This window comes from Saccostrea echinata, unplaced genomic scaffold (genome assembly GCF_033153115.1).
Source record: "Saccostrea echinata isolate AGI-Se365-2 ecotype Australia unplaced genomic scaffold, CSIRO_AGI_Sech_v1 ptg000047l, whole genome shotgun sequence".
In the NCBI taxonomy this organism is placed as follows: domain Eukaryota; kingdom Metazoa; phylum Mollusca; class Bivalvia; order Ostreida; family Ostreidae; genus Saccostrea; species Saccostrea echinata.
Genome location: NW_026889796.1, coordinates 11,219,254 through 11,291,342, shown reverse-complemented (window position 1 = coordinate 11,291,342; position 72,089 = coordinate 11,219,254). Strand labels below are relative to the sequence as shown.

The window sequence follows — 72,089 nt, the reverse complement described above, 5'->3', positions numbered from 1 at the left end:
AATCCGTTAAATGGATTTTTCCTTATTAATCTAGAGCTGAATGTTAAATATATCAATAAATGTTGAGGTAGTTAATATAAGTTAACTTGTAATAAATTACGCATTTAAAGATCTACATTTACACAATACTGTTAAAACTAGTTCACAAATTGATTTAGCTGAAGATTAAGAAATGGTTTAGCTGAAGATTGAGAAATGGTATTTACGTTTTCTTATCAGCATCAAGGTCCGCTATAAATGCAAAATGATGGTCTATTTGATATTACTGATATAAAAACAAGACTTTCGAAGAAGTTTGAAAAAAAAAACACATTTAAAATGTTGGATTTTGCTGGATATTTGATGGATAAGTTCTTCTTAATTATGTTTCTCTTCAAACATCCTTGTCAGTTTAATTTTTTCCCCTGGGTTTAACAGCCGAAATTCCAATTTAAATGATTAAAAAGGACGAGATTAATTGAAAAACAACAGAGTGCTTGCATGTGTATCATTATATTTTAACTTCATTGCGCGTTTCGTTCCGTTTCGCTAAATACTAACATCCACACGGATATTGGTATTTAGCAGAACGGAACGGAACTAGAGAATGCTATGCTAGCAAAGTGCGACAACTCTCTTTTCTTGACTTGAACGATACTCTTTTTTTATAATTAGCTCTTGACGGTAAATTATGATAGGAATACATTTTACATCGATATAATAAATGTATATGAATCATTCAATACAGTTTACATAGTGCATGTAGCTACAGATGATACAGCAGATGAAAAACCACACGACACAGTTATTTATTAAAAAGAACTTAAAGGCGTTTTATTTTACGACCCTCTGATGTTAAGTTCCCTTATAACTGAAAATAAAGTAGCTTTTTATATTCATATTAATGCCCCCCTTAGGGTACCAGACAACCGGTTCCATTCCGTTTCCTCCTGCAAAGTACCAATAGCCTAAAATATGAAAGCCCTGGTGCTAGCCATTCAAAAATTATGACCAAGGCTATAGTTTTTCAAAAGTAGGTCAAACTCACAGGTCAAGGTCAAATTTTTGATACCATACAGAGGGTCAAAATTATTGGAACCCAAAGAAAGGTCTTGTCACAAGAAATACATATGTGAAATATGAAAGCCTTAGCACTAACCATTCAAAAGTTATGGCCAAAGTTAAAGTTTGGTAAAATTTTGCAAAAGTTGGTAAAACTCCAAGATCAAGAGGCCAAATATGTTGATACCCAAACAAATATTTTGTCATCAGGGATACACATGTGAAATATGAAATTAATAGCTTCAACCAATCAAAAGTTCTGGGCAAAGTTAAAGTTTTTGTGGACTAGGAGACAGCTAGACAAACAAATGGACAAAACAAAAACTATATGACCCGAATGTTCAATTTCGGGGTCATAAAAATTATTCTGGCTGTATCTTTTTCACCTGAAGAGACAAGACTTTCATACTTTTTGGCATTAATTTTGCATTACCTTCTTCAAAACTCTTCTGAATGTACTTACTATGATTTTTTAGTCTTACTTTCTAAAGTTAACCTGCCCGTAACCTTTGCAGAAAATACTCCTTCAAAAACTATAAAACTTTAATGCATGAGGAGCAGACAGGACAGTTACAATATGCCATAGATCACTGTACTCCAAGAAGTAAGACCCTGAACATTTCAAACATTCATATATATTTACAAATACGCTGTAATGAGGAATTTACTTTAACCAAGTGCAAATTTTTTGCATAAATTAATATAAATACAATTGTTTTGAAGGTGTACATCAATTAATGCAAACACAAGTGGATTTCACATAATCAGTGGTACTGCAATGATCTTAAGCAATCACATCTCTATTGACAGACCTTTTTAATCATTTTAAATGGCATAATGATTTTTTATCTTTTATACAGTATTATTTTTTAAAAGACATTGTACATTTACAATTACTCAACAAGTCCGAGTTATTCAAACTCAAATAAGCCAGTAAACAAGCATTTTGAGAGTATTACATCATATAAATACTGCACGTAGTTGAGTGTAACATTGAAAATTTTCACCCCAAGAAAACCATTGTCAATCGCCTCATACTAGAGGTCAAGGTCACAAGTGACCTTAAAAAAAGTCTGGAAAGCTAATTGGGACAGGCAGACAGACAGACAGACAAAACATGTTGTTAATTCTGGTTTTATCAGCAGAGGACTAACAGTAGTATAAGTAAGCTAGTGTTCTTCTTTTTAAAATCTCAATACATTATCAATACATGAAAATTTATTTAGCACATACATTCCTTAAAAATGCAAAGTCACAATGTCAAATACATCTGAGATCAAAATACGACATGTAACAACAGGAACAAAACCGTGTTAAATATTCCAGTATAATAGCACTCACAATGCTCATTTTGAAAGTCAGACTAATATGTCCTGCAGTAGATTATACAACCTGTTTCAATAGTTTTCTAATTCAGTCAAACAATACGACTCACAGGAATAAATGATCCTTGATTCAAAGCATAATTCGCTAGCTTTTCCTGACAAAAAATGAGTGGTTTATCATCTGCAGATTTTTAATACCTGATTTTAATAATCTGATATCTTAATTAAGAGAAAACATAAAGTACAAATGTAAGTGGGATTGGAGACTTAGCATGCAGTTATACAATATCAATTAGGACAAATATTCTCTGAATATGTACATGTATTGTAGCTTTTAAGCTACCACAGACAGGCTGAATCAAGCGGCCCTGAAATCTGAATTGTACACACACTAATCAAGGTACAGTGTCACTGTATAGGAATGTATGTAATAAAGCTATCTAGCACAACCATTCCTTTTATAAAGCAAGATTAAAACATTATTACCTATAGCAAAAAAAAATTATGGTCATGTTTGAATAAAAACACACCAAAAAGCAATGGCAAATCATAGCGAACACCAAATAATTTATGCAAGTATCTTACCATGAAATATTTTCATATTGTTTGTTCAACTTATCAGAAGTTAAAATGTACAAGAACTAAAGTAATATCAAAATTGTAAAAATTTACAATAATCATTCATTAAAAAATATTAATTTCTTTGATCAAAGATAGGTTTTGTGGTAAATATGTTTGGCTTTAAGACAATTACGGAACTTTGCAAACAGAGCTCACAAAACATATACAAACTAAAAAAAAAAAATTATCACACAACAAATTATTACAAAATATTTGCTTTTTAAATTAAATAATTAATTTAATTAATGATAAATCGTTAATTTACTTAATAAATTCAATAAAATCATTCTAAACCAATCCAATTTGGCAAGAAGTGTTCTCTGGTACTTCCATGAAATTGTGCCATGAAGTCTGTGCCATCTCGGTAAGTGTTTTTATAGTACACGGTGGTGCCGTTTGTTAGCCACCCTATCCACCACCCAAAGGTCCCCACCGTCATTATGGTGTGGTGGGTCCTAGTAAGCAGGGCCATGTCTTGTGAAGGAGAATTGCCCTCCACAAAGTGCACCCTCTCATAACTCTTCATAACCTCTCGAGCCCACACAATGTCATTTCCACAAACTACAAAGAGTACATCTGGATATCTTACTTGGTAAAACTTTATGGCATTATGTATGTAGACTTCAGGGGCTACATTGTAACCGAATTCTACAAAATGTTTGTTTTTAACATAATCTCCTCTTCGTATGTGAATTCCCACAAGAACAGTCTTGTCAGTCACTCCCTTATCCTTGAATGATTCAACAATAGAGTGAAGCTGATCTTTGGCTTTGTTTCGTATATGCGGCTGAAATGTAAACATTCTGCGAATTCCCTCCTCATGGCCTTTTAAATATTTCCAAGACTGAAAATATCCATAGACTTGAACAGGAAGCTGAAGATTTTTAAAAACATCATCAAAAGCACAGTCCCACTTATCCTCAAACTTAGAGTAACAAGAACAAGAATACGAACTATCATATCTCCAGTTAAGTCCCTCCAGGGTAAATATATCGACAAGAGGATTCTCGCTATTGAAAATGACTTCTGATTTGTCTCTCTCTTCTGCAAATGAGTACACAAAGGCTTCCTGAAACATGGCATTGGCCAGTCGTCCTTGGATGTTAATGCAGACAGCATTGTCCTGTCTGAAGATCATGCAATGCACTTCCCAGTAAAAGAGATAAATGAGTAACACTACTGCTAACACTTTAAGTAAAGTTTTACCTGAAAATGACAAAAAATAAAAGTTACCAATAATTGAAAAGTAATAACGAGAATGGTAGATGGTAGATACAATCATAAAATTGAGAACACCTAGACTAAATTTGATCCACAGATCTACTTCTGGTAATAAAATCTGTTTGGAAGATGTGTGGAGGTTCTTCGTCAGATCAAATTCAATTCTAATGAGAAAACTCAAATTTTTCCTGGGTCCTGTACAGTACTTACAAATCTGAAAAACCTTGACCTTTGATTAAGCAATTTCAAAATCTATAGATGTCTCTTTTTTAATACAAATCTTTTGACAATAACAAAAAATCAATTGGACATACAATAATTTTTGTACCATATGAAAGTATATAATATATATGGGAAATCAAACATCTATAACTTTACTGCTACATACACATGTATAAATACATATATAAACATTTATAATTACATGGAAAGAATGAAGTCTGTGTCTTAATTTCTTCAATAATTTTAATATATAATTGTTTAATGGTATCATTCAATATTGCTGACCCTTTGCCTTGACTTCTGACAAGTGATAAAAATTCTAAAATACTATGCGTGCCTTTTCCTTACAATCCTTCAACTATTAAGTAAAATAGTAAATATACATGTATCATACATGTATGTATTATGTCTGTAGCTGAAAAATACTCACACTTATAATTGCATTACATTTTTATAATATGTTTATATCCAAGATCTTGCCAGACCATATCAATCAACAGCAAATCTAATAGCATTAGCAAATGAAGTCTATGTCTTATCCCCCCCCCCCCCCTCCCCATAAAAGTAATGATGGATCAAGATAAATTTGTGTGAAGTGCTATACAGGCATACATCTTATACATATTCTTTACTTATGGGCTCCTTTTATTTAAGGGGGTGGGGGAGGGGGCTTAATTATAATGGAAAACACAAATTTTACAAAACTTTGGCAAAGAAAGGTAACTCTTTATACTGTTTACAATTGCTTTGGTTTGAAATTTTATCTGATTTCCACATCATGGCATGGTCAGCATACATACATGTATATTGTTGCAAGAACAATTCGTCATTATTTGAAAATGAAATCTCAAACATAATCATCCATTTGCACCAATCTGACTAAACATGCTTAAACTGAAAGTGTTCATCTACAAAATAATTAACATTCATGGATCAAAGTAAGCAAAACTATCATCATTTTCGTTCGAGTCACTGATCACAAAATTAAATATAATTATATATTTGAATTCGGAGGGAGGAAAGAGGTCGGAGTTCAACATAATTCAACAGCCATATGTTATCTCATGGACCTATTTCTTTTTTATTTGTATGTATAATTTGTCTACAGGTGTGCAACTCAGGAGGGGTCCATATGTTTTTGATAAGGGTACCAAGTTTCTTATTAGTTACTTTACAACACTAAAATCCCAGAGAAGAGAAACATGAGACTGAAAATATGCATTTTTTGTCCTTATTTCTTGTCCTTAGCTCTTCATTGTACTTGAATATAAAGTTCATTTTAATAAGTATAAACTTACAACATGTTGATAATTAACTAAGATTATAGTCAGCAAATCTCACTAAACTTACCTCTACGATGAAGAAATTGTAAAATGGAATTTTTGAGATTTAAAGTCTTCATGATGCAGCCACCTGTAATGGACAAAAAGAGGTAAAAATCTTGCAGTAGCCATCAATTACATGAAACATCAATATTGTTGAGAGAGAGTCTGACATTAAAACAATAGAATGCGGCCTTAGAATGCCAATGGCCCCAAATATAGGCAATTGAGGGCCAAGCTACTTTATCTGGATAATTAATTCCTGACTAATCTAGAAGTTTACAGGCTTGTCAGATTGAGTTGACTTCACTGAGATATCATAAAAAGTATCAAATAAACCCAACAACTGAATTGTTATGACATTTCTTAGTTACTTTTTTTTTAAGGTATAAGCACTGAAGTTTGAAATTTTATCAATCAGATGAAAAATAAATGAAAAATAAGCTATCCTCTACCAGTGGAAGAGTCCGAGGACCTTCGAATTACACTTGCCACAGGCACTGTCAATTCACATGCACGTACGAAGTTATTTTCCAAGTCATCTCGTGCTTATCTTCGTAATTTATGACAATCTTTACATTTATGTATGTTAATTGTTTGTTGTATTCATGACTATAAGCCAATGTTTGATGGTGTTGTCAATAGATAAATAAAAAAATACTTGTAAGAAACAGAACTGACATAAAGAATAATATAAATTCAGTCAGACATATAAATAACATCGATATTTAGACAAGAGACTGATCTAGACTCTCACATTGAAAAGGAATTTCGCAACTTTAATCTTTCAATATTTACTTCAGCAGTCTAGCAAACTCATGCTTGAATATTATTACATCACTACTTGAAACTTTCACCTCGATCAAAGTTTGTCAAAGTAAAATACATAAGTGGCTAGCATTTGCTCTAACAGAGAGGCAACTTCAGGTTTTGTCAGTTAGACCCTGTCAGTTTGTGTCATGTGTGAACCAGAAATTCACGCAATTTGAGAATGTCGAACCCGTTATTTTGTTATGCTCGAACCCGATGCATTAGATGGTCAAGTTTTCACTATAACGTGCGTTCTCATGAATATACTGGAAAACAAGACGGGAGTTTAGAAGATGTTATTATCTTAAATTTTATTTATTTATTTTTTCATTTTCTTTAAACAAAAAAAATGTGCCTGATATATATACACATGTATAAATATTTTAAAATAGGCCTACCTGCACACAACATGCATCCGGTCTCTTTGATCATAAGAACCCTCTTTTTCCTAGACTGGTTATGAAAGAGTCTGCATATTGCGCATATCAGACAGGCAAGACCAATCTATCTTTATTCTGCCTCTAAACGGTAAAAATCTTGAAATATCATTGGTCGAGAAGAATATTGTGTAAAGCCATATCATGTTGCTTACTGAAATGATATCCTCTCCACTTGACCTACTGACCAGATATCAATCCATGTCCCATTCCAAGTGACCTACTGCCAAATATCAAATACCATTTACTTGGGATCAAGGAGGAAAAAAATATTAATATAGGACAAAATCTTTCAAAATCATTCTCTCAAAAATAACAGGACCATGTTCAATATTATGTTAATATCGACGCATCCTCAGGTTACATGTATATACTACTGTAGGTTGGTTCACAGGGAAGGGGGGGGGGAGGGGTACACTATGTAAAGGATACCTACCCAGTTCAGACGTAGAGGCGTTGTTAATGCTTTTCTTATTCAAAACTAATATAGTTTTACAGATTTTAAGGTGTATAGTTTAACCTATAAAGTTTCTGCAGGATTGTTGCATCAATGCGTTAGCAGACTGTTTTACTTTTGAATTATTAACATTAAATATTCCCCCATTTCAGAATAATTCTGCAAGAGTAGTTGATAGAGGTCTATTTTTAGGTCTTTCCACCTTTCTGTGGAAAGACCTATTGAAATTGTTCTGTTTATTATTATTAGGTCTTTCCACCTTTCTGTGGAAAGACCTCTTGAAATGCTTATGTTTATTATTATTATTATTATTTTTCTTCCCGGACTTTTGAAACCGCAAGACTTATCGAAAAACTTTATAGTTCATGATACTGGATATTAAAAGTTATTCCGAAAAACGACCCCCCATGTTTGAACTTTGACCTCTTACGAAGTTATTGCCCCTTTCGCAAGAATAGCTTGTTATCGCTACTCCTTCGAAACCGTAAACCGTAGAGGTACATGTACGAAACCTTCACCAATGTCTTCGACTCATTGAGGGGACTCCTCAATCTATTCATTGCGAAAGAATTCGTTGACCACTTCAATGAGTGATTGCCCCTGAAAGTTTTTGATGTTCACGAAAAATTAAAAATTTTCAAAACTATAAGTCGTGGAGACATGAAACCAACTGCATTGAATTCTTTGACCTTTGACCTTGAAATTTATGTCAAAGTCAAAGGTCAAGGTCATTCAAACTATGAGATATTTATAACTCTCTTGTCTTTCAACATATACTATATGTCTTTGCATCTTTAATATGTCCTTCTAAAACTATTTCAAACATTTCATTCTTGTCCCCTAAGCTTAACCCCTTTGAAAGTTATTGCCCCTTGTGCGAAAAACCTTGTTATCGCTACTCCTCTAAAACCGTAGACCGTAGAGACATCAAACCTTCACTAATTTCTTTAGAGTCTTTAGACACAACTTCAATCTATTCAGTGCGAAAGGATCTGATGACCCCTTATATGAGTTATCGCCCTTTAATGTCTTTGCGCTTAATAGTAAGACCTTATAACTTTAAAAGTATAAGTCCTAGAAGCATGAAACCAATTGCAATGTGACCCTTGACCTTTGACCTTTAATGTGTGGTAAAGGTCAAAGGTCAAGGTCATTTCAAAATTTTAAAATTTTTCATTTTTTCTATTTTTCAAGCCATTTCTGGATTCTTTTTGTATAAAAATTAACTTTAAAGAGTAAAATATAAAAATTAAAGAAATCTAAAGAAGGTGGAAAGACCTCTAATTGTTCGAGAACAATTAGTCTACTAGTTTTTATTATTTTTCCGCCGGACACTTTTTTGTTTCAAGATCTTTCGAAAAGATTTATAGTCCATTAGAATGTACTCCATAAAAGATTTTTGCATTTGACCCTGCGTAAATGAACTTTGACCCCTCAAAGAGTTATTACCCCTTTCGCAATAAAAGCTTGTTATCGCTACTTCTTCGAAACCTTAAACTGTAGAGATCCGAAACCTTCACTAATGTCTTCGACTAATTGAGTAGACTCTTCAATCTTTTCATTGCGAAAGTATTCGTCAACTCCTTTTATGAGTTATTGCCCCTGAAAGTTTTTGATGTTTACGAATAATTAAAAATTTTCAAAACGATAAGTCGTAGAGACATGGGACCAACTGCATAAGATTCAATGGCCTTTGACCTTAAAATATGTGCAAAGGTCAAAGGTCAAGGTCATTCAAAATATGAGAAATTAAGCTCTTTTTATAGCTCTTTTGTCTTTCAACATGTACTAAATATCTTTGCATCATTAATATGTCCTCTTAAAACTATTTCAAAGATTTCATACTTGTCCCCAAAGATTTACCCCTTTAAAAGTTATTGCCCCTTTTACTGAAAACCTTGTTATCGCTACTCCTCAGAAACCGTAAATGGTAGAGACACAAAACCTTCACTAATGTCTTCAGGGTCTTTAGACACAACTTCAATCTATTCAGTGCGAAAGTGTCCGATGACCCCTTATATGAGTTATCGCCCTTTAACGTCTTTGCTCTTGCTATTAAACCTTATAACTTAAAAACTAAAAGTCGTAGAAGCATGGGGTTAAGTGCAATGTGACCATTGTCCTTTGACCTTCAATATGTGGTAAAGGTCAAAGGTCAAGGTCATTTCAAAATTTTGAAAATTTTCATTTTTTTCTATCTTTCAAGCCATTTGTGGATTCTTTTTGTATAAAAATTAACTTTAGAGAGTAAAATATGAAAAATATATGAAATTTAAAGAAGGTGGAAAGACCTCTAATTGTTCGAGAACAATTAGTCTACTAGTTTTTTTTTTTTTTTTTTTTTTTGAAATCATTTTTTTTTATTTTTTGAAATCGAGATTTTGTGCACAGCTGAGGTAAGAATTTCGAGATATAAATCCAGAATCGAGCGCAACTTCGTGCGCAATAAATATACACAGTTTTTTTTTTTTTTTTTTTTTTTTTTTTTTTTTTTTTTTTTTTTTTTCAGTGGGGGCACTGTAGCTCTCCGGTCTGTTAATTTTATTTTTCGAAGAGCTACAGTTCTGCAAATATACAGTGATCAACTTGAAATGGTTTGAACGAAGTTAAATCTGCACTACCTGGTATGGTTGTATTTTAATGGCTAATCATATCCCTGTTATACTTGACAAGAAGACTTTAAATGTTTTTCTATCCTAATACTAGTACATACATGAACATTCCCAGGTTTGAGCAAGTTTAATTACTCACTGTGTATTTATTATACTATGGGTTTTAAAAATATTACAGAAACAAGTGTCTGAGTAAAATCCTAAAGCAATATTGAAATTAGGGATGTCAAAATATTTATTTTCCTTAGTCGATCATTCGATTGCATTATTCGAACGACAGTCGAGTATTCGGAACATTTTCTAAAATAAAATTTTATTTCAAACTTCATTGGTACATACTCAAAAACCTTTTTACTTAAATCTATTTAAAAAGTAACATCAAAATTAATGCAACGTAACGCGTGGATAGCATGATTCTATGAAATAGATTTAGAAACCTAATTCTCCAAAATTTATTATTTACCCGTCAATAGAATTCATAAATCGGCCTGTACATGCAGTCATTTTTTTTTATTTAGTAAGCATTAAAAAATTGCCAGCCGATATTTTTTAAAGCTTATTATGAAATAAAGTGGAGGGGGGCTATCAAAATGTCCTCAAACAGTTTAAAATATAAGCTCATTGTTTTCATAATTATCGAAGTATCAAAACAGGTTTATTCCTTGTATTTGAGCAATCTTAAAATAACAAAAGGTAATTGGTACATGGTATAAGATCAAGTCCAATTAATAATTTTACAAACAAAGCCCATTATATTGGTTGGTAATTTATTACAAAAACAACACAGACAGTTACTGACAATTAATTCTCGCAGTAGTGAAGCACTTATAATTGCTGTACTTTCTATACTACATGGAAAGTCTACCGTTTTTTTGTTGAGGAAAATTATCGATTGTCTATGAGGAAAGACTGTTTCTCAATTTTTTGATGAGAATTCCATCTTGTTATCACTCATTTATTGCATTTTTTTAGTTTAAATAATATTCGAATGTCGTTTCATTATTCGATCGTCGGTCCATTCGACTGATAGTCGAATAGTCGACTATTCTTTGACATCCCTAATTGAAATTTAGTCGAAAAAGAAAAAAATAACTATCACACTTCATAATTTAAAACTTCCATAACAGTACTAAGTATTTCTTACTATCAGTGGCGTAGCTACTACATATGTAGCGGTATGCTTGTATGCCTAAGCATCGATTATGTTTTTTTTACCCCCCCCTCCCCCAAATCGTTGAAGGATCGACTAGAATTCTGTTGAAATTAAATAAATATTGTAAGACTGTAAACATATAGTATGAATCGGATTATTAGATTATTAGGAACTTCAAGTTTTACATTTCTGCATCACAGGAAAGAGAGCCGAAAGAAACAAACCCACTGTCAGGCCATAGCCATTCGTAATTATATATTCTACCTCCAAAAACCAACTGTGACACTATGTGACGAGGCAAAACAGACCCTTTAAGATTATGAAGTTGAGTGGTCAGTTATAATGTTTCCAAAAAGGTTTGCTATTTTTTTTCCTTCCTGTATTCTAAAATATTACAGAAAATCATATATATAGTTTGAAAAAAAGCTAATTGATAGGATCTGTGCATGTGTTTCAATCATAGGCACCTCATCTAATATTTGCAAATGATGAAATGATAAGCCTATATACAGACCTATCCCTCCATATGACCCCATTACTTAGTTAAACACTTAAAACGTCTTACATCTCGATTTATTTTACATTCATCTAGAGAAAACTGCATTAACACCAAGACAGAAACAAAAAAAGTTTGCAACCATTATATCAAAGAAAGTTAAATTTCGTTTGAACATTTGTTTTGGAAAGAACGTATCTTAATACATTTGTTTCATTACTCTCAGATTATTTGTTAATGCATTAAATTTGTTTAATTCATTACTCAAAGATCATTTTAAAATACTCCTAAATCATCAATTTCTGCGGAGCTCCTTCCCCCCCCCATTTTCCCCACCTGAGTCCTGCCCTGGCCTCACTGCATGGCTCTGAATGCGGCTCCACCAACACCCATCCACTCCAACCCCCTTAGATAGAAAAGCATCCACATTATTTTCCCTCTAGCTACGCCACTGGCTAACCAGATTATTTATAATTAATTAAACGCATGCATTATATATGTCATTTGTCATCAACAGAAATGTATTATATGAGATAATATATACACATACAAGAGACAAGCTCAGTAAAAAACCTTTATTTACTCTCGATCATATCCTTTTACAATGACATTTCAAAGCTGTATGTACTGATTGATGGAATTATTCAGTAATATACGTATATATAGAAAATTAATATTACATGTATTCCAACACACTCTCATCCATTTTTAGCACCCATTAAACATCCGGAATGTAGAATTTTCCTTGCCTAAAGTGACAAACATTGTTGCATTACAGAATTTCTATGCTCAAATATGTGCATGATTGATGTCAGTGAAAATGAAAAGAAAAATCATTTCATTAAAGTCTCATGTTTACATTTTTTTAAACCTGACACTGTGAACAGTAAGCTTTTTTCCCAACTCGATCAAATACATGTAAATGTTTCCTTCAGATTGATTCATGTTCATTTGTACAGTATATTATGCCGATGTTATTATTTAGGCCTGTCCTTGCCAGAGTCACAGTTTAAGCGAACGTTTACACGAGGATTTTATGAAGATTTTTCATCTGAATCTAAATGTTCAATCGACCCAATCCATGTCCCGTGATTTGTGAAAATCAAAATCTAAGCTATGCAAGACCTAGAATGCCTTAAAACTAATTTCACGATTTTTACCCTTGTAGCACTTAAAAAAGAGAGTTTAAAACATTTTCCAAAAAATGCAGACTTAGATTTGGACTTTTTTGTTACCCCATCACATTCCAGAGGGATATGATTTGTGTTCATAGGAATCTACACAAATTGTTTGCAGATTTTCTTAATATATAAATATTTGAAACCCTACCAGATCTATGGGAGGAGTGGGTTTAAAAAAAAATTATTATCATATTGAAATCACGGTTTTTGGTGATTTTTCTAACTAACGACGGCTTTAGAAAAGACGATTTTCACAATAACTTTTAATCTATGCATGTCTTTTGGAGAATGCATTTTTTTCTGTGAACAATCTTGAATCCCATTAATCCAAGGACGCTTGGAGATAAGTTTGATTATTTAAGCTGGATAATAGAATAGAACTGTTCAAATGTGCACAAAAGACACACGACAATTAAAAGGGTACAAGTAGATTCCCAAAAAGTAAATGCATTCTACTCAGTTGACGAAGGCATTGAAAAGAGAAGTTACTTTAACATTTTGGATTTCAAAACAAGTCTTTGCACTAGAACATTTACGATGAAATTGACCGCCTGCACTGGTCTGATCAAGACAAACTTGTCACAGATTACCATTAGGGAAAATGAGCAGGTACATTTTTAAAAGTGAAAAAAAATCTTAATTAGAAGCTAAACCCAGAACTACATGAAAAATACATATACATCTATTGATTCAAAAAGAACTCAAGCTTAAGTAAATACTATTACTGCAGAACACAGAAAACCACAAAATCAGAAAAAATGTCTACAGCTTCATGGGGAAAAAACATGGAAGTTATTATGGTTATGGAATAAAATTATCAATCTAAAGCAATCCAATTTGGTATAAAGTGATCTTCGGTACCACCATGAAATTCCTGACTGAAGTGTGTGCCTTCTTGATAAGCGTGTTTATAATACACGGTGGTGCCGTTAGTTAGCCACCCTATCCACCACCCAAAGGTTCCCACCGTCATTATAGTGTGGTGGGTTCTGGTGAGCAGGGCCATGTCTCGTGGTGGAGAATTGTCGTCCACAAAATGGACTCTTTCATACTTCTGCATAACCTCTCGAGCCCACGCGACGCCATTACCACACACAATAAACATGACATCTTGATATTTTTCTTGGTAAAAATTTATGGCATTATGTATGTAAGCCTCAGTGGCCACGTTGTAACCATATTCTATAAAGAAATATTCTTTTTTATTTAAGTAGTCTCCTCTTCGTACATGGACCCCAACAAGAACAGTCTTCTCAGTCACTCCCTTGTCTGCAAAGGTATCAACAATAGAATTCAACTGGTCCTTGGCTGCTTTTTGTAGACGGGGTTTGAAGGTAAACATTCTGCGAATTTCCTCTTCATAACCCTTGAAATATTTCCAGGATTGAAAAAATCCCCAGACTTGCAGAGGAAGTTCGAGATTTTCCAAAGTCTCATCATATGCGCAGTTCCATTTGTCCTGGTACAGAGAATAACACGAGCAAGAATAAGTATTATCATACCTCCAGTTCAATCCTTCTAAGGTAAATATATCATCAAGAGGATTTTCACTGCTAAAAACAACTTCCGATTTATGTCTCTTTTTTGAAAATGAATAAAGAAAAGCTTCCTGGAACATTGCGTTGGCCATGCGTCCTGTGATTGAAATACAGACAGCATTTTCTAGTCTGAAGACCATGCAATGTAATTTCCGGGAGGTGAAATAGACGAATAGCACCACTGCTAAGACTTTTAATAATGTTGTACCTGAAATTAGGAAAAATAAAATTAAAAACATTAGCCGAATGGTATTAAAAATACGAAGTTAGGAACCAGAGGTCTTTCATTCTGTCCGCCACAGACTAATTACTAAATCATCTCAGGAAGTCAAACGAATTCATTGGTCTTACTCAGTCTCAATGAAAATAAAATAAAAAGATATTTTAGATTTAATAATGATTACGAAATTGAAGGATTTAAAGAAAAAAGAAAGAAATTAAATAATTATGAGACAAGTATTAGAAAAATTAAAAGGTACAATGACACAGACAAAGGCAGAGTGGAAAAAAATATCATAGCAAAGAAGAATATCTTAGCTAACTAGCTGAAATATTTAGCAATTAGAGGGTACCTAAGAATTTCTAGGACTACTGTTCTAGGACTACTGTTTATTTTTCTTGAGAATAAAAAAAATATATAGAGGTGTCGGCTAAAAGTAAAATTGCACCATAAATATAATACATGTACTAACTCTTGCATACACTTAACAGTACCAAATGAAAAATTACTACTTGTCTGACACAAGTACACGCTTATAAAAGTACATGTAAAACCAGTAAAGTACGTATTAAGAACCCTTTATACACCAGTGCAAAATGTTTTTTGGACATTGAGAAAATTATATTGAATAAAGATGTAAATATTGAGCTTAACTATATAATTTTCAATAAATTGTACATGGCATTTACCCCCAGGAAAAATGTTCAAACACTACCAAGTATCAGTAAACAGAATTCACTTTTATTTACTTCCGTATATCGGCCTTTTAAACTGTTAAGAATACCTGAATTGATTACAAATTGAGTAATATACCGTAAATTTCAATTTATTGGAATTTACATCTAAGGGCAGATCACTCTAACTGCAGAAAAATGCCGTGGAATCAGAACTCCTTGGTGTGCAGTGTAGAGAGGATTCTTAAATACTCAGTAGCGGTTGTTATTAGAGAAAAACATGATGCTGAGCTTTAATTTTAAAAGTGGGTGGAGAGAAAGAAACGAAGCTCTCATCCCCAACACTGTCAAAAACTCTCTGTGGCAGTCTGTCACTTTAAGAAATATTAATATTTGTTAAAATGATTAAGTTGTTGTGTATATATTTCAAGTCAATTACCTGACCATTTTCGAAACAATGCACAAAATCAATTTCAAGCGCAAATGAAGAATAACAAGAGATGTTCGTGAAACACTTATCCCCCCCCCCCCCAATAATTGGAATTTTCCTAAGTCCAAGGGGCATAACTCTGTCAAATATTGCTCGATCGTACCCAAAACAGAACTTGACCTAGACATTTTTACGATAAATCTGTATACCACATTTCATTTTAGTGTGTGCAACCTCTGCAAAGAAAATGAACGGAAACTGCAAATAATTGGATTTTTCCCAAGTCCAAGGGACATAAGTCTGTCAAAAATTGCTAGATCGTACCCAAAACAGAACTTGACCTAGACGTTTTTATGATAAATCTGTACACCAAATTTCATTTCAGTGTGTGCAACCTCTGCGAAGAAAATGAATGGAATCTAGTAGACCGACAGACAGACAGACGGACCGACAGACAGCACCAAAGCAATATGCCCTCCCTTCATCGGAGGGCCGGGGTATAAAATGAAAATTCTGTGTGTTTTCAATGAGGCTTTCACTGCTCTCCTGACAAAAATGTTAATAATTTTGTTGAATACTGGGGTAAAGATTGAAACAAAACTCAACAACAGTGTAGCTTACCTCTTCGATGTAGAAATAGTATAATGGAATTCTTAATATTTTTCATGATGCTATCACCTACAATAAAGATGAAAATAGATGAAAACCTTGCATGGATGCCTAGGAAATAAAAAGAGTACTAGTATAAACAGAAATTGAAATCAATTATGTACATTGGTTCTATAAATGGATTTGTACCTATTCGTATGTATCCAAACAATTTTATTTTCTTTAAACAAGCATGTCTGCTTCCCAATAGCATGAAATCAACATTTAAACTTCTTTTTTTTAAGAATGTATCTTTTCCTTTGATATTTTTTAAAGTCATTTCTAACCAGAATATATTGGTGATTTCTTCCTTCTATCCACACCCGCGAGGCTCACAAGGTTACGAAGAGCTCTTGAAATAATCGCTTAAATTTACAACGTAGTCAAAGATATCCAAATACCGTAATCACGTTAGGTCAATATATTTTTTAAAACCCTTATCAAGTTTCCAAAGTATTTCACAAAAAGAGTCATACATCTTATTTAATACATTTTTTCAGATTCCTAGTAATAATTCATATTCGTAGCGAAATCATTTTTCTATAGTCAGTTCTTAAAAAAAAAATATTACAAATCCAAAATACACAAGCACCACAAAGAAGAAATAAATCATATTTAAGACCACTATACACGTATACACCTACCCTCTGTCTCGGTTTTCAACAATTTTTTTTTAAAAAGTGTCATGCTTTCTGCTATAGCTTCAAGATGTACTTTCAAGCATACATGTAGATGAGTATGTGCATTTTATACTCAACATGGGTATTTTCCAAGATTCAATATGGAAAAACCTATGCAAGTGTTTTAGTGTCAAACTTAATTGTACGTATATGTCTGTGTATATACATTTTTCATTCATTATCTGTTTTGTTTTATTTAAATTTATACGTTTCTGACATTTACATGTAACCCCCCCCCCCCCGGATAAGAACATGATACAAAGTTTCAATGTATCCATATTAGATTCTTTATTTCTGATTTTTTAAAACAAGTATAGAATTTATCATTTTTAATTCTTTCATGTGAAGATTTGTGTGCAATACAGTTTAACACCAACACAAGGATAATGGTTTCATGATTCCATTTAAAATTTAAACAAAATACAGTTTATGGTGGAGAAATTGACGGGCTAAAAATCGATTATCGGTATACTATTCAAACAAGGCCACGCCAGCTTAGACTTTCCCTGTGGGCTCTCTCTTTTTTTCAAAGGACAAATTGTCCACACACTGTACACTTGGAAAGAAATCTGAACTAAAAAGCGAAAGTAATGTCAATTTAAATTGACGACCAATGGCTTTTTCCTTGAGCAATGTACTTGTTGAATTCTCAAAGCTATATAGCTTAATATATGCAATATATGTACTACAAAACCGGCAGGAACTGATATCTGAACTGGCTGTGCATTAAAAATAAATAAATAAACAAAAACAATCAACCAACCGTCTAAAAAACTGCAAATCTGTGATCCCGCTTAATCCTATGCTGTTCGGATTATTGGCAATATGTTCTGATGCGTGACGCTTGATTATTAAAAATGAACAGGTACAGACTCGGACATATAATTATATATATTTTTAAATTTAAAATATAATTAATCTTATTCTTTTTGCTCATTCATTTATCAATTTAGAACACTTTTCATTTGTAATTATCAAACTGAGAAAAAAATTGGGGATCAAAAACTGGTTCTGTTTAAATAAAATCAGATTTGTGTTAACAAGGAATTTTGCAATTCGTTTTCAAATAAATTACCTGATTGACGAGAAATTTCACAACTTTCATTGCATCTAAGTTCTGCCGGGTGGGTACTTCGAGTTTGTGTGAAATATGAATCCGTTAGTATTTACAGTCCAGACATCAACAAAATGTACACATTTTAAATTTTATATTGTATTATTTTGATCCGCTCCTTAATCTCTTATCAAGTTTGCTCAACCAGTCAATGAATAATTATACTGCTGTTCGGGGTGTTTCTGGACTGTACATGTACCATAATTCAGTATCGATCGGAACAAAGGATTAGGCCCTAAAATCGTTTTGTTTACGGGTCTGCATTAGGGCCTATTTAACTAGCCCATTGACGAATAAAAGAAAGCTTCGATTTAAAAATCATTGGCTTCTAACACATCTAAGGCATATCCAAGGAGAGAGAATATAATTTATAAATTATATACCTGTAATAAAATGCATAGTATAAATTATTTACTTAATTCATTATCCATTTAGAATTCAAGAGCTAAGGACCCCCCCCCCTTTTTTTTTTTTACCAAAAACATACATAAGCTTGATAAATAAATAAATCAAAAAAAGTTTTGTTGTTGGATATTGCATTTATTATACGTACAGTTTATATGTAGCTCAGTAAAATAAGTCACAAAATTGTTCTACAAATCTCCTTAAAAAACCCGGGAGTCTCCGGGGGTTTCGTCATCGGGGTTTTCCCTGAATCCACTAGGGGCCTTAAGGCAGCCCCTCCCCCCAATTTCCAACCTGTTGTCCCTCTCCCCATCAAGAATCTAGCTAAATCCACCACTGAAAAGTTATGTACATTGTACGATTACCAAAATATTATCAATCAAATCCCAAAGTTTTGATTTGAAACAATTTCATATATAACAGTCAAGAACCAGCTTATTATGTTAGTTGTTAGATACTATTATTAAATTGAGAGATTTGGCATTTTTGGTTAACAACACTGTTGTCCCTTCTTCATGAATGTAATATTCCCCATATATTACATTAAATTTGTTCGTGCACCTTGTACCTTTGTATTTGCTCTACACACTGTTCTTTCAGTTATGAGAAAAGAGTTCGACTCATTGTAAATATCAAGCCTAATCATTGCTAATATATCGCCATGATTGAACCCGAAGACAAAATTCTTTTCAGTACATATATGATTATATGTAAAATTCAAATTAATTTGTACATTTTATATAGAAATTCACTCGAAATAAGAACTCTAGGCTTCAAAGTGTTCAAAGGAAAGGGCTATATTTTTCCTAATAAACCGTTGAAAACACCAGTTTTAGATTTTCGTTGTAGAATGTTGAAGTCCCATACCAATATCTTTCACATGTTCTGGCAATCTGCAGAGACAAACTCTTACTTATACCGAAACGGTTTCAACACAATATTTAAGAAATGAAAAAAAAACCCATTGTTTCAGTGAACATGGTGTTATGAACAACATTTGCACTGCAGACATAAATGGGGAGCAGGGAGGACCGAAAACCCTAGCAATTGGCTAGTGCAGATGACATATTCAAACACCCCCCCCCCATTTTTAAAAAAAATATTATTATTCCTAATTATTGTGATTTGAATTTTAGTGTATCAGTGTTTATTCAGAGCTACTAATTTAGCGACAGAGACAAGAATTATTTTTTAATTCTTTTCAGTGACTTTTAAACATTTTGTCTTTTAAGGTGAAGGAACCTTTACTCACGTTAACGAACCTATTCACTGTAATGATTTTTTTTTATTTTTGTAAATTAATCAGAATTTTTTTTTTCTAACAGCTGATTAAGGTAAAAGACATTTTAAATTAGATATCACACAGAATTTGACTCAAAAATAAAAGCTTTATTTCTACACAGATGTTATTTGTCAATTTTAGAGTTATCTCTCTTGCAATTCATTGGCACAGAGAGAGAGAGAGAGAGAGAGAGAGAGAGAGTGAGGGTGGGTGTGGATTTCACGTGTTTCAACGAGAGAGAGAGAGAGGGGGGGGGATCAGAATCTGCTGGCAGATGTGGTTTGATAATATGGTTTGAACATATTTTATTGTAATTTATAAATACAATGGGATTGGGCACAAGTTCTGAAAACTTATTACGCCCTCTCCCTACATGTAAATTACACATTTAAATCGTCACAGTTAAACATGAAGTTTTAAAGTATACGATATTTGCAAAAGTTTACAAATCGATGCATTTTGCTGATATATAGATACACTTAATTTTGTACAAATGCATATACTGATACATTAATTAATGCTAACAAGGAAATCTACCAGAATGTTTAATAAATGTTTGAACAAAAGAAAAGAGACGTTCATTTTCTGCAGCATTCTGTCTTTTGATAATATAATTCTAGTGTATGAACAGAAATTCATCATGTTCATGTTTCACAAAATGCCTACACTTGAGTACATGCTCAGCATAACTGCAATACAACTTGTTGATCACGGAATCAAAAATAAGGTGCGCTATAATATAATACTATAATACACAGTACTTATTATAACATGATTACAAAATATTGAAAGAAACTGTGTATTTTCACGTAAGGGTTGAGTTGGGATTACTGCAGTGAAAACTGCATAATTTTTAATCTTTTAAGATTTTTTAATGTAAAATACCTGTTAAAATATACATGTACATGTACGTACAACGGAACAAATCATCAAAATTCCAGAGGTAATTTAGTCCTCCTTCCCCCTTTTTTTTTCTTTTTCTCTATGTCCACCGCACGTACATATGATCTATGTGTAAAAGTTTCAAATCAGTCTTTGATAAAACTGGGTTATTCTAGATCTAGGCACATTGACTAACCCTTAAAAATACATAGAAACTTCATTAAACGTTATCGAATACACGAGTTCCCCAAACAGTGTCCTAATTATACCTATATATAGACTCAGCAATAGTAATGGCAATAAAGATACAGAATATTCTACGTACAAGTCGAAACATATATGACTTTTCCACTAATTTGTACTGAAAAATTACTCTCTAATTGTTTTACAATAATCCTCTTTTTTCTAATATTTTTTGCAAGTTATAGTGTACTATCACTGCTCAGAGCAGAAGATCATTGCAGAAATTTTGATGTACAAAATCGAAGAGGCGATAAACGTGAGAAAATGTTTGTTCGAAAAGCTGTTTTTTTTATATGTTATTTATATGCGACAATTTGTTTTCCTGCGTGCTGACACTAAAACAAGGAAGATGTAGTGATATTTTACAGGGGGAAAAATTCATTGGCCTGACTGCCCTCAAAAGATCTAGAGAAAAATTGAAAAATAATATTTTGTATTTATAGTTCTGCATTCAGGAAGTACTATGAAGTTGTAAGAACAGAAAATGTACATATATAACATCAGGAAATTTATCCAGGAGAAGGAACGTGTTGATTTCCCCCCAAAAGCGGTATGTACAAGTAGGTGTGGACCTTATCGACTTGGTATTGTGTCTTGTAAAGAGGCGCCCTTGCACCCTTTTAAATGACCAAGATAATATTATAGAAATCGATTGAATTTTTTAATGTACTTGGGTTACCCGGTCGTTCACGAATTTGAGTGAGATAAGATCCAGAATTTACCAATATATGTACATTATCAATTTAATAAAAGGTATAGAGGAAAATGGACGCATTAAAATGTGTAACTTTACTGCTGTTGTATTTTATACCGCAGGTAAGTCGTATAAATTTATAGTACACTTTTTTACTTCAAATAAAAAAGAAGTTAAATACATGTCGAAAGTTAGAGTTTTCATGAGAAAAATGAATTTAAAAAAAAAAAAAACAGGAGGTGCTAAAAATCGCCAGGTTTTACTTAGATCTTAAATAGAAATCATATCCTGATGATTTTGAGGACATGCACCTAGTTTTGGCTATCAATCCGAACAACCGAAAAAACAAAAAACGCAAGTTTTTTCCCCTAATTTCTTAAAAAGACAATATCTGAACAATCACTTGTACATTCGTCGATGTCTTTTAATCGTTATGTTCTTGGATTGAAATTTCTACCTCATCAATAATAATCATTATCTCTTCCCATTTTTCTTTCAATTTTGCATATCATTTGAACTTGTCACTAAATACAACAACCTCATCTAGTCTTGTTGCTTTGTTGTTTTGCAGCTAGTGTTTGGCGAGGTGTATGTTGCGGTGTCCATTAAATCGTACGAGAACCCTAACAACCGTGTTGAACTTGGAAGAGGGATTTCTCATTCTGTCATCTGCTGCCACCGGGAATCAGGCCCTAATTGTACCACTGCGTGTACACCATTTGTCCGCATCTGTCTGTAGTAAGTATTCTTAAAAGGCTTTTTATCTGTAACATAGAGTGGCGGATCCAGAAATTGTAAAGGGTGGTCTCCTTTAAGAGGGCTGGATAGTCGTGACCAGTCTTAGGCTATTCAAACCTCCTGGAAAACAAGAGCTCTTCAAAAAAATTATAGGAAATTACGTTTACAAAACAAGAGTTTATGGCTATAGAAAAATCACATTTCATATTTTTAGATGGATCTGTTAGGAATTTTGTTGTCCACCCAACCTCCTTAATATCTAGTAAATGAAGTGATGATTACATGGGAAAAACGTTACAAAAAGAGAGGGGCTATGATATCTGCAATTATATTATTTCACACATTCATCTCTTCAAAGCGTAGCAATATATATCTACATGTGTCTTACACATTAACCTAAAACTGACAAAAATGATCATGTGGTAAAAAGCGAAAAGAATTATCCTAGTCCAAAAACTAAAGAACCACAATTATGACTATTAAGAATTTTGATACAATTAACGGTATATGTTGTCAAGTTTATGAAATTTGATTGTATGCTGAAATATGTATAGTAGTTAATTCCTAAACTTCTTGTTAAACTTTTGTCCTGCACATAAATTTTCATACATGTATGTTTATATGCTCACGCTTTAAAATTGTTAACCTTTCGAGATTTGAATTTCTTATAAATCAGCGAAACCACCAACAAAAGATGTGTTGGAGAACAAATTAGTAGTCCTTTAAATCAAACCCAGAACATGACGTTCACGGATAAAATTGGAAATTTGACGAACCCTATCATCCTCAAAATACCAAACTGGTCGGTAAGTACAACTAAAACCCTGACATTCATCCATAAGAAAAATTATTGTCTCTTACTTGTTCTCATGTCTTTTAATTTCTTTATGCAGGCAAAGGATCACTATAACATTCAGGTTAAATTCTACGACATCGGTTCAACGTTCGAAACCATATTTTATAATGAACAACATATCACGTCAAGTCCAGCAGACAGCGCGGGTGAGGCAGTGGAATATATAAGTAATCTCCCATACAAACCGACTGGCGCTAGGTATTCACGGTTATAATACAGTACTAATTCTTTTTTTACTCTCAAATTTTAATTTTAAAATTTTAACGATATGTTATGAGGAATCATAATTTCAAATTTTATCCCAATATTTAGAGAAAAAAAAAACATTTTGCAGAATATTTGGAAACCATGCATTTTATGCTGCTCGCGAAAAGCTTATTTACAAACATGGATCCCTTAATTAGTTTAGAACATTGACTGACCTGTACAAGTTGTGAGAGAATCTCATATCTTCTGATCTATCAACAGGGTGGAGACTTCATACCGTCTCTACAAGTGTAGTTCATCGCCGGACGGTCACATAGAGTGTGACGCAAAAGGTAATACCGTATGTGCTCCGGATTTCTACGGATCATCTTGCAGCATTCACTGCAAGGTCGCTGTTGGTCAAAATTTTCAATGCGACAAGAACGGCACAAAAGTTTGCAAAGAAAACTATTTTGGTGATAATTGTACGATTCTTTGTGTTTCGCCACGTCATGGGGTATGTGACGTCAACGGTACGATTCACTGCAATCCAAATTATTTTGGAGAGAAATGTGACGTCTTCTGTTTGACACCAGCAAATGGAACCGGACATTGTGATTCAAACGGCACTCTGATATGTCACCCAGGTACTAAAACTTCGATTGATATAATTTTTTTCTCTTTTTAGATTTATACATTTGGTTTGATCTTTTTTCTCGCAGTTTGATTCATGTAAGTTCAATACATTTAACTGGGTTTTTTAAATAAGCATAGAAATTTAAAATGTAAACAATGCAACTATGTCAAGGCCCCTTTAAGATATAAGTATTATTGATAATAATATAATTTGGTTAATGTAATTTGATGCTAAGTTTTTCGGTTACGAACGAAGATTGTAATTCCAAAAATGTAACTAGGTACTATCAATCAATACATTTTTAAAAGTTTACTTTTATAGGATGGACTGGAATAAACTGTTCAACAGTTCAAAAACTTTGTGAGCATGGCGTGTCAGTACAAGATAAATACAGTTCCAGGGGTTATAAATGCTACTGTGAGTCTGGATGGACCGGTCCTCGGTGCTCTGTCGATATCAACGAATGCAACGATACATCGATGTGTGTTCACAACGATCAATGCGATAATCGTCCAGGCGGATATCTGTGCATTTGTTCTCCTGGCTGGGAGGGTCAAAGATGTGATACAGACATAGATGAATGCAAACAAAATCAGTGCATTCGAGGAAACTGTTCAAACACGCCCGGTAACTTCAGCTGCCTTTGCGACCATGGTTGGATTGGTGATATGTGTGAAAAAGAATTGAATGAATGTAACTCAAGCCCTTGCAAAAATAATGGAACCTGTCATGATATGGATGGATACTATAACTGCACATGCCCAGTTGGAATAACCGGAAATAACTGTGAAACCGACATTGATGAATGTGCATCAGTTGTGTGCCACAATAACGGAACCTGTCAAGACGGTTTAAATAATTTTACTTGCCTTTGTAAAGCAGGATATTCCGGACGCTTGTGTGCGCAAGAAATAGATGAGTGTGCCAGTTCACCTTGTAAAAATAATGCCTCTTGTGTGAATGGAATAAATAGTTTTTCTTGCCAGTGTCTTCCAGGATGGAATGGCACTTTGTGTGATGTTGATATTGATGAATGTGCATTGAACTCTTGTCAGAATAATGCGACATGCAACAATGGAGTTGGTTTTTACACATGCTCTTGTGCAAGTGGATTTTACGGTAAAAACTGTGAAACTGATGTAAACGAATGCACAAGCAATCCGTGCATGCATGGTGGAACCTGTAGAAATGTAAAGGGTGGTTTTAAGTGTGACTGTCCTCCTAGTCACATTGGCGACAAGTGCCAATATCAGAACTTTTGTAAATACGACCCTTGTAAAAACAATGCCACTTGCATCAACAACAAAACTGAATTTACATGCCAATGTACCGAGGGATGGAAAGGGTTCGACTGTAACACCGATATAGACGAATGTCAAGCCAATCCGTGTGTTCACGGTAACTGTTCTAATACTCAAGGTAGTTACGTCTGTCATTGTCAGTCTGGATGGACATCATCTGTATGTGATCAAGACATTGATGAATGTAAGAATGATCCTTGCCAATACAACTCAACATGCATCAATATGAACGGTACATTTGAATGTCATTGCGCTAAAGGTTATACCGGTGAAAACTGTAGTATAGACATCGATGATTGTCAAAATGTCACGTGCCAAAACAACGCAACCTGTTTGGATCTTCTAGATGACTTTGCTTGCAATTGTTCCCTAGGATTTGAGGGTCGATTTTGTGAGAATGAAACGAATGAATGCAGTAGCAATCCTTGTCAGAATGGTAACTGCTCAGATTTAATTGGAGCTTATTCATGTTTGTGTTTACCAGGGTGGGAAGGTGACAAGTGTCAAATTGATATCAACGAATGTCGTTATGTAAATTGCTCAAATAATGGGACTTGCGAAAATTCAATAGGTAGTTACCATTGCAACTGCACCGCTGGGTTTTCTGGTGTTCACTGTGAAACAAACATTGATGAATGTGCATCCAATCCGTGTCAACACAGTGGTACATGCCAAGACATGGTAGATGATTTCTGGTGTAACTGTGATAGTAGATACACGGGTAAAATGTGTGAGTACGAAGACTTCTGCAAATATCATCCCTGTAGAAACAATGGTACCTGTGAACAAAAAGGCAACGAGTTCACATGTAAATGCCCATCTACGTGGTCAGGTCTTGCATGCGAAAATGACATCGATGAATGTGCTAACGGGTCCAATACGTGCAGTGCAGGAGATCTATGTATTAACATACTAGGAGGTTTTGACTGCTTATCATGCACACAGTCGACTTGTCATCATGGAAACTGTTCGATTAATACTAATACATCTGATATATTGTGTAGTTGTGAGCCAGGATATGCAGGAGAAAAATGTGATCAAATAGACAACTGTACGCCTTATCCTTGTACGCATGGGTACCGCTGTACCAATGAAGATGATGGTTTCCGTTGTCACGATCCCTGTAAGTCGTCACCATGTGGTAACAATGGAACGTGTACCGCGGTCAACGGAACTTACAACTGTAATTGCTCTACAGGTTTTATGGGAAGAAACTGTCAACAAAAGAATTACTGTGCTAATATTACATGTCAGAATAACGGGACCTGCAGCAACAATCTCAGTGGTTTTAAGTGCACTTGTCCACAAACCTTCACTGGCAAACTTTGTGATAAGTTTGATTACTGTGTATCAAGTCCGTGCCTGAACAACGGAACGTGTTCTATAAGTACCACAGGATCTGTGGGATCCCAGAATTACACGTGTTCGTGTTCGTTTGGATTTACTGGTCCAGATTGTAATCAGACTGATTATTGTGCTCCCGATCCATGCATTCACGGCAACTGCTCAATTTCCAACAATACTTATGAATGTAAATGTAATTCTGGTTGGCTAGGGACAGATTGCGATCTGGAAGATTTCTGTCTTCAGAAACCATGCGAAAATAATGGAACATGTGCAAATAATAATCAAACATTCACGTGCAATTGTGCGGATGGATGGATCGGACATAATTGCACGGAGAATGATCCGTGTTTTCCTCAAAAGTGTTTTAATGGAGGCACATGTATTGTATACAAAAAAGGCTTATTCTATTGTTCATGTGCTCAAGGATACGCTGGGCACAACTGCTCAGAAGATGTAGATGAGTGTCAAAGCCAAACATTAAATAATTGTCCCCCCTTTTTGACCTGTGTCAATGTTCCAGGACATTACAATTGTGTACCTCACAACGGTCATCCCAGATCATTGATTGGTAGGTCTTATTATTTATAACTATCCACACGATTATTGCATAATTAGTATAACATGTCTTTTCTAATCAACCTTTATTATAATTCCATATTCCAAGTATATATGCATTTTATATTTTAATTTCGAATTGGAATTAGACCAGCTGGGGCCCGCTTAGAAAAGAACTTACGACTAAGACCAAAAACTTCAGTTGATTTTAAAATTTTGCAAAATTAATTATTCTGTATAAAATTGCAAGAGTAAAAGTATCTTTCTACATACCTTTTAAAAATATTCTATTCAATGTAAATTAGAAAGTTATTAGCAGAATTAGATTTTGGTCTCAGTCGTAAGTTCTTGTTATAAAACGGGCCCCAGAGGCCTGTTCAACAGAGGGAACGTTCGCGAGCGCTCGCCAAAATTCCTTATCCCTCCAACAGAAATGTTGCTCGCTCTGTTGAACAGGCCTCTGGTTTGATTACATGTTCATGTAACTCTATTGATCTGTTAACTTTATGATGTGCTATTTACAAACTTCTTCTAGGCAGTATAGGTGGTTCATACAAGAGCAAAATAAGGAAACTATTGGTTGACAGTAATTTTGAAGAGTTTGTGACTGGTTTGAAACAGGAGCTTGTCAACCGTAACATTTGTGCACAGGAAGCGGAAGTTGATATATCTGTATTGCAGATTGAACAGGATTTAATGTGAGTTACTGTCTTCCTTTAATCATAAAATATACAACATTTAAAACAAATATGTTTATGATATATTGATCACTATCTAAAGTTTAATACAGAGTTTAAAGTAGGAAGTTATTTATATTTTTTTTAAGTCAAAGCACTAAATTCTCTAGACCATAGAAAATGTTGAAAGTATGTAGGCACTAGATGTTCTTTGATTCTTTTTTGTAGTCTTAACCAATCTGTTGTGGAAATGAGAGCACTCTGCAGAGGGAAGATTATTTCACAAGAAGATCTGATGCTAGCTCTGTCAAGTTTAGGCTTGGTGTAGAACATGTTTAGAATCTTTTCCTAGACTTTTCGATTTTGTAACAACTTGCTGTCATCTTACATGAATGTTACTTGTTTCAGAACCTGATGTTAAGAAAGCGAGCTCGAAAGTATACTCTGTAGTCGTCATTATCCGGCAGACCATGTAATTATACATTCATAATGAATAAATTAAATATTGTGTGTTGCAAAAATAAGTAAAGTTCAATGGATGATTGTATATTGACCGTTAATGTAAATAATGTGCACGTAAAAAAGTAAAGTTTATAATTTGAATTCATAATTTTTGCCCAACTATTAATTACATATTTTTCTTTTACTTGAACGATTTCCTCTATAATCATAATATAGTATCATACATTTAATTTTTAAATTTTGTTTTATCATACATATATTCCTTTCATAGTCTATTATTAAAATTTACATTTTTTCATTTGGTTGGTTTTATTAGTTTTATATACTATCTTTAGATCTATCTTTATATTGCTATATTTTCTAAATAAAAAATTAAATTACATACATGTATATTATTGGTATATCATTAGTAAAGTCAACATTACAATCAACATTAACTTTTTCTGCAAATATGAAAAATATTGTTAGAAAAAAGAAACTCGCTGTACATAGAATATAAAACATTTTTATTGCAGTGTTTCACCGTTTTTAGCTTTAATTTTGATCGATCTTTGTCTTTCATTCCAATATTAAAAATGTTTACGGAGCATGGAACTCTGTATAATTTGCAATTCTATGATTTAAATGTATGTAATGGTTCTTAAATTTGGAGTCTGTCTGTTGTCTTCAAAAATACACATTTCCAAGACTCTTTCACATAGGATTTTGCAAGGAAAAACCATGTAAAACTGTTTTTTGATGGTCCTTCTGTCATTGCGTTTTGTAACAGTCGTTTAGGAGTAACAGAAAACTTGAACATTGTATGATCTTTTAAGAAAATATTAACGGTCATGTAAATACTGGCTTCACTTTTGCCTTCTTCTCCTTCATCCTTGTCATAAGTGACGTCATAATATATACGCAATATGTATTGTGACGAATATATAAAGACTGTTACGAAGCGTTGTCAGTAGCCCTCATGGCTCAGTGGTTAGAGCATTGGTCTCGTAAACCAGGGGTCGTTATTTCGAATCTCACTGAGGGCAACATATAATTTTTAAAATCGTGTGTGTCTTAGGGTCGGTACACACGGTAAGGCTTGCCTTATAAGTCTAAAACCTTACGTTTTGCAGGACGTACGGCTCTCGTGTCCACACGTTAAGGCAAGACTTACAAGATTATATACAACACTTCCATAAATTCCACGTGTTTCCAGCCGTAAATAGTGCATTCAGTCATTAAAATATAAGAATAGATTACTAGGCTTTGTAATAATTATACCAACAAGTACATTCACACTTCTTAAAAAGAGAAAGAGGTTGAACAGAAGCATTTGTGGGTATTTCAAATAGGTTATTCGAAAATACTTTGTGTTCACTTCAATATACCCATGTGTATGGTTTGATAAAAATAGAATGACATTTGAGCGAATGATTTTCATTGGTTGAGAAGAAAATTTCAGCTAAGTCTTGTATTAAGAAATAGAGCAGTGTTCTATTTGTAAGTCAGACTTTTAAGGCTCGATAAACTGTGTATTAAGGGTCTACACAGTAAGGCTAGAACTTAAGTTCTATGACTTATAAGGCAAGCCTTATCGTGTGTACCAGCCCTTAATCACAGTTTGCTTTTATTGTGTTGTGTGGAACGGGGTGTTCTGTGTGGCTTATTGTATATTAGCATCAGACTAGAAACTTGCAGGAGTTCGATTCCAGGTCCAGCCATAAATATCCTTCGATCTTTCCTGTTTATATTTGGTGCCGTTGCATGTAACCATGTGCCGCTCGATATGAAGGTGAAAGTCCGACCAGGGACAAAAGAGGGCGATAACAATGTAATATACAGCTGAAGTCCCGGTTTCGATTCCCAGTCCAGCCATAAATTTTCTCCTTTCCTCAGTTTCCTGTTACATCTGAAACCGCTTAACTTGCATATGAACATAATTTACAAAGGCCTGATAGAGAATTGTTTCTTCGAGAATATGTAGTTGTATTCTTGAAGAAATGCACATGTGTTTTATTGATGGTCAGTATACGATTTGTAGCCAGGAAATATCCAAAATTAAGTTCGAAATGTTTTTATTTTTTATATAGTACAAAATCCTGGAGAAGATTACAATTGGTAGCCAGTCTGTTGTTAATTGAATCGAATTTGACCTTTTTTGCAGTTAAATTCAAATTGCAGTCATTTCCAATTAACCATTGAATTAAAGCCAACCATGACAGACAAATGAATGGAAGGTTAATGAACCTCTTCTGTTTTCCACTATATAAATAAAACTGGCTCATTTATATTTGTTTAATCTCTAAAATTCACCTGAATTCAATGTATCCCCCCAGTAGATAACAGTTTTATGACCTTTGAGATCGGCAAATCAGCGGACCAGAAGCGGTTGGTGGAATAAACATAGTTTCCTGTAGGAATCAGTGGCTCGTTTTACAAAAGAACTTACGACTAAGACCAAAAACTTAAGTTGATTGTAAAATTTTGCAAAATTAAGGATTCTGTTTAAAATTACTAGCGTAAAAATATATTTCTACATTCCTCTTAAAAAGATTAAAACCATTTTCAGTTTAATGTAAATTAGAAAGTTATAAGCAGAATAAACGTTTGGTCTTAGTCGTAAGTTCTTTTGTAAAACGGGTCCCAGATTTTACCAACTTCCTTGTTCGACGGTATACTTTGATTAACTGTATATACATGCATATATAATAGTTTGTACTCAGAATTCATATCATTATATGAAATTATACTTATATACTAATATTTATTTTCAAAAATATATTTGATATACTTAACAAATACTAGAAAAGAAGAAATAATATTCTTATCTGGCAATCCACAAATTAAAATTTTGTCCCGTCGAATGAAAACGATTCCAGTATTTTATAAGTATATGATTTAGCCAATAATGCATTTTCAGGTTCATCCACGGAAACAGACGGGGGGGGGGGGGAGGAGGGTTAATGGTGTCTTATTTTCATTAATTTCAAAAGAAATGTTTTGGAAATTCCTATGATCAAGAACAACAAAGACAAAATATTTTATATTAAAATTCAAGCATCATCATTAAAGTAAAGAGTCAACCTCGCGGACGTTATTGTGATTTCTCTTGTGAAATTCAAGTTATAATTTAAATTCAAGCAACACAGTCTCTCGTGACCCATTCAAAAGTTTAAGGTTAAAACCAGTTTTGATAATAAAAGATATTCAGCAGTAAACAGTACATTGATATTTAATGTACATGTACTCTTTTTTAACAATGGGACACTGCTTATTGTGTACTGTAATGGTGTTTACATTACATGTGCATGTTTTTTCAAAGAAGATAGTTTTAAAATTTCATCGAAAAGATATTTTAATAAATGATTCAGAAAACATGAATACTGATTAAAGAAGTTTGAATAAGTATAATAATTCTAGAGAAAGACTGGGGTACATTGAATTCCTGAAATTTTTTTCAGTGGTAAAAACTGAAAAGTAATATAATTTATTTTTCTACGTACATGTATACAGAAAATACAACTACATGTACTTAAATTCCTAGGTATACTTTACCTAATCCTTTTGCAGTGCTAGTCTCGTCCAGTTTCGCTGTAGTCTCGCAAGAGTTGTTGTAAATTCTTCGGGTATAATATTTTGCTGACCCCCCCCCCTCCCCCCCAAAAAGTAAAATTTAAAAAAATAAAGAAGTTTCCAAGCATACACATGGTTTGATTTATAACTTGATTTCCAGAGAGTATTATAGTAAAGGCAAAAATAAAGGCTCGGGTTTTCAGATAAGATAAAAATGGCTTCCTCAAACACAAAATGCAGTTGCATGCATATATGATATTTCTCAAACGAATATGCAAGCATAATGATATGCTTTATATGTTTTTTATAATTTAGATTTATGGTATACGACCACAATGCAGTGGTTTGTTTATATTTAATGTAACTCAGGTCAGCAGCGTGTCCTGTTGACCTTTTATTTCGTCAAAATCCTCAGCGCAATCATATTTTAAAGAATTAAATTCGAACTTCTGTTGGCAACTCAAGCTATCAGAGCTTTTAATTCTTTGAGAATGTATTTGCTTGTAGATTATAAATTGATGGATAGATGTAGTTTTTTTTTCTGAACAGATTATATTTTAGGCCTTTGTTCTACTCGCGGTATGTAAAATAAACCTGATGGAAGCTTAAGCTGCTGGTAGGCTATATACCTCGTACGTACAATACAGTCTAAACCGGCTTGTCCGTCTCGCAGTGTAAGCATTCCCTCAATGTGGAATTAAACATTGTAGTAAACTAATGACAATTAACAATGGCTTGTTTATGATCGTCAGATTTTCATGGAAGGGCTAATCAACACGTTGATTGCTTGAACACGTGACACACGTCTGGTCAATGGCTGTCTTTATGATTGACGTGTTCGATTTATTTTGGATCCATATCTAACAGGAAACTCTATTAAAAACATACAACACACATACTCTTTAAGTTTATCATAGTTTAATTGGTACCGCAATTCCATTCAATGATGACCTACAAGAGTGGTGGATGATTTCTTTTTCAACAAAAACAATTTTAAGGCAAGTGAATTTTTTTTCTTATCTTTCTGAAATAATTTATAAATAAAAATGATAAATGATCAACAAAACGTTCTTTTACTGAATATTGGATCTGCCTTAATGAAAGATTTCACGGAACACGGAGGAATGATTTTCACAGCAATATCAATTTACAAATATTTGAAAAACAATTTGTTATTGTGTACATGTAATTCATTTGTTTGTGTGTGATTAATTGGGGTTTAGAATTTAGTACCAGTGGAATACGTTGTTCTGATAGATTTTAAAAATACATGTATTTTTATTGTAATTCTATGCTGCGTTTTATTATATAAGAGCTGTATATTTCTTGTATATTTCTTTATAATTAAGGACCCCCCCCCCCCTTCCCAAAAACTAAAATGTTAATATCGCGGAAAAAAATGTTAGAAAGAATGTTACAGGCAACTTTTGGATGCTTCTTTTACTTTTGCAAACCGCAAAAAAATAGAATAAATAAATTAAATAAAAAACAAAATAAATAAAAATAATTTTTAAAAAATGAAGCTCAGAAAATACAGTATCTCTAGTGCGGTATTAAATTGTTTTGTTGCATTTAACTTTAGTTAACTCTTACAATTTTAAAATAAACCACAATGTAGAACTAGAGACTATTTCTTGTAAACCCTTATTTTTTATGCTATCTTCAAAGAAAAATAAATCCACGAATTACTACAAAAAGTTGTTGTTACTTATTTAGCTTATTTAGATTTCATTAATATAATCGATGCAGTCTCTAAATACTCGATTTATTCATCTTTGCAAATTCGCATGACAATACCTATATTAGTACACAAACGTAAGTTTATATTAAAAAGGTTAATCAACCGTCATGGGACATGTTTTTATCGAAATTCTTTAATTCACATTAATTCTTCTACTCTTTATCCGTATTGAAGTTCGATTCAAATGGGTTTCAATTTCCTCCCTGCGGCTGTGCTAATTCTAGCGGTATTTATCGTTGATCAACCATTTATAAATCCACTAGATTTTTCCAGCATTAATCAATGGGAAAAGTACAGAATTAATGAAAATGTAGAATTTTCATGCTGAGATATTTATTAAGAAGTCCTGGAGGAGATATAGTCCATTTCTTATGTAGCTAATCTAACTTTTGGAGAGAGAGAGAGAGAGAGAGAGAGAGAGAGAGAGAGAGAGAGAGGGCTAAGCAATGGTGACATTCATGTGGGTTAGAGGGTCTTTCCTTAATTTTCCACCTTTAGCTTCTTTGGGTTTCTATTGTTGCAGATTTCCCTATTTCAACTATTTAACAACTTAACACCCCAAAATGAAAGTGTGAAGAAGATAATACCGGTATTTAGATTTACGTCATACCTACATGTATATCATTCTTTGTGTCGATAATAAGGCATAGCAATAATTATTCTAAAACACATAAAGGATTTTTTATACTAGAAATTAATTCTAGGTATTCATGGTTAAATTTTCAAATCACTTATTACTTACAACAACAAAAATCGATATTTAATTCATGCAATACATGCTGATATGTAAGGAGTGGCAATTACAGATATTGAAATTTGAATCTAATGCCACTAAAATCCGACATTACGGGGGCCTAAGTATGTGCATTGATTTCCGAGCAATATGAATCAAATCCCGACAATTTTTAATGGAAATGGAGGGTATTGTCCATAAAAACAAATACTACGAGTGTTAAAAGGTCACAGCTATATAGACTCTTGATTTACCATGAATATGTCTGCACTTTTGTCAACTTGAAAACAATGAAACTTTCATTTATTTTCAATAATGTGTACAATTTGTCTTTGTTTTCTGTTCAGATGCAGAGAGTCTTATATTGCGTGTCCTGCATTATGATAACCATAAGTAAGTACACTTTTTATTTCAACTTTAATTTGAAATATTTAAATTACTTTACTCGTATTTAAAACATTTTTTACAAGACTTTCAGGTTTATATAATAGTTATCTTAAATGAGTTTTTTTTTTTAATATAATGAAAAATTGTTCATTGTCTTTTTTGTATTCTCAGCTTGATCTTCAACAAACCCTTTTCAATTTTATCTACAGTTGACACAACCTACATGTAACAAATAGAACATTGATTCAAACAAAAAGCCAAGGTTTTGTCTGAAAAGACTTCCTCCTCAAAATAAATGATATGTCGTACTTTTCTTTATGAAGAAATCATATCTGATATATGACATATAATTCACAAATAAAGCTATCAAAGTCATGCTTGGGTTTTCAAAAAGTCAAAATATAGTTTACATTGTAAATCGGAAAGAAATCTTCCCAAGAGAGCAAGATAAAAATTTGCCATAATACATGTATTTTGCAAGAAATGTGATGCAAATTTAATTATAATGGATTCAATTTTCACAAATTCATTTCGTCTAAGGTTAGATTTGAACGACAAAATTGCCCAAAATTTTGAAAAGGGAAATGTGAGGAAAGTTTTTTTTTTAAATTCTTCGTCAGGAAGGATTCATTTTGTTGAATTTACATAATAGAATCTTCTTATAGACGTGTACATTAAAACCATTGTTCAAATCCGAGTCTCTTAGAGTAGTGTGTACAGAAGCAAGGAAAACAGAGTGGGGCGATAAGGTTAAGTAAAAAATACATTGAATTGATCTTACTCCTATATGTGGCAAATAGTTTGTTTGTTTGTATGTTATTTAACGTCCCTCTCGAGAATTTTTCACTCAGAAGGAGACGCCACAATTTGCCGGTGGGGGGCTACAAATTAACCTATGCTCGGCACTTAGGGCCATCGGGCAGTGAGGGATCTTTTTTGTGCCAACACCTACTGCAACACGGAACCTCGGTTTATACAGTCTCATCCGAAGGACTGGTCTCCACGTCCCACAGTGGATTCGAACCCGCGACGTAAGGATCAACTTCTTACTTCGCGACTCTAGAGAGGACGCTCTAACCACTGCGTCACGCGGGCGACTGTGACAAATAGTAGTAAATATCTAAAATCGTGAAATTCATGTATTGAGTTCTACAAAGTTGGTTAAACATTAAAAATTCATTAACCCCCCCCCCCCCCTGGACTTAAGCAGTTTGCATAATTACTATTTTATAATGAACAGTTGTCCCTATAATAAATATATTGTTCCTGTCCCTTGGGTTATCAGGGTTTGGGCTAAGTTGCTAATGCTGGTATAAGGAAAGGAATAAAATTATAAATATTTCTTAATAAATAATCCTCTAATTTCTTGACTTTCAAGAAGGTTAATTTTTGCATTGTGATAAAATACAAGGCGTTTTCGCAAAAATTGTAGATTGTAGAATTAATGCTACATGGATCCACATTTCTCGTACCGGGGGTGGGAGGGTGTAAAAATGGTCATGTTTTGGGAAATTCTTGGTGCTCGGATGACCTCTATTTATTCCTGGGTGTCTTTCTTGTTTTTGTCAACTTTGATGCAATTTTCCACATGAAATATATATAAAATAATTAATATTCTTTTAACTTTCCATGAATATCTTGTCCATTATAGCCATTTCGATGTCATTACCGAAATGGACCAATCAGAGATTTGTTTTTACTATATACAACGCAAACCACACCTGGAACGAGGCCAGAGAAATTTGTCGCAACAACGATCAATGGTTACTGTCTATGGAGGATAGAAATGCATGGTCCATGTGGAAACTTCTTTTGTGAGTATAGGCATGTCGTGGCTTACATGAGTCTAGTCTGTTTTATCTCTATCCAGTGAAGACCAAAGGAACTTAAACAAGTTGCTGTCCTTTAAAAAAAGACTGCAATACGTGGACCATATGCATGTGTTTCTAAACGAAATTCAAAGAAAATTTCCAGATTTAGTGATTTTACAAAGGTGTAATTAAATTTAATTTTTTTTTTACATGTATCTTGTAATTTTCATCGTTATTTAAGTCTGCTTAATTAGGCTGTAATGTTAAAAAAAATCATGACCTTGAAATGATGTGAATATGAAATGTTGATCTAGGTATCTACATGTATCACAATTGTAAAGTAGCCTTTAAAATTAACAATAGAATTAAAAGAGGCTTAAGCGTGCAGGTATCGTAATGGTTGAATTTTAACTCCATTGGCGGATCCGGGGGGGGGGGTTCGGGTGATGGACCCCCTTTATTTTTGCAGGAAGAGAAAGAGAGAGAGAATTTTCTTCTGTAATGTAGATATTTTTACGTCTAATATTTTCAATAAAATAAGTACTCCAATCTCTGCCCTTTCTGCACTCTAGATAGAGTTTTGCTTATTGTTATCCTCCGTGTATCTTCACAACCCCGGCCCCGGGCCTCGACAACCCACACGAAACATGAAAGTTTTTAAAAAATCGAGGCGGGGGTAAAAAAAATCGGGGCAGGCGGGGATGAGAATCTAGGATTTTTTTTTATTATGGCCTTATATACTCGGTCAAAGCTCATTTTGATATCATCGGAAGATTCCGGCGAACGTACATAGCATCTTCTAAAGTAACTAACTTTAAGAGGGAGTATCCATAAGAGAATATTTATCTCCTTATATTATGGAGATATTTTAATCAATGAAGAGAAAGGTTCAAAATGTCCCCGTAGTATGTGGGGAAGGGGGGCTCACTTTTTCTTTAAAAAATAATCTTTCGTTATAATTTGAATATATAAGTTTTGATTTGCAATGGAAGCTCTCCCGCACCTTTTGTTGCGGGAAGGTTCAAAATACGGAAAATCAAACATTTAAAAGAAATCAAAATGTACCGAAAAGTTAGACGAAGCCCCCCCCCCCCTTTCCCCCCGAAATAGGATTTTACAGTGTGGTACACAGGTTGATATTTAAATTAATTTATTTAGTTTTGCTTGTCAACTCTTTTTGGAGGTTGCCCCCTTTGAAAACCGTTGCTACGGGCTTAAATGCAAGTGCCTGCGGTGTGACCTAGAACCCCCCCCCCTTTTTTTTCAAAAACTGTTGTATCCGACCCTGTAGCACTAGAGGGTCTCGGCACTAGAGGGTCTCGAGTTATCTAAAACGATGCTAGGTTAACGATTAACTCGATCAATTTAAAAACAAAAAAGATTAATGTGTGTGTGTATGTTTTTTCTCCGCTGTCTCTTTTTAAATAACGGAATGGTTAATATATACAACACCTGCAATCGTAACTTCTCGGCAAAACAACGTATTTTACCGAGCTCGCCAGAAGGTCTGAGAAGATGCGATTGACAATCTCATCGCACTTGTGTAGACCTAGGCTATTTGGTCTTGCAAGCACAGGTGTGTGCACTGTTTGCTAGTGACGTTTAGACTGGTGACGGTATTTGCTACGGACATGAAGAACTATACATCAGTTTCATATATAACATGTGCAGTTTTTTTTCTAGTGAAAATTGGAGTAAATTAAAAGTCGAATATTTTTGATATGGGGTTATCCATATCTATTCTTGTTTCAACGATCGTCAATGCATCCATGGACGAGTTCATTGGTTACTCTGAAAGGTGGCACAGGTTAAAATTTCGTTAAGATTTTCTACAATGATCTGCCTACTTTGAGTGATTGTACATTCATAGCAAAATTGTTATTTAAAAAATTGGGCTTTTTCGATATATGTAATCTATAACGGCTGGGACTTGACATCTGTACTGAATTTATACGGAAGATATTCTATCACTGGAAAGATAGATGGTACACGACAGATCTGTAGTACACAGAATTTTTATTTTTTGATGTTTCTCCCTCTCCCCCACATGGAAAACGTTTCTACAGGCCTTTATCATGTTTATCAAGCTATATTTGGATTGCTGTCTATCAAATTATTTTGCGAACCTTGATGCACAAAACTAATGCCGGTAACCATGGTAAAGACTATCTTTTAAAACTTAGTGGTTAAATTAAGTTTTTAATTCAACATGCTCAAGCTGTTAATTAGCTATCTACTCGTATATAAATTCTTCCTACTTATTTGAAATGCTTGTACCATAGAATTTAGTTTGTATATAAGGATATACATGTATGAAATTAAGAGAAATTCATATCTTGGTTACGCCAAAGAATGCGTAAACACGATGTGCAGATTTTTGAGCGAGGTTTGCCATTGATTGGCATATTCTAATTCAAAAGGGCGAATTGTTTTAAGGGCAAGTTGTCTTAGAGGCGAACTCTCTAGCATTCTCGCGCATGCGTAGCCTGACGAAAGCCCATGGCATCCGGTTTAACCCCGCTTTTTCTGCGTGGACCTCAGGGTCCACGCAATTAATGCGCCTTAAATTGATGCGCTGGAAATATGTCATGTGGCCATCTGTCTGTCTGTCCAGTTCAGTTCAGTTCAGTTCTTTATTCCGTGGGAAGTACATCCCATAGGCATTACTGTACAATATAATATATTTATCAGTTACATACATAGTACAATATCATGATATACACTTACAAACTTGTGATACATACATTCTATTATTTAGCTAATTGTTTTAAACATTCTAATCGTAACTTATTAGCATGATATATATATTTACCTAACTGATTTACATCTTTGGTATTTGTACTACAAAATAGTTGTATTAGTTTAAAGACACTTGGTCTTCGGGAGTAGTAATGTTTGATGAATTTGTCTCTTAAATCATGAAAAACTGGACAAATGAATAAAAAATGAAATTCATCTTCAATATCATTTAAATTACATAAATCACATTTCCTATTACTCCTTATTAAATTTTCATACCTTCCCGTTTCTATCTTTGAATTATGTGCTGAGAGTCTAAAACAAGTAATTGTTTTTCTGTATTTTACATGTATAGATTTCTTTAAATAACCTTGCAAACAAAAATAGTCAACTAAATGCTTATATAACATGCATTTTGGTGATCTACATATATCAGATATAGCTTTTTGTTTAAAAACATCACACATTCTATTGTATGTTATGTCTAATATAATACTATCTTTTTTATTAATATGGTACAAGTCACCTAAACCTAGAGTGTACATTTCATTTTTATACTCATAATCCAGGGGTCTTTATTTTCCACCATATCTTGATAACATGCACTCAATATACAATTATTACTTTTTCTTAATTTTAACCAATATTGTAATATTCTGCGCTTTCTATATATATCTAGTGGTATTCTACCTAACTCATAATAAACAGCACTACTGCAAGTATTTTTTCTTACACCAAGTATTCTTTTACAAAAATTAATATGCACTCTTTCAACATCTTGACCTTTATGAAACCCCCATATTTCAGCTCCATAACATAACACACTTTTAACATAAGTATCAAACACATTAATCTGAGTCTCAACATTGAAATTTAAATCTTTCATTTTACTATAAATACTAAACATTGCCTTGTTACCTTGTGTAGCACAATGTTTCTGTGTGGATAAAAATTTACCATTATAGTTAAATAACATTCCTAAATAGTTAAATTGATTCACAACTTCCACATCGTTACCATTATATGTCTGTCTGTCCAGAGTGCATACACATTTTTCTGATTATTTTATTTCAATGAGATTTGAAATACATGTAAACTACATTAAACAAGTGGATTCAAAAACTCTACTCTCCAATTTTTTTAAAATAACGAACAGTGTTGCCACTGTCACTTAAACGAATGTAAACACTTGACTTGCCTACATGTATATTTATTAAAATTCTAATCCTATATTATCTGTTTTAAAGAAATCTTACACGAACATGTACAAACCACACCATTGGTACAACATTGGTAAATGTACCTCTTTCTTAATTTAGTGAACACTTGCCGCTAAAAAATTCTCCACTCTTTCAGAATTATTTTATTAATCAGTTTCACCGTAATAAAATAAATTCTAGAAGATATTTTATGATAGGTTCAAATACACTTAATTCTCTTTTCAATAATTTATCATCTCGTGGAAAACTTCTACAGATTGCAAACTACAACCGAGAAAAAAGTTCATATGGATAATCTATTCGAATGTGTGAGAATCAAAGTACAAATATCTCAAACGACTCTTTAAATCCTGAAAACCAGTCATTGACGTCTTTGCTTTTTCAAACCTATTTTCAGAATTCCAACCGAGTCCTTACCCCGAAGACTTTATGAATTGAGATACTGGATGGGTGTGCACAATAGAGATCCAAACAACAAAACTGACTTTTACCATGACAACTGTTCACACGTGACCTATTTGGAATGGGAGGACTCTCCTAGATCTTCATACGTCGTGGGTTATCCCTGCGTTTTATTTGATGTATACTGGGTACCTTTTGGTTCTAATATACACAAGTACTGGCTGGGCGAGTCTTGTGACAAAGAACATAACTTCGTTTGCATGAAGTTAATGGATGGTAATTTGACACTTCTCTGAGCATCTTATGAAAGATAATAAATGGGAGCAAGAGGGGTACTATACCTAATATTCTTATTTATACTTAAGTGTTATTCTTATAGAATTACTGCCTATAAAAAAAACATTAATATAACGTAGAAGATATAACTATATACATGAAATTAACATGCATAGTTGCAGACATCTTCCTTTTCTTTTTGGTTTTCACGGGCAGTTTTATTTCAACTATTTTTATGACAGAACATAACCGCTTAAGTAAGACCTCTGTCAACGTACATATAATGATAAATGAGTTATCAAACAGAATTTAAAATTCAGTTAAATTTAAATGAAAAAGGAGAGAAAATGGACCTTGCTTTAAATAAAAACAAAAAGAATAAAAAGAAAGAGAAATTTTCGATCGATATCTAAGCTATAATTAGCATCTAGAAACCAAAAACATCGTTTCTTTTTCAAAGAGCTACCTTGTGTCCACTCTTGCAATGAGTCGGTATATCTTGCTCCGCAGACAGATGCGGATTGCCGGGCTTACTGTGGGCAACTGCTTGGGTGTAGACATCGGTTCCTGACTTTGGACGATTTTACCGTCTGCCATATAATAAGGTCTTCATTTATCAACAACGACCCCTTCTACAATATCTGTTACCTTCCGGAATTGTATTCTGGTATACAATACTGTGACCCACAAGGTTTGGATACTTATCTACTTGTATATCAATAAAAGCGTAAACGTATTTTAAAATTTAATTTTCTGTCTTATTTGGTATCGAGTATCATTACTGCCATCTTCAATTAAAGTCATATATGGCGTATTTTTATAAATTCAGACTAATTAAAATTAAAAAGATCTTTCAATTTGTTTTATTACTTTATGTAAAGATAGGACTTTCCTGTAAATTACACAATCTAAATCAATCACGTTTCGAAGATATTAGAAATTTAAAACAATAACCGATTTATTTTCCGACTCCGCAATTAAATAACAGACACAGTTTAAAGTCAATTTGACTATGGAAAACATGAGGTTATTCAAGTTCAAAATCTGTGAACATTTTAATTTGAACGTAAATAACAAATAACATTTTTATCTACACTTAATCTCTTTTTTATTTTTTAGCTCAGATACGCCGTATATACAGTGTAGCTTTAATTGTGAGAATATTTTTGTTGTACCAGGTTAAAGATATATGATGCATTACAAGTTTCATTGATGTTTGAAATACAATTTTCATAGGTTCCTACAATATGTCCTACACGACTAATAAAGAACCGAACGTCACCGACCTGTGTGCAGAACCAGGTGAGTATATAATTTCATGGTTATAGTGCATTTTGCCCCCTTAATCGAAGATTGGGGGGTATATAGTTTTTGCCCTGTCCGTCCGTCTGTCTGTCCGCAAAATCTTTAACATTGCCAGTAACTTTTGATTGGTTGGAACTATGGCTTTTATAATTCACATCATCATGTGTATTCCTTGTGACAAGACCTTTTTGGATACCATCATACTTGACCTTTTGACCTTGACCTTGGAGTTTGACCCAGTTTTGCAAAATTTCACCCAACTTTAACCTTGGCCATAATTTTTGAACAATTGGTGCTAGGGCTTTCATACTTCATATGTGTAATTCTTTTGACAAGACCTTTCTTTGGATACCATCAACTTTGACCTTTGACCTTGACCTAGGAGTTTGATCTACTTTTGAAACACTTAACCTAGGCCAAACTTTTGAACGGTTGGTGCTAGGGCTTTCATATTGCGCATATGAAATTCTTTCCATGAATACCAGCAACTTAGACCCTCTGACCTTGACCTAGGAGTTTGACTTACTTTTGAAAAACTTTAACCTTGGAAATAACTTTTGAACGATTGGTGCTATGGCTTTCATATTTCACATGTGTATTTCTTGTGAGAAGGCCTTTCCTTGGGCACCATTAATTTTGACCATTTGACCTTGACAGTGTTTCACATACACATCTTGTTTCCTCCAAAGTCTACTCGTAGATTAACAACTCTCTTACTGTAACTGAAACCTTTGCTTCAGATACAACAACTGAAGTTGTACAAACAACAACAGAGGAGCTGACAACAATAGCAACAACAGAAAGGACAACAGCAAAAACGTTATGTGAATGTCCGTGCTCCTTGACAGTAAACATGACGGACTCCAATTTGACATTGGCGGAAAAAGTGGAGCAACTGAAGAAAGAGTTAACCGTTAATAAAAGAAACACTTCTGCACATAGACGAAGCAAAATCAGCATAGCGGATCATAGAGTTTCTGCAACTAGCATAGGATCTCTGGGAGTGGTCATTCTTTCAGTAGTTTTGGGTTCTATCTGTCTGTTGGATCTAACAAGAGTGAGGTGTGACAAGATAACAGGGAAGTGTAGTAAAAGAAAAAGTAAAAGGATTGGTGACAGTAAGGATGTATCACCGAATATTAAACTCATAAAACTAAGGACTTCGTCCACACCTAGCTGAACTAACGCTTATATACGTATATGTATATAGTGCTATGAGCATATTATTTAAGGGGTGGGGGGTGTACATTTGTACTCTTTGTATTAGTCTGTTTAGCCATATCTTGATTTGCCATAATATTGTGTTCATGGAAAAAGGCACTAAATTTTAAATTATTAATTAATTATTTACATGATATATTTACAAGTTATAAGCATTGTTAAGCCCCGCCAGGAATATGGCTGGGTCATATACATGTAGGCCTAATATTTTTTTATGTCAGACTTCCGTCCTTCTGTCTAGCTTTTGTCCCGTACGTCCGTCCGTCACATTTTGCATTTAGCTCAGTTTTAAATAAACTGTTCCAGATAACCAAAATTCATAAACTGATACATATTGATGAAAGTTATTCAACTTTGGCAGAATTTTCTGACCTTCCCTCTGACCTTGACCGCATCATTCCCTATTTCGTATTTACCCCAGTTTCAAAGTAACCATTCAAGATATTTTTGTCAAAACTCATGTACTGAAAAGTATTAGTGGGAGCTATTCAACTGTGTCATAATTCTCTGATATTGACCTTCCATATGGCCTTAACCTCAGCAAAGCTTATTAAATGTGTTTAGCATATTTTAGAAGAAACTTTTCATAAAAATTTCATCGAAACTTATCAATTGATACGTTTTGGTGGAGACTATTCAATTCTGTAATATAATTTTCTGACCTTGACCTTCCCTATGAATTTTGACCCCACTTATCTATTCGTCATTTTACATTTATCTTGGTTTAAAAGATTGTCACCAAACTCATACAAAGATACAATTGATAAGAACTGTCATAATGTTAAGACCTTGACCTTTTTAATGAACATGATCTTACTACTCCTCATTTTGCCTTTATCTTGGTTTAAAGGAAACTATTTAAGATATATTCATTAGACTTCATACAAAGATACAAATTGATTAGAGTTACGAAATTTTTTTTTAATAATAAACAATGACGTTCTATGACCTTGAGCTCACTATATTATTGCAATAGCACAGTTTATAAAGAAAAACAACTGTTTTTTATACAAGTTATTTTTATCAATTTGAACGGATACAAATTGGTGAGAACAATTAAAGTATGTAAAACAAAATTAACCTTAACCTTCCCAATGACTTGAAATTCAAATTTTTCCTCGTTTTGTTCTTAGTTTATGTTATTTAATTCCATAAAGGATTATTTAAAAAAAAAACTTCATACATCGATAAATCTCTGTAAGAGCATTTTTTTCATAAATAATCAATAGATCATAAACATTTATAAATTTACTTAATTTGACATAATGAACTTGAAACAATGAGAGTATATTAAGCTGTTCGATGAAAGATGGACATATCTGTATTTTTTTTTTTATAGTTACATGTATGTTCATGTCTTTAATTATTTTTCAATACATTTGAATTTGTTTTAGGAAAATAAATGCTTTGTTTTAAATTTTGTGTCGTGAATAACATCAAAATAATTGCTTAAATACCAACAGCCTTAAAATGATATGGACATGTCTTTATCATAAAAATTTTGGTGTGAGTAAAAGTATAAAAAAAAAAAATAATGTACGTTAAAGTTAATAATTGAATCATAATAACTGTTACAGTAAATTTTGGATGAAGAGTCGATCACCGAATTTAGGGACCTACGTAAATAATTTTTAACACAATATATTACATGTAGGTACTTGGTGTTTCTGGGTGACAAATGCATCTGTGTGGTATACATTGAGATGCATTTTGGTTTGTTATGCTATAGGTCATCTGTCCGTTGGATTTTTCGTCTACGTGGCGGGCAGTATTTATTTACATTTTCAACGATCATTTATGAAAGGGAGAGATACGTAAGAAAAAGTCGATTATAAATCAGTAAGGACTATTGTCCTAAGTATTACTTTCAGAATGCGTATTTTAAAGACCGCATTTTCATAATGATTGGTTTTTGATTGGTGATGCTTGAAAATCAAACACGGAAATTTCATTAGAAGGTCCATGAGTACCAATTTTCACTACTTTAGATGGGTCTAATTGCCCACTTTTAGACAATAATTACTATCTGTGTTTGTCGTCTCTCTCCTCTGATCAGCGAAAGCCATACCGATATGTTCACGATGAAGTACAAGACGGACCATGAGACGGGTGATAAAAATCTTCAATGGGTCTTTTCTGTATTTATCATTATTGTAGCCTCTGTGTCCCTGCCCGGAAACGGCTGGACGCTCTTTGTGTTATCCAAGAAATTCAAAGGTGTTTCAAAGTTTACCAAATCTCTCATAAATCTTCTTTCCGTTTCGGACATATTGCTAGTTTTCTGCATTTTAGTGCCAAATGCCGTGACACTTTTTACGGATCGTTGGGTTTTTGGTAACACAATGTGTCAAATTCTTTCCATGGAAGTAAAGGCAGTTTTTTATATCTCTTTGATTACTCATTCAGTCATGGCCTTTCAAAGGTAAGTTGATTTTGTCACCTGATATAATTTTATATTATAGCAAGGGAAGAAAAGATCTTACATACATGCAGTTGAATATGCTCTTTAGGTACATTTTGGAAAATATTTGTGAAAGACTATTCCTGAAATGATTGTATTTTGAAATGATATTATAAATGTTATAACTGCACTTTCTACCGAAAGTTAAATATCTTGGTCTGTCCGACTGTAACATTAGCTTTTCCCACAAACGTCTCTTACTTTTTAGCAATAGCCAATTCATCTTTTGGAATCTGATAGTTGGTGTCTTTAGATGATAAAGAGGGTTTAAAAATTTCATTGTCATCCTTGGAGCCAATGGGGGGGGGGGGGGAGGGGGGGTCGAAAAACGACTTTTTTTTTTTTTTTTTTTTAAATGGTTCTTAGCTTCCATCATCTAACATTTTTCGCAGTAGCCAAATAAATCTTTTTGAATATGGTAATCTCCTGTAAATGTGCAAAGAGATTTCAGAATTTTATTCTGACCCTGGGGACCAATTGATTTTCGAAAAAAAAAATGTTTTTCTTTGAAACCTGGTTCCTAGAACTCCTCTTACTTTTTTCACAGTAGCAATCATCTTACGGAATATGATTCGTGGTGTCCTGTAGATGTGCACTATAGGTTTTATAAAATTTACATTTTCACCCTAGGGCCTACTGGGGTCGAAAAAAGACCTTTTTCTACGAAAACCTGTGGACCTTTATACAAAGTATCTTATGACTAAGTAAAAAAAAATTCCAATTTTCTTCAAATGTTTTACCTATATTAAAAAAATTATTACATTGGAATACATGATTTATAAATAATCCTTTTATAAAAATTTAATATATTTATTTTAAAAAAATATACATGTACGAGGATTGTTCGGAAAGTTCGTGGACTTCTGTCATATCTTTTTTATTTAACGTCATATGTCATCCAAATTTGGTAGAAATATTTTAACAATAAATTTAAATGATTTGTATTAAATTTTTCAAAAATATCATGATTTATTTAAAACTTATCCAGAATTAAAAACTGCAAAAATCGGATCGCGGCGCAGGTCAAAATTTAGTAATTTACAAACAATACACTAAATAATGTCTGTAGTCATCTTCTCTGTAAAATGGAGCAAAAACAAAAAAATCCTAGACGGTTGAATTAAGAATTGTTACATCGATTCTTATTCCAAATTTTGGCTTAATATTTTGCTTCGGTAAAAAGAAATCAATTTGAGAAGATAGGTAGTCCTCATTGAAAACGACAAAAACGATGACGTAGAACGTTACGGAGCAGCAGATAACGGTGCAGTTTTGTGTTATACTCTGGGAAAATCCTGAATAAACGCTAAAAATGTTGGAGGACTCAGAAAATATGCCACAAGCGAGTAGTGCATGTGTGTGTAAATGGTAGAGGCGGTATTTGAGTGACAGAGACTCTGTATCGGACGACGACAATCTATGAAGAGACGGTTTAACTGTAAAAATCTGAACGAAAACTTTTAAAAGTTGGGACGTCATGGAAAGACGTAGGCGCTTCAGAGTTGCTGATCTTGTGAAAGCACAGTTAAGCGGTAAAAGAAATTAAACATTAACAAAGGAAATTATAAAAGGAGAACAATTGTTAGAAAAATAAATGTCAAGTGATTGAAAAAGGTTTTTAATACGTGGGTATTGGACTATACTGTGTGAATGTATAGGGATAGAATTTTTAAGAAACTCTTGACGCTATGTTTTTGACGTTACATTGCTTTTAAGTGTGCGCCGTGGTTACAAAACATGTTGATTTTAAAATGAAGTAAATTAATTTCTATCAAATCGAATGGAATGAAATTTCACAGATCAACAAAACAAATATTTTTACACATGATACTGTGCTTATTTTATATTTCTTGGAAGTAGTATAACAAAGATTGACATCGTCCACGAACTTTTCGAACAACCCTCGTACATGGTTGTCAAATTTTAAACTTAGTCTTAAAATTTTTTGTGAAAAGGACTCCCAGTTTCCAGAAATCCTCTTCAACTTTATGCAGTAGCCAAATCACCAGACACCAGAATATCCTGTAGGTTAGCAATGTGCTGTGGAATTTCAATTTTTAAAGAAAGGGGGGGGGGCTTGGAGGCAACCCCCTCCCCCGAACTTTTTCTACAAAGCCATCTTTCCAGGATTCTCTTACAGTTTCGCAGTACTGTAGCCCATTCATCTTTTGGAATATGATTGGTAAGGTCCTGTAGATTTACAAAAGGGTTTCAGAATTTTCGTTTTCACCACAGTGGAGGCCAAAAGGGAGCCTCAGGGCCAAAACACCATTTTTTCCTTACAAAAATCATGCTTCTAAAACCCTTCTTACATCTTAAGCAGGCGTCAGATCAAATTTTACAATATGATTGGTAGTATCCTGTAAACGTGCAATTTTTTTCTCATCCAGGAGGCCAATTAAGTGAATGCTGAAGATTTATTTATATTTACATTTTTAAAGAAAACCTTCTTTTTAAAACTCCTTTTTTTAAAATCAGAATTTAGGCTTCATCAATTCCTTATGTTTAAGACTGCATAATATTGAATCGATTGTATGAAATAGTAGCAAAAGAGACACGTGGGCCACATGCTCACTCACCTGATTATTTTATGCTAAATTTGATACTTGTATATTTGTGCAAATTGTACAATGAATATTGTTGCTACTTCATTTCTTACTCAAGTACAGAAAAAAAAAATAATTTTAGAGGTAAACGCTTATATGCTGGTATGATTGTCATGTAAAATAATAATAATATATATTTACATGTATCTCCTTTACCTCTTAAGAAAACCACTGTCGTATATCAATACTTAGCACCGCGAAGCAAGCCACCTCTACGTACAGATTTCTTGAGCAGTGGCTCATCCATCAAAGAAACATACAATGACTATATATTAATAATACAACATTATTACAGTATTACATAAATATAAACAATAAAATGTCTTTCTTTGTTTCTTAGTATGGGAATTAACGTTGCAGTTATTGTAGACAAAATTTACATATGTATTTTTTCTGCAACAGTTGCAACATTGATTGCCATACCAAAAGCCAAAGGAAGCCTGCATCTACTTCATGAGCGTAATGTATTTAAGTGTATTAAATATTTTGTAGTAACGGAAACAGTATAAAAATTGAAACTAGCGATATAATTCTTAACAATTCCTTGCAGATACCGCTTACTTCAACAACCTTTAATCCGTGGACAACACATTCAAGAAGAAAATTCTCTGTTAAAGCGGAGAGCCGTTATTGTAACCATTTGCATTTACACTCATATTTCTGCATTTCCCTTAATGTTTTGGACTCGTGTGTTAAAAACGGGTGTCTGTGGAGTTCCCTATCGCTATTTAACGGCCGTGAGCTACCATTCTCTTGCTACAAGTATCTTGAATGGATGTTTGCCTATTCTAGCAATTGTTATCAATTATTGTCTCATTCTGAAAAGAACAAGGCAGTTATCGAAAAAGGTAAGTACTGAAAAGGATTCAGACGTACTTTTCAATATCAAACTTTATAGAACTATTGACATTAAGTATAATTGCTTATTATACAATTGAAGATATTCATCACTAAATACAGTGAAATCTGTCTAATCCGCAATGCGCTGGGAGACAAAATTTGTGTCGGAATAAACAGGGTGTCGGATTGCACGGTGAAAAGAACAGAAAGCAGTTAAATGGGAATTTAAATAAGGGTCGGAATTCACAGTGAAACGGATTGCACATATGCCGGATTAGACAGTTTTCATATGTACCTATATGCAATAAAGGTTCTTACAAAGATACCTGGGATTCGTCACAAAAAAATAATGACTCGGAGAAATATCATTAAGACGAAATCTACCAAGTTAATTACAACGTTAGTGTTAATACAGGTCCTCCCCATGGGGGTTTCTTCGTTCCACTGGACCAAATCAACAAGACTGACCAGGGTCTGTGTGATTATGGTCGGAGTTTTCGTCCTCACTGGGTTTCCATTCCAGCTGTGTCTGATGTTAGGGTTTTTCCATCCCAGCTCCACAGTACTGCCAATACTGACCGCTGTGATGTTCTGTCTCTACATCCTGTACAGCGCCCTCTGTCCTGTATTGTACATGATGTTGTGGAATGCCTACAAAAAGAGATCGACAGAGGTGGGTATTCCTCTATCTTCCCCTGCGCGTGCGCCTGTGTGTGTGTGCGGGATGGGGGGGGGGGTTGATTTTTAATTACAAGCAATAAAGTGGTAAGTATTAGACACATATATAAGTAAGTTATAAGCATCTTAATAAAAGAAAAAAAAAACCACATGAAGAATTCCTGCTCGTAGAATTATATTTAGCATGTTTAGGTAACATAAAAAGATTTCGTTAATTCACCCTGAATTCAGTTTTCATTTGAACATTTTACAATATAAGCATTGAATAGATAATGAAAGCTGGTTTATTGGGGGTTATTTTTTTATATTTTAAAATAGAAAAAAGTTTTACATATACATGTATTTAATGTACACTGATTAAAGTACTATAAGGCATTAAATATTCTTTGTTGTAGGTTTTTCTGGAAATCAAGAAGAAACTGTGTTCAAAGTAAAAAATTAAATAAAGAATAGAAATCATCTTTTGTTTTGATTGAACTTTCAGATGTTCATCGAACTATCAAAATTTGGTTAACTCAATTTTGTTGCATGTGAAATCCACACAATAGTTGCTTGGATCAATGTTTGGAAAGTTAAGCTACACATGGGAGATAACTCGAACTATTATTTATTTACCAAGGACGAGATATGAAATTGAAAGACATTTTGACAGATAAAATATACGACAATACGGCAAGGCGCTAGTTAAACATTTTTAATCCATTGTTCTTATCTGTATTTAAATATCACTTACAACCCGTTGCTAATGCCCATTTTATTCGAAAACAATGCACGATCAAATTTTCTTCAATGGAAATTTTAAAACAAAGAATAAGATCGCAAGCTTTAAGAAATCGGTGACTTGAGACATTTTTATACAGTGCGTCTTATCAAATGAATTATAGTCTCCAAGGATCTATAGGTAAGTTTGATACCTACATTATATATACAGACAATAAGTACAAATCTTGATTATCTGTGTTTAATTACATTTTTATATTTCAAATAATATTTTATCGAATATTTCACACAATATTTTGATTCATTTCTTTTGAAGCTTCAATTTATTATCTGTATTAATAGTTTTTACAGAAAATTATAAAATCCATCATTAATATTTAAGGAATGAATTTAATAGCTACCCAATTTATACGGTATAAAGTGGGTTGGGGCAGTTTACGCTTTATAAACCTCGAAGCGGTTTATAAAAAAGCGTAAACTGTTCTGATAAATTGGGTAGCTATTAATTTCATTCCTTATAATTTAATTTTCATTCATTTAGTGTAAGAAGCAATCCAATTTATACGATATAAAGTAATTTTTTTTATCCAATCAAATACCGCGTTATAACTAAAATTAAATTACATTGTAACTGAAAATGTACTTGACATTGATCATAGCAATCTTTTTAAAATTAGGAGAGAAATAATTTTTTTCTTTCAGGTGTTTTTACATGGCCTCTCACAATTTAGAGCACTTCTTGAAGTGCACGGATTGTAAGAAATATTTTGATGACGAGTTACACGCTCCGCACGTGCTGCCTTGTCTGCACACATGTTGCACAAAATGTCTAAAATCCAGAGTAATCAAGGAAGAAGTCCAATGTCCGGAGTGTGCCGAAAAGTTTGAGGCCTCTCAAAATGATATTAGTAACTTTCCGGTTGACACAGCGCGGAAACATATCGTAGATTGCTACAGAATTCAAAAAAAGAATGCAGATTTCAATTGTGACGAATGTGGAAATTCCTCCAATAAAGAGCGCGCAACAATGCACTGTAAAGAATGTAACGAATTTTTGTGTACAAAATGTACAGACGCCCACCAAAGAACAAAACTAACGAAGCGACATCAGTTGGTATCATTAGAAAAGCTTAAGAATTCTCCTTTGGAAGAGTTTCATACTAAGCAGACTTGCTCTGTGGAAGGACATGAAGGCCAACCATTTTCCTTTTTCTGCACAACTAAAGCCTGTGCCAAACCTATCTGTAGTCTTTGTGTTGTTCGAGACCATCAGCAAAATGGCCATGAAGTTCGAAATATTAATGATGTATACGTTGAAAATAAGCGGCTAGTGGAAGGGCAATTATTAGATATCAAACACATGAGAACTACAGCGGATGAGGCCATTGAACACATAGAAGACGAAATTCAGAACCTCTACCTGAAAGAAAATGCCGTTGATGAAGAGTTGGAAGCTCATTTTGCTGCCTGTATAAAAGCCATAGAAAAAAGAAAAGAAGAACTCAAAGAAAAGCTTGCATCTGTGTCTCAAAACAAAAAGAAAGACCTTGATGGGCAACTCGATCGTTTGATGAAGCAAAAAGGACAGCTGGATCAAACCTGTAAATTCACGGACGACCACTTGCAGTACAGCAATGCCGCAGAATTCTTACTCATGAAAGACCAGATACTAAATCGGATGTATACTCTGAAAGACCAGTCCGTTGAAATAGTACCACATGCAACATCAAACATCAAATTCCAAACTACCAACGTAGGCGACGACTTCTTGGATTTTTGTCAACATATGGGTGACGTATGGGCAACATCGGTTTATCTTCCGAACACCCGCGTGCAAGTTCTGGATATTGCCACGGGAAGAGAGCAATGCCCATTGCTTATTACCTTGAGTGACTTCCAAAACCGGCCGCTTCACGAGCCCGGCTTAGATATCAAAGTGGAGGTCTTCAACAGCAAGAATCAGAGAACTCTAGCACATGTCCAAGACAAAACTCGGTCCCAGGGCTGTTACAAAGTCGTGTTTAAAGCACCTAGACCTGGAGAATACAGAGCGGTCGTCAAGATAATGGGAACGGTATTGGAACCTGGGGAATATGTTTTTAAAGCCAAACATCCGGATCAGATGGAATCTGAAGACACTATAGCGGATCTAAGTAATTTTAAAGATGATTTTAGTTGCCAAATTTAAGCTATTATTTAATTAAAACAATATAATTAGATAAAATATATAATACTCAATGTTTTTAACTTAAATTTTCATGTGTATTGTAGCCCCAAAAGAAAAGAAGGGAATTGAAGAAACAGGTGTGCAGAATTTACATGTACATGTACAAGAGATCAATGGTACTGCTGAAGGTAAGCTGGTTTTCATACTGGCTATTTCTTTCATCTACCTTCCACGCTTTCGAACAGTAAACTGTTACATTAATATTTTTGCAGTGGAAAAGCTGAATCTTCAAGGTCTAGCAACATCCAGTGCTAGCCCCGTGACCTCCCATAAGTACAAAGCTGTTGGGGATATTATATGTAAGAAAAAGTCGAACTGGGCGCACAAAATACTTTCATTAAATCGTCGACTTTTTTTTCCATTTACATGACAATATATTTTTTTAAACAAACATTTCAGGCCCAGACTTGAGCCTCAACCACTTAACAGTTCACCCGCAAAACGAATTGTTGGAGAACCAGAAAACATTGACTAACCAGAAAGGTCGTCATCGTCCCCCTCGAAATCTCTCCCAAGCTTTCCAGAATTTCCGTGGAACTATTGCAAATCGCTCTATGGGAAGAACTGGGCAGTATTACTTTGAGGTCCACATCAGTTTCTTCATTAAACGTTCACTACGACAGGACCTTATCTTCGAGGTAGGACTATGTCGTAAACCGGATGTTGACAAACACTACACGATTGACAATCATCAGTTTTCTTACGTCGTATGCGCAAGAAAATGCCACATCTGCCGCACCATTTGTCTACAAGGATGGAGTAATGGTCAGCGATTCTACCACGCACCAATCACCGAAAATTCGCCACCAGGAACCTCCTTCAAAACTACTTACGGATTTCTTCTAGACACTCGACAGAGACAGTGGGTCGTTATTGACGTCAAAAATAGGAGATTTGTACTCAGATTTAAGCACATTGACTTAAACAAGCCGTTGTGGCCAGTATTTGGATTATATAATCCAGACCTGGTCAATTCGTCTCTGACGCTTCGGTCCGGAAAAGACATCTCAACAATTCTGGAGGTACCATTTGACTTGTAGAATCACTCACGTCAGTATATCACAAGCTCCTTCAGGACTGGAGGCAATTTGTGGATTTTTTGTTATTAAAATAAAAATACCATACTCAAGTCATACATGTACCTGTATCCGATCTACTTTAAAGCATATTCAAATTGCTACATGTATATTCTTAACTTTGGATGAAAACTGTGGTTCAAGAGTTTCCCCAAGTGTGGTGTCAAAGAATTATGCTTAAAAGTAAATCGTTTATTTTTCATTCAATATAGATACACTCATACTTTTTAAAAAACTTTAAAAGCTTTTATTTTATATTTCAGTATATTAGAATATTTTCCATTCATCTTTTTCTTGGTATTCATAGGTGTCATTCTCAATAACTCTGTTAGTTTATTTTTCTTTGGTCTTATGGGACGTGTCATCATCAAAATTGGTATCGATCGTGCAAAGCATTTTGTATTTTGATTTGTACACCATATTGCAATCTAAGGCCACTCGAATAAAATTTTTTGTTCGTCGGACCCGCGCGCTCGTATTTAAGCAAAACTATACAAATAATATTAATTTCAATTTCCCGCACCATGGAAATTCTGTGCTATTTTCTATTCCATTTCCGCTCTATATTTCGTATTTTAAATCTGCTTACTCTGCAAATCAGAAAAAATATATTTGTCCGCTCAAATTTTTTCACACTCCGCCTAAAAGTTTTGCCTACAAAAAGTAATAATATTATTATTTAACGATATACACGCTATATAAACGCGATTTTTTATGCGAAACAAAATGATTAAATGATTTGAGAAACATGATGTATAATAAAAAATAATTACTTTCCTAAAGTTTTACTAAATAAGTCATTGTAATTACAAAACGATTAAGCAAGATCTGCAATGAAGAATTCAGCCTATTCATGAATATTGATGAAGGAAGTGCGTAAACAGTATATACATGTAGACACGCATGTCCGCGGGAAATCATAGACAACGAGGTACGTTGCATTTTGACTACTATTTTGAATAAAAGTTAATATCTGTCATTACAGAGTATATGGTTAATAATGGTTGTTTTCAAAGATAAGTATCTTTTAACAAAAAACGTATGCCATCCATGTCAAAAGCTATTTTGTATACCAAACGGCCTACCTCGTTTTTTCTTAACGCCATTTTTGTTTATCAATCTAAAAGTAGCGACGGTGTCACATGATGCATGAATTTAAATATAGCATTACTTTCCTAGTAGGATAATAAATAATTATAATTTGAGATCTTTATAATGCGTTCATTTCCAATTGTGTAATTTACAATATTTTCGTAACTTTATTTGGTAAACAAAATAAATAAATTTCCAACTTTATTTTTAACTGACGCAAGTTATAGCGTGTATATCTTTAACCGCTTGCCCGCTCGTACTTTTTTTCATTAAATGTTCGACGAACAAGAAATTAAATTGGTGTGGCCTAACCATGATGTTGTGAATTAAAATATGAAATGGACTGCATTTGTTTTGTTATGAAATTGAAGATGTTTTCGAAGAATTTCATACACATGTAATAACTGGACTTCTGGTACATGTTTGTTCTGTATCCCTCTAAAAGAGTTGGAAATTATTAGGACATGTAATTAATCGTAATGATAATCCGATGCACATTAAGGAAACTTCTAAGTACAACTATTCGGGTCTTTAAAGTATGGAATCTTTATTATGCATATGGGCATCGTAACCCTTTCTCTTACTTCTTTTACATGTATAAAGGTATATATTATAGTCAGTCATGGTTACGGAGGGATTATTGTCTGGGGTCTGACTAATTAAAATATTGAAGTAAATTTACATAAAGGCCCTTTATATTAAGATGTTAGGATTTTATAAGATCATATTTTTAAGTCTTACATTTCTACAACTTGGGAAAAATTGCACACTGAGTCAGTTTAAAATCTGGAAGGAACTTTACTTTTTTGGCGGAACAGTAGCGTAGGAAAATTTCACAAGTTTTGCCTTTCAAATTACATGTAACTAATGAATAATGAATTAAGTTCACAGTTTTGAATATCAAAGTCTCAAAGGCTTTTCTTAAGTTAATAGAATCAGGGATTTAAGTTTTGAATATATTAATAATTATATACATGTAAAACAAGATTTTTCAAACAAACTACAGACCTTTGTAAACTTTCAATTTATAAATAAACAAATTTGAGTGGAAAAAAATCAATCATATCATCATTTCTCTCTTTATTAACGATCAATATTTCTTTTTGTTTATTTTTATCGGTTTATGAAGTCTTTAAGATATGTGAAAATGGGGGGTGGGGGTGAAAAATAACGAATATTCCTTAAAAATTACTAAAATGAGAGGAATTTCAGGTGAGGAAATATTTATTTTTAAAGTAATTTATCTCAATTTAGAAGAGTTCACTGATAGACCTTATGTGGCATTATCTTTTTATGCAAAAAGATGAACAAATAATTATACTTTTAAATAGAAATGGGCATAACATGATATGCAACAAAAATTCCAATCCCTTATGTGGAGGAAAAATATGATGACCTTTACTTAAGGATATACGATCCTCAGCCAGGAAGGATAACTCTTAACTTTATTATTTTATTTAAAAAGTCTCAAAAAGAAGCTTGAAATTGAGACCTTTTCGTGCAACAATTTTCATTTTATACATCTTAATATGATTCAAGGTTCTTTGAAGTCTTAGAAATCGTCTTGTAAAAAGTTGATATGTAATGTTCCTAATGTGAACTTGAACTTTCCAAAATGACCTCGGGTCAGAACATGACACTCCCTGAAGTCATAAGCAATCTTTGTGTCATCTTTTAAAATAACCTTAAACACTACAGACACGTGGATTTGTGTTGGTGCATCCAATGAACCAAGTCTAAGCTCTCAGGACGCTTAGAATGTATATTGGAACGACGAAAAGTGAACTCCGTAGAATATTGAAAGGGGATCATTTGTCTACGTAGAAATCTGTCCCCCTGTTCAATATTCTACGTAGAAAAATGACCTACTTTTTTGTAGAAATTATGGGTTTGTGTCATTTTTCTCCATGTGGATTGTAGAAAAATGACCCTGTAAAATAATGATCCTGTGCCATTTTTTGATTAAAAAAAAAAAAAAAAACAACAAACAAACAAACAAAACTGCATGGTTTTGGCAGGTAAATTCTTGTTAGGCAAATATATAGGGGTTAAAAAATCACACAGCCTTATGATATGAAGTGTTCCTTCCTAAAAGCCTTAAAGTTTAAATGACAAAATAAAAAAGAAATATACTATACTTTACATTAATAATACAAGATGTTTTATTTCTATTAAAGGAAAGCCTAACAAGGCTATAACAATGTTCTATCACTGTTAGAGCAAGAATACATGTACGTACATTCTTTGATTTGTTTTATCACATTTAATAAAATAAGTTTCCACAGTTGTAATTATTTAGAAAATCAAGATCATTTTCTTAGCTGGTATAAGAGAAAAATATAAATGAAAAATGTCCAGCTTCCATAATTGTAATCCTCTTTGATTTTACTCTGGGAAAATAATGTGCAACAAATAAAAATATAGTCTTCCTTTTTTCTTTAGAAGTTATAAGAAAGGTTAACGTTTTGGAACCCTACCCCAATAAATTTGCGTGAAAAAAAAGAAGATTGATAAGAAAATTCGGTCATGGAAATATCCTTGATTTTCTATGAATAAATTCTCAAATTTCTTCGCATAAAAATATAGGGAATATTACATTTGTGAAAAAATAACAGAACTAAATCAACATGTCTCTGACCTTCGATATCACGGGCACAAAAAGTGATTAGCTCAAAATCTTTACCAATATCTTCTGTCGTTTGTTAGTGTCAACAAATTCTTTAACAAAATGAGGCTTTTTACATAAAAAAAATTGATTGCTTAAAAAAAAGAGGTGTTTGGTATACCAAGAATTGATACAAGTTTATACACGGTAGTATTGTCTTTCCCCTCTCTAGTTACATGTAAAAAAAAAATTACCAATAGAAAAAAAACAAACAGAATGTTGCGTTATGATAAAAGCTTCTCAGTCTAATTTACATAATTTTTCTCTGAGTATGATTGGCAATATTAGCACATTTGAAGTTGCGTGTGCAAAAAATATAGAACTGTAAAAAAAAAGTATTGTAACACATTGTTTTAGAATCAAGTACCATGCGAGATTCGTATAAGCGTATCTATAATGGCGAGTTTTGAAGGGGTTACGGGGAAAAAATTCCCTTCTGGCCATGTACGTCTTTCCTATAACCAAATTAAGGGTTCTTGCTGTCTGAAACGAGGTTTAAAACTTATAATAAAAGTGAAAAGAAATCTTCTTTTCCTTTCACCGAAAATCCTCTTATAAGGATTTTATTTACATAATGCATATCTTCATTGTAATGCAGGTTGTTTAAAGTTCATAACAATTAGCAAATTTTATCTCTTTAATTTTACATGGCTTGAGGAGGGCGGTATGCGCGAAAAGGCAACGTTGTAACAATTTTAAGCACATATTTTGCATGGCTCTCTCTTTTTTTATTGAATGGCTTTACTGCATATATAATGGAATGAATGTAATTTTCCCAGAAGCATGGCTAAGGCCTGTTATAAGGTGAACATTTACTCAAATTACACTGATGGCCTAACGGTAAATCATTTAACACTATCCATTCAAAAACGTTATAAGTGGAAATGTATGGTTAGTAGAGTAGAACCATGCAACAAGTAAAGGTTACATGTAGGTTTTATTAACAGTACGCATTTGAATAAAGCACCAAACGAACATTCATATGCAATGAGAAAATATGACATACCGGGCAATGCGTAGAACAACGAGGGAGTCATGATGCTAATGCATTTTGGCTAACATTCAACGCAACGACACGATATCTGAACAGGACAAAAATTATACACATGTATAAATATAAAATTTAAGTAAACTGAATGCATACAAGGGAAAGGGATAGTGAATGTCAAACCCTTATACATACTTGGTCAAATAAAGAATATTTTATATAGACCTCCTCTCAGCATGTGGATAATTTAGATAATTTTCATAACGGAACAACAAATAATATCCAACTGGGATTTCAAGCCGACATATCATCTTCCTTGTTAGTAAACATGTAAGTATTGTTCTTCAAGCATATAAAATTCTTCTTCATTAAATACGCAAACAAACAACGCAATAATCTAACTGTGAACTGAGAAGCAGTATTATTTTCTGTTGTGTGAAGTTATCGCCCGTATAATTTTGAATTGCATTCATTTTTTGCATAAATAAACAATTCTGCAAAATCCATTTTAAAGTAAAACGATCAAGAATAAACATTTTATAATTTATTTTAAAATAACGATATTTTTTTTTCTTTGTTTTAAAATAAGTATTTTCTCCAATATTTTTTATTGTAAAAACTATGAAACATCCATGTATTAGGCATATATATAATTTTTTTTTTGCAAGGCCGAAGTGTAACTGAGTTAGACGGACAAGGAAAAAAATAAAGAGAGAGGGAGAGAGTGGGCAGAAATAGAGAGACCGCGAGCCAGAGAGAGAGAGTGAGTGAGTGAGTGGGGAGAGAGAGTGACTGGGGAGAGAGTGACTGGGTGGGGAGAGTGAGTGGGAAGAGTGAGTGAGAAGAGTGGGTGAGTGGGGAAAGTGGTGAGAGAGAGGGGGAGAGATAGTGTGTGAGAGAGTAGAGAGTGAGTGGGAGAGAATGGGAAGAGAGAGAGTGGGGAGATAGGGGAGAGAGTGACTGGAGAGAGAGAGTGAGTGGGAGAGAGAGTGCGAGTGGGGAGAGAGAGTGGGGAGAGAATGAGTGGGGAGAGAGAGCGAAAGAAAGTGGTGAGAAATAGAATTGGGAGAGTGGGTGGAGGGAGAAGGCAGAGAGAGTAGAATGAGAGAGAGAGAGTGGAGAGTGACTTGGTAGAGTGAGGAGGGGAGAGTGATAGCAGGTGGAGGGGTCATTCAGTTTCTTGTTAGAGTTATGTCGGTAATTAGCATATACAACTGAGCTGACTTCTTTTTTTCTCTCTTTCTTTCTTTTTCTTTTTTGATGTTGTAAACTTTGATTCTATGGTATGGGTACTTCAAAAAAAAAAAAAAAAAAAAAAAAAAAAAAAAAGAACATACAAATTCAGAATTTACTGTAATTTTGACCCGCTTGATATCATACTTGTATATTTCTTCTACTTGTATAAAAGAAGATACTTAACTTGAATGTGTTGCAAGTTAACTTGACGGCTTGGCCAAGATCAGGTGCCCATGTTGGTTGCAGATTAACAAAAAAAATGGAGTCAAATGAAATGTATTACAAGTATGTTCTATGTTACACTACATCCTTTTGGCAGATTGTCTGAAATTTCTCTCCATTTCTGTCAAGCGGTTAAAAAGATTTCACTCTTACTATAGCAGAGACACAAGTGGGCTACGGACTATACATATTCAGGCGTAACATTTATCTTTATTATATTCAACTTAACAAAAAAAGTATAATTCAATTAAAAACTCTTCACAAAATATTGTCTGAGCAAAAAAATCACATAATTCATTTCCATTTAAATGTTACAATATATAAAGGACATGGGTAAATTTGTTAATCTTTGAGAGTTTTTCTACTCTTAATATTTGGACATTTGAAATAAAAATACATTAAAGCACTTTCAATTTTTCTAAAGATACTGTATATGGGGATGAAAATTTCAAACTTATTTGGAAATACTCAGAGAAAAACTGTGTCAGATATTTTTTGATTGACTATTTTGAGACCTTGGGCTACGGACTATACATATAGTATTTTCAATTAATGAGAGACCATAGAAAAAAAGTTGCTTTTTTCAGTAAATATTTGTTAGCTCACCTGAGCTGAAAGCTCAAGTGAGCTTTTCTGATCACATTTTGTCCGGCGTCCGTCTGTCCGTCTGTCTGTCCGTCTGTCTGTCCGTCCGTCTGTCCGTCTGTCTGTCTGTAAACTTTTCACATTTTTGACTTCTTCTCAAGAACCACTGGGCCAATTTCAACCAAACTTGGCACAAAGTATCCTTGGGTAAAGGGGATACAAGTTTGTTCAAATGAAGGGCCACGCCCTCTTTCAAGGGGAGATAATAAGGAATTAGTGAAAAAATAATGGCATCATTTAAAAATCTTCTTCTCAAGAACCACAGGGCCAGGAAAGATGAAACTCATGTGGAAGCATCCTCAGGTAGTGTACATTCAAGTTTGTTCAAATCATGACCCCCAGGGGTAGGGCGGGGCCACAATGGGCGATCAAAGTTTAACATAGAAATATATAGGAAAAATCTTTTAAAATCTTCTTCTCAAGAACAGCAAAGCCATGATGAGTCATATTTATATGGAAGCATCCTCAGGTAGTGTAGATTCAAGTTTGTTCAAACCATGACCCCCGGGGGTAGGGCGGGGCCACAATGGAGGATTAAATTTTTAAATAGAAATATATAGGAAAAATCTTTTAAAAGCTTCTCAAGAACAGCAAAGCCATGATGAGTCATATTTATATGGAAGCATCCTCAGGTAGTGTAGATTCAAATTTGTTCAAATCATGACACCCGGGGGGTAGGGTGGGGCCACTATGGAGGATCAAAGTTTTACATAGAAATATATAGAAAAAATCTTTAAAAATCTTCTTCTCAAGAACAGCAAGGCCATGATGAGTCATATTTATATGGAAGCATCCTCAGATAGTGTAGATTCAAGTTTGTTCAAATCATGACCCCGGGGGGTAGGGTGGGGCCAAAATGGAGGATCAAAGTTTTACATAGGAATATATAGGAAAAATCTTTAAAAATCTTCCTAAGAGTCATATTTATATGGAAGCATCCTCAGGTAGTGTAGATTCAAGTTTGTTCAAACCATGACCCCCGAGGGTAGGGCGGGGCCGCAATGGACTATCAAAGTTTTACATAGAAATATATAGGAAAAATCTTCTCAGGAACAGCAAAGCCCAGATTTGTCATATTTATATGGAAGCATCCTCAGGTAGTGTAGATTCAAATTTATTCAAATCTTGACCCTCGGGGTAGGGCGGGGCCACAATGGAGGATAAAAGTTTTACATAGAAATGTATAGGAAAAATTTAAAAAATCTTCTTCTCAGGAACAGCAAAGCCCTGATTGATCATATTTATTTGGAAGCATCCTCAGGTAGTGTAGATTCTATTTTGTTCAAATCATGACACCCGTGGATAGGGTGGGGCCACAATGGAGGATCAAAGTCTTAAATAGAAATATATAGGAAAATATCTTCTTCTGAAGAACTGCAAACCATGATTAGTCATTTTGATTCAATTTTGTTCAAATGATGACCCCCAGGGGTAGGGTGGGGCCCAATGGGGGATTGAAAGTTTTACATAAGAACATATAGAAAAAATATTTCTTCTCAAGTTCAGAAAAGCAGTGTTTAGTCATATTGATACGGAAGCATCCTCAGGTAGTGTTGATTCAAGTTTGTTCAAATGATGACCCCTGGGATAGGGAGGAGCCACAATGGGGGATTAAATTTTTACAAAGGAATATATGGGAAATTTTTTTAAAAACTTCTCAAGTACAACAAAGCCATTTGTTATATTGACATGGAAGCATCATCAGGTTGTTTAGAATCCATGCCCCCCCCCCCCCCCCCCAGTAATCTTTTCAATACTGAACTGATTTGTGCTTTTGCCTAGCCAATGTGCTCAGGTGAGCGATGTGGCCCATGGGCCTCTTGTTAAAATTATCATCTTGGAGTTTAATAAATCCTTTCATTTGGATACTAAAACAATTTATACAAAATCCTGTGAAATTTAACAAAATAAAACAAAAACTTTCTATAAATTCACAATAAGAGTAAAATATAAATATTCAGAACAAAATAATACATGTCAGAATTACATGTAATTGGTGTTTTGATAAAATAAATGTTGTTTAAAACCATCTAAAGACCAAGAATGAGCTAATTAATTTAGCATCTAAGAAGGATGAATTTCATGTGAGCACGGGGGCTACGGACTATACCGTTTATCATCTCTATTGTGGACAATCATCTTAAAGAAAATATAATTGTTTATTTAAATTTTAGGCATTTTTTTTATCAATAGTTCACACCACTAAGTTTGAGTATTTATAATACCATACTTAACAAGAGGCCCATGGGCCACATCGCTCACCTGAGCACAGTGGATAGGCAAAAGCACAAATCAGTTCAGTATTGAAAAGATTCCGGGGGGGGGGGGGCTTGAATTTTAGACTACCTGATGATGCTTCCATGTCAAAATAACAAATGGCTTTGTTGTACTTGAGAAGATTTTAAGAAAATTTTCTGATATATTCCTTTATAAAAATTTGATCCCCCCTTGTGCCTCCTCCCTATCCCAGGGGTCATCATTTGAACAAACTGGAATCTACACTACCTGAGGATGCTTCCATATCAATATGACTAAACATAGCTTTTCTGTTCTTGAGAAGAAATATTTTTTCTATATGTTCTTATGTAACATTCGATCCTCCATTGTGGCCCCGTCCTACTCTCGGGGGTCATCATTTGAACAAACTTGAATCTACACTACCTGAAGATGCTTCCATATCAATATGACTAAACATAGCTTTTCTGTTCTTGAGAAGAAGTATTTTTTCTATGTGTTCTTATGTAAAACTTTCTATCCCCCTATCGGGCCCCACCCTACCCTCGGGGGTCATCATTTGAACAGAATTGAATTTACACTACCTGATGATGCTTCCATATCAAAATGACTAATCATGGCTTTGCAGTTCTTCATCAGAAGAAATCTTCCTATATATTTCATGGACTTTGATCCATTTCAGACTTTCAGACTTTGATCCTCCATTGTGGCCCCACCCAACCCCAGGGGGGCAACATTTGAACAAACTTGAATCTACACTACCTGAGTATACTTCCACATAAATATTGTAAGCTACCCAAGGGGTGGCTAGTATTTCTGAATCCTCAGCATGTATACAGGTCATTGCTTCATCATCTAAATTAATCATCTATTTACCAGGATGCACCAATTTAATTTGTTCTCATGTAAAATAGACCAGGCTCCTCTCTCTGTAGATACTTGGTGGAATAATACTTAAGATGATGATCAGTCATACTTATCATTTATTGCACGTACAGCATCTCATTATCATAACAATATAGGCAATACTCATATAACAACATAAGAAAACATAGCTGATTCCTCAAAAACACAAGTTTAGGTCGTCCAGTGTGGTAGGAGATTTCTAACTAGGCTAATTACGTGTAATTTACATTATAAGTATCTCACCGTCTTAGCTTTCTTCTTTATCTTTTTAAATGTTGCCGCCGTACAACTAGCTGAAATCTGTCGTAACGTAGTACGCGCTTGCTTATATAACCTCCTATCCCCTGTCACATGACACAAATTATCCAATGAAAATATGCCGTACGAACTATCAACCAATCAACAGCTTGTACGGGAAGCTGAGTTCCCACACAAGTTCCCACACAGAACTACTTTTGCCACACAAGCTGCCGTACAATATCGTAACAAATATAACAGCGTAAAATTAACAACTGGAAATAGAATACATAAAATAAACTTGACTAGACGAATAAATTTATACATTCAATGTTTATAAAACATTCCTAGGCTGTACAATAGGTACTAAACAAAGTAGCGTATGAATATCGTAACTACCAACGATAGCGTAAACAAATGTAGTTCCGATAAAGCTGACTGATAATAAAGTTAATGCTGACAATAAAGAACTACTTATAGCCTCAAAATACACAACAACTCAAATTAAAATGTAGAATCTGATCCAATACTCATAACTTGAATAATAGATTACTATAGTAAATATGTCACTAAACCGGAAGTGACGATCCGAGTAAAGTATGATGGCTACCAAAACATGAAATGTAAAATCCACCCTCTTATCCCTGATATTATAAATCCTACGACTTTACATGAAGCAACAACAGGTAAAATATGATGATAATAGCTGTTACTACAATCGTATCAAGATAGGCTGACATATTATTTTCAGTAAAATCATAAACGAACAACTTTTCTGGCAGGCACATGATAAACATAGATTTAACAAGTATGAAAACTGGACGACCGCATAATATTACGTATAAAATAAAGTGATATATTACAATATATTACAATATGATCAATCAGGGCTTTGCTGTTCTTGAGAAGAAGATTTTTAAAGATTTTTCCTATATATCTCTATGTAAAACTTTTATCCTCCTTTGGGGCCCCACCCTACCCCCAGGGGTCATGATTTGGACATACTTAAATCTATACTACCTTAGGATACTTCCATAACAATATGATCAATTAGGGCTTTGCTGTTCTTGAGAAGAAGATTTTTAAAGGTTTTTCCCATATATTTCTATGTAAAACTTTGATCCTCCTTTGGGGCCCTGCCCTACCCCCAGGGGTCATGATTTGAACAAACTTGAATCTACACTACCCGAGGATGCTTCCATATAAATATGACTCATCATGGCTTTGCTGTTCTTGAGGAGAAGATTTTTAAAGATTTTTCCCATATATTTCTATGTAAAACTTTGATCCTCCATTGTGGCCCCGCCCTACCCCCGGGGGTCATGACTTGAACAAACTTGAATTTACACTACCTGAGGATGCTTCCATATAAATATGACTCATCATGGCTTTGCTGTTCTTGAGGAGAAGATTTTTAAAGGTTTTTCCCATATATTTCTATGTAAAACTTTGATCCTCCATTGTGGCCCCGCCCTACCCCCGGGGGTCATGACTTGAACAAACTTGAATTTACACTACCTGAGGATGCTTCCATATAAATATGACTCATCATGGCTTTGCTGTTCTTGAGGAGAAGATTTTTAAAGGTTTTTCCCATATATTTCTATGTAAAACTTTGATCCTCCATTATGGCCCCGCCCTACCCCCGGGGGTCATGATTTGAACAAAGTTGAATCTACACTACCTGAGGATGCTTCCATATAAATATGACTCATCATGGCTTTGCTGTTCTTGAGAAGAAGATTTTTAAAGGTTTTTCCCCATATATTTCTATGTAAAACTTTGATCATCCACTGTGGCCCCGCCCTACCCCCGGGGGTCATGATTTGAACAAAGTTGAATCTACACTACCTGAGGATGCTTCCACATGAGTTTCATCTTCCCTGGCTTTGTGGTTCTTGAGAAGAAGATTTTTAAAAGATGCTATTAATTTTTCACTAATTCTTTATTATCTCCCCTTGAAAGAGGGCGTGGCCCTTCATTTGAACAAACTTGAATCCCCTTTACCCAAGGATACTTTGTGGCAAGTTTGGTTGAAATTGGCCCAGTGGTTCTTGAGAAGAAGTCGAAAATGTGAAAAGTTTACAGACAGACGGACGGACAGACGGACTACAGACAAAATGTGATCAGAAAAGCTCACTTGAGCCTTCGGCTCAGGTGAGCTAAAAATCAGTTGTCTAATGTACTATGTACTTTCAATGCCAAATGGAATTCCAGTTCAACTAATTAAAGCATAATTGTGTTCAAACTATAATGAATAAAAGCAACAAAAGCTGAAATTAAATCAAGGCATGATTTGTGTGTGTGTGAAGTGGAGGTGTTACGGACTATGCTTCATATTTTTTTTTTCGATTTAATGTAATGCATATAACTCAAGATAGTCATTCAAAAGGTGTATTAGTATATAAAATTTATCATAATCATCTGGTGTATTTAAAAAAAAAAAATAAATTGCGAAACATGATGGACCATTTGAAGTAAAAAACATAATAGTACAATATTTACCCATAAAGAATCAATGCCTTTTTTATAATTAACAATTCAGTGACAAGTAGATTGGGTGGCGCAATTGTAAGAGTGAAGGCCTCACTTTGTACTGAATTGCAAAGTAAGGAGTTGATTCTCACATAATGTTTTGGGATCAAATCCCACAATGGGATGTTAAGACTGGTCGATGAGAACTAATAAACTATTGAATCCCCATTTTGCAATAGATACAAGTAGGAAAAAAATCTCTTGCTAATACAGAAGTACGGTTATATGGTCTGTAAATTTGCTAAATTTATTTGTAGAGTCCGTAGCCCTTTTGTAAGTAGGATTTGTGTGGCTAAATATTCTTTTTAAAATATTCCAATGCTAATCATTGTAAATGGATTGATAGTATGTATCACAAGAAGGAAAACTTTATCATGTATATTTAAAAATATGTTGTGACCTCAAACATAACAAGGCAGACTACAGAAGCAAGCCTTTAGTTGAAAAATGTTAATTTTCAGATATTTTATTTTTAATTACAGTGGTATTTGTATTTAAAAACATTGCATTTGTTCAAATATTCATATTTTTGTATTGTAGTTATTGTATCAATAATGTATATGACTTTTTCTGGAAGTTATTATATTGGGGCTACGGACTATACAGGGCTACGGACACCAATCATTCTTCTATAACTTCTTTTGGTGTTAGCGCAAAAGCTGTTCATTACTGTTTTTTAATTTACTGGTAACTGTGAAAATATTAAACAAGAGCATGATTAATTCTACATTCTTTTGTTGAACACAAACTATAATGAAATATGGGGCTACGGACTATACAAAATATTAGACCAGTATGGAAAACAAAATACAAAATGTGCACGCATTTTACAATATAACCACTATATTTTTCTCATAGTACTTTTTTCTTAAGTTAAATAAATTTTTTTTAACAAATTATATTTGCTCTTTTTTGATAGAAATTATTCATTTATTCAAATATTGATAAATCTTAAATTATATAACAAAGGTATATCTGCACACATTTATTCATAATTTCCACAATTTTTATCCTTTTTCTTTTCTGTAAAAAATAAACTTAATTAGAATGATTTCTCTATAATACAGTACATTTATTTTGGAATGCTTCATTCAAAATAATTTTAATTAACCATTATTTAAAATTTAAAAAATCAAGTGCAACAGCATAACGCTTCAAAAATTATGAATCTTTGACTTTATTCTGTTGTTTTTTCAAAGATGCAGATACTATATATATATGATATTATATACCAATGGAAAGCTCTCATTCGGATCTTTGCAATTCCATAAAAGACATTTAGATTAGAAGTAACTATAAAGAGTTACATCTATATAACATGATTTAGTTGGAAATGGGCACCTGATCTTGGCCAAGCCGTTGAATGTGTTCATCGTGTTGCAACTTACCAATCAGTTCTCTACATGTTTTCCAGTATCTATATATAAAGCCGCGCAATTCACAAGTTTACAAAAGTAAATTCTACATGTTTGTCGAATTTTGATAATGAGGAATTATGGAGAAATAACAGTGCCACAATTTTTAAATGTTTTTCCCCATATTTCTTGTTTTCCCAAATTTGTTTCAATAATCTTATTTTTATTTCTTATTTTAATTCTAACTTTTTTAGATTAAAATTTTCCAGTTTTATATCATTTTCTTAATGTCATTTTATTTAACGATATTTAACGAATAGCGGTTTCCAGTAAAAGTTCTTCCATACCTCTTTCTTTATTTCTCACTAAAATATTAACAACAGTGAAGGAGAAACTTCAGAAGTACTGTGCACAACAATATATTCGAGAAGTTGTGTAAATCAGATGTGGATACTTAAAAATTCCAAGGAACTTTTGGAAAAATTTCAAATAAAAAAAATTACCAAAATAACATAAAAACGTACAACTGTTCAACTCTATATACAACCATTCCCAACGATAAATTAAAGACTAGGCTTTTTGATATTTTTGACAGCTGCTTTTTTTAAAAATAAAATTGGATCTCGGAAATTTATTTACCTTGTCATTGGTCATTTTACAAAATTATTTTGTTAAAAAACATTCAGATTGTAAACACAAGTACTCTGAAGTTGATATTAAAAAGATATTTGAGTTCTTGATTGACTATATCTAGGTGGTTTTTGGAGATCAGGTCTTCCAACAATCTGTCGGAATTCCCATTGTACCAATTGCGCCCCCTTATTAGCAGACTTATTTTTGTATTCATATATATATCGACGACATATTATCAATTAACAATACTTATTTCCATTCATATGTCGACACGATATATCCCAGTGAGCTTGAAATAAAAGATACCACAAAGTCTGACACATCTGTTTAATACCTGGATATTTTACTAGAAAAAGACGCTAATGGTAACCTAACAACAAAACTTCATGGCAAACGTGATGACTTTAACTTTTCAATCGTCAACTTCCCTTACTTATGCAGCAATCAGCTGCATACGGGATTTACATCTCTCAGTTGATTCGTTACGCAAGAGCGTGCTCTACATTTCAACAATTTCTAAAACGAGGTAAGTTATTGACAAACAAGTTGATGAAACAAGAATATCAACAGTCTCGTTTAAAGTCATCATTTCGTAAGTTCTACAGTCGATACAATGACCTCGTCAGCAAAAAAAAAAATATATCATAAAGTCAAATTCTGACTGACATTTTTCATACTAATTGTTAGGCCATTGTTTACAAACTGAATTTTCGATTGAATTTTCCGTTATTTCCCGATGTGTGTGACCGGTCGACAGGGATGCTCACTTCTCCATGCCACCTGATCCCACCTCTGATGTTTAAGAGGTCCTTGTTTGCTCTGCTCCTGATTTTCATTGTTTGAATGGACTTTTGAGCTTGAATACTGTTCCTAACACCATATTTCATGATATGAATTATTTCCCGCTTATGCATGGCATGCGGGGATCTAGATGGGCTTCGGTTTTTAAGGTCCCAGTCGAAAGACCATTGACTTTTAATGCCAAAGAAATCTACAAGTGTGTTAAAGTATCTAGGTTTTGCACGGCACCAGAAAGATTGGACAATCGAACGCTGAGCTCCTATGGCATGCGAAGCTATCTCCCATAGACACAAGGCTACAGTGATCAGTGCCGCAGTTATTAAGAACTAATTTAATTGCAATGATATTATTTTTTTAAAAAAATAGCCACTCAATAAATGCGGGTTCGTGACAACGTTTTAGGGGGGTATTGATATTTGGGAAAACAAGAAATTAGAATACAGCTAGAAAATAAAACATTAAAAATGTGGTACTGAATTGAAACTCCTCCATACTTTCTCATTATCAAAATTTGACAAACGTTTAGACTTTACATTTGTGAACTTGTGAATTGTCTTTGTGTGTGTGTGTGTGTGTGTGTGTGTGTGTGAGCTCGGCAATATAGATGGCAGAAAACATGTAGAGGGATGAAAGGATAACTTACAACATTGTACAACACATGCAAGTTTAATGTCTTGTTTACTACAATTTAAGTATAAGAAATGTACAAGTATGATATCAAGCGGGGCAAAATTAAAGTAAATTCTGAAGTTGTATGTTCGGAACTACATGCTAAAATTAATCGGAATTACCTACTTACATGTGTAGACTATGAACCTGCTACGATTGCAAGTTCGGATTTTCAAGACTGGATATTTGAACACGATTGCCCTCCATACTTAAGCACCCTTTTCTCGTGACGGCTGCCTTAAAGTTTTTACTTCTTTTGTTCAGAAGAGGGTCGAGCGTGGGAGGGGGATCTCCTTACATATATGTAGTAAATGAAATAGTATCCTCCAAGGTAACACGGATCCCTTGTTAGATTTTAAGTTTATGCATATGGAGGTAATCGGCTAGTCCTTCAGAAGTTTTATTATCCCCTAACCACTCTAATGTCCTTTATGTTTTTGTTTCTTTTTGTTGTTTTGTTTTTGTGTGTTTGTGGTTGTGTTTTGTTTTGTCCTTTTCTTGCAAACCTTTCCAGTAAAGAAACTAAAATATATACCGGTGTATTGCGATTCGTTGACAAACTAGAATGTTCCAAGGAACACGTGTCGCCTGCTTTGTAGCTGCAATAATCATGATAATGTAGCCCTCTCCGATTTTTTTTTTTTGGGGGGGGGGGGGACCTCTCCTGAAAGTATCAGATTAAAAAAAAATCGGAGAGGGCTACATTATTGCAGCTACCTGCTTTGTTACGTTTCCTTAAAAAATGTAAATAAATCTCATATAGTGGTCAGCTATATTTTACTATTAATTAGCATGATAGTTTATGCATTCGCCTGCAAAGAAAAAATGGCATCCATGGATTAGTATAAGACTGCAATAGAATCTGACAAGAAAATGTTGTTCTCAAATGAATAATTACATGTAAATAGAAATTATTAGAAATAACTACTAGTATCTATCATTTATTAATTTACGTGTTTCCAACATTTCTGTCTGTCTTTACTGCAACATTGTCAGTCTACATAATCCACATGGAATACCAATCACGATGTATTTTCATAGTATTTAAATATAAGTTAATATGGTAAGCGAATATGATACAGTTTTAAAGCACTGTATCATAAGCTCAATGTGTTTCCAACAATTTTCCAAAAGAGATTTCAGTTTGTCTTTACTGCAATTGTCAGTCGACATGATCCATATGAGTGGATTGTAATCGCGGCTAGGATAAGGCTGTCCGAAGAATGTCACAGTGTACCAGCCGTAGTAACTTCTCTGAACTACCTAGATATGACGTCATAATGGCATATGACGTCAAGTCACTGCATATTTGAGCTGACATGACGGGGAAAGTGTCATAACTTTTACATTCCTTTCACATCACATGTAGAATTTTTTTACGTTGATGTTTAATTCACGTGTCTGGATT

The 72,089-nt window shown here is 33.7% G+C and overlaps 5 protein-coding genes and 1 non-coding gene across 8 annotated transcripts; 4 read left to right on the top strand and 2 right to left on the bottom strand.

Moving 5' to 3' along the window:
* Positions 1-2,241: 2,241 nt before the first annotated feature.
* Positions 2,242-6,710, bottom strand: LOC133202581 (galactoside alpha-(1,2)-fucosyltransferase 2-like). 3 transcript variants are annotated; one of them, XM_061338421.1, is made up of 3 exons: positions 6,610-6,710; positions 5,781-5,843; positions 2,242-4,193 (listed from the first exon to the last, which is right to left on the bottom strand). In XM_061338421.1, exons 1-3 carry the CDS (start codon positions 6,638-6,640, stop codon positions 3,271-3,273), a joined length of 1,017 nt encoding a protein of 338 aa, XP_061194405.1. In that variant the 5' UTR covers positions 6,641-6,710; the 3' UTR covers positions 2,242-3,270. The 3 variants fall into 3 exon arrangements, with proteins under 3 accessions (XP_061194405.1, XP_061194406.1, XP_061194407.1); XM_061338422.1 differs by having other exon boundaries at positions 6,510-6,702; XM_061338423.1 differs by lacking the exon at positions 6,610-6,710 and adding an exon at positions 6,208-6,344.
* Positions 6,711-13,701: 6,991 nt separating this feature from the next.
* LOC133202684 (galactoside alpha-(1,2)-fucosyltransferase 1-like) lies at positions 13,702-18,186 on the bottom strand. The gene is made up of 3 exons (XM_061338539.1): positions 18,164-18,186; positions 16,382-16,438; positions 13,702-14,644 (listed from the first exon to the last, which is right to left on the bottom strand). Exons 2-3 carry the CDS (start codon positions 16,425-16,427, stop codon positions 13,716-13,718), a joined length of 975 nt encoding a protein of 324 aa, XP_061194523.1. The 5' UTR covers positions 16,428-16,438; positions 18,164-18,186; the 3' UTR covers positions 13,702-13,715.
* A 3,593-nt stretch (positions 18,187-21,779) lies between these two features.
* LOC133202975 (neurogenic locus notch homolog protein 1-like) lies at positions 21,780-28,333 on the top strand. Its single transcript, XM_061338827.1, has 8 exons — positions 21,780-21,830; positions 22,280-22,446; positions 23,123-23,252; positions 23,340-23,500; positions 23,771-24,135; positions 24,447-27,341; positions 27,864-28,026; positions 28,234-28,333. The coding sequence occupies exons 1-8, from the start codon at positions 21,780-21,782 to the stop codon at positions 28,331-28,333; spliced, it is 4,032 nt and encodes a 1,343-aa protein (XP_061194811.1).
* A 1,086-nt stretch (positions 28,334-29,419) lies between these two features.
* On the top strand, positions 29,420-29,492 carry Trnat-cgu (transfer RNA threonine (anticodon CGU)). Its single transcript has one exon. It is a non-coding gene; the product is annotated as a tRNA-Thr (tRNA).
* Positions 29,493-36,485: 6,993 nt separating this feature from the next.
* On the top strand, positions 36,486-43,813 carry LOC133202974 (uncharacterized; the record flags this gene model as incomplete). Its single annotated transcript, XM_061338826.1, is given in 5 exon segments — positions 36,486-36,694; positions 41,048-41,328; positions 41,789-42,019; positions 42,565-42,630; positions 43,374-43,813. Coding segments are annotated over 5 exon segments (1,227 nt in total), but the record flags the coding sequence as incomplete, so codon positions are not given.
* Positions 43,814-51,869: 8,056 nt separating this feature from the next.
* Positions 51,870-54,426, top strand: LOC133202973 (E3 ubiquitin-protein ligase TRIM71-like). Its single transcript, XM_061338825.1, has 4 exons — positions 51,870-53,312; positions 53,431-53,514; positions 53,599-53,685; positions 53,780-54,426. The coding sequence occupies exons 1-4, from the start codon at positions 51,872-51,874 to the stop codon at positions 54,424-54,426; spliced, it is 2,259 nt and encodes a 752-aa protein (XP_061194809.1). The 5' UTR covers positions 51,870-51,871.
* Positions 54,427-72,089: the final 17,663 nt, after the last annotated feature.

Coding starts and splice junctions, on each gene's coding strand:
- LOC133202581 (XM_061338421.1), bottom strand. CDS start 6,640: ATGTATTTTACTTTGACAAACTTTGATCGAG. Junction 5,844..6,609: donor TTTGACAAACTTTGATCGAG/GTGAAAGTTTCA, acceptor TGTCCATTACAG/GTGGCTGCATCATGAAGACT. Junction 4,194..5,780: donor ACAATTTCTTCATCGTAGAG/GTAAGTTTAGTG, acceptor TGTCATTTTCAG/GTAAAACTTTACTTAAAGTG.
- LOC133202684 (XM_061338539.1), bottom strand. CDS start 16,427: ATGAAAAATATTAAGAATTCCATTATACTATTTCTACATCGAAGAG. Junction 14,645..16,381: donor ACTATTTCTACATCGAAGAG/GTAAGCTACACT, acceptor TCCTAATTTCAG/GTACAACATTATTAAAAGTC.
- LOC133202975 (XM_061338827.1), top strand. CDS start 21,780: ATGGACGCATTAAAATGTGTAACTTTACTGCTGTTGTATTTTATACCG. Junction 23,253..23,339: donor TCAAAATACCAAACTGGTCG/GTAAGTACAACT, acceptor TTCTTTATGCAG/GCAAAGGATCACTATAACAT. Junction 27,342..27,863: donor TCATCCCAGATCATTGATTG/GTAGGTCTTATT, acceptor AACTTCTTCTAG/GCAGTATAGGTGGTTCATAC.
- LOC133202973 (XM_061338825.1), top strand. CDS start 51,872: ATGGCCTCTCACAATTTAGAGCACTTCTTGAAGTGCACGGATTGTAAG. Junction 53,313..53,430: donor AGACACTATAGCGGATCTAA/GTAATTTTAAAG, acceptor TGTGTATTGTAG/CCCCAAAAGAAAAGAAGGGA. Junction 53,686..53,779: donor AGCTGTTGGGGATATTATAT/GTAAGAAAAAGT, acceptor TTTAAACAAACA/TTTCAGGCCCAGACTTGAGC.